This window comes from Aquarana catesbeiana, linkage group LG02 (genome assembly GCF_042186555.1).
Source record: "Aquarana catesbeiana isolate 2022-GZ linkage group LG02, ASM4218655v1, whole genome shotgun sequence".
NCBI classification, from domain to species: domain Eukaryota; kingdom Metazoa; phylum Chordata; class Amphibia; order Anura; family Ranidae; genus Aquarana; species Aquarana catesbeiana.
Window position 1 is genome coordinate 557026013 of NC_133325.1, and position 72089 is coordinate 557098101.

The window sequence follows — 72089 nt, forward strand, 5'->3', positions numbered from 1 at the left end:
ACCTATCAGTGCCACCCATAAGTACCCATCAGTGCCACCCATAAGTACCCATCAATGCCACCTACGAGTGCCCATCGGTGCCGCCTATCAGTGCCCATCAGTGCCGCCTATCAGTGCCCATCAGTGCCGCCTATCAGTGCCCATCATCAGTGCCCGTCAGTGCCACCTCATCAGTGCCACCTCATTGGTGCCACCTCATCGGTGCCCATCAGTGCTGCCTTTTCAGTGCCCGTCAGTGCAGCCATATCAGTGCCGTCATTGAAGAAGAAAACATACTTATATACAAAAATTTTTAACAGAAACAAGGAAAAACTTTTTTTTTGCCAAATTTTCGTTCTTTTTTTAATTGTTGAGCAAAAAATAAAAACCACAGAGGTGATCAAATACCAGCAAAAGAAAGCTCTATTTGTGGGAACAAAATGATAAAAAAATTGTTTGGGTACAGTGTTGCATGACCGCGCAATTGTCATTCAAATTGCGACAGCGCTGAAAGCTGAAAATTGGCCTGGGCAGGAAGGTGTCTAAGTGCCTGGTATTGAAGTGGTTAAAGAGTTAAAATGGTTGTAAACCCTTACAGACCACTTTTACCTACAGGTAAGGCTAGATTAAAGGGACACTTGGACAGGGACAGTGGTGCTTGGTGTACTGTGTGGGGATGGCTGCAGTCTGTGTGATCTCTGTGTAACTGAAGGCTAAAATGATCAGCTACACAGAGAGCTGCCATGGCTGTAGCATCCCCTGCCTCCCCCCACACTGAGCTCTCACTGAGCTCAGCGGGGAAAGCCAACACCGTGTGCAGACTGTGATTGGACACAGCCATCACAGGATCGCGCCGTTGCGCAGCCTATGTTCTGAAGGTACCTGGCCATTTATATGCAGTGGCCGGGTGGGAAGCAGCTAACGTGATACTGAAGTCTCATTTTTTTTCTTTAAAAATAACAAATGTGTTATACTTACTTGCTCCGTGAATTGTTTTGCACAGAGCAGACCTAAGCCTCCTCTTCTCAGGTCCCTCTTCAGCACTCCTGGCCCCTCCCTTTGGTTGAGTGTCCCCAAAGCAAGCAGCTTGCTATGGGTGCACCCGAGCTGAGCTGCAGCTCCGTGTATCCATTCAGACACGGAAGCCACAGTTCGGCCCCACTCCGTCTCTCTCCTGATTGACTCACTGACTTTGACAGCAGCGGGCACCAATGGCGCCGCTGCTGTGTCTCAGACAATCAGTTCTGGACCGCCATGGCACTTGTGCACATCGCTGGATAGAGAGGGGGTTTAGGTAAGTATTAGGGGGGCTGAGGGGAGCTGCTACACAAAATGTTTTTTATCTTAATAGAATGCATTAAGATAAAAAAACTTCTGCCTGTACAACCACTTTAAGGTAAAAAAAAATATCTGTAAGCAGCTTGTAAGCAGGGACGGGTAGGTCATGATGACAGGGTGGTCGTCACACCCCACATGTTTCCCTGTTTGTTGGGCGCCAAGCAAGGGTCACTTGAGAGGCTTACCCCTAGGGTGGGTTCTTCTGGGCTACGCTGGGCACTTTGTACAGGGTCACTGCCATACATGTGGGGTACCTTTTATTTGAGCCACGCTCATGACCCGGTAGATGACAAACATGTCAGAAACCATGAACCAGAATGAGACAGAAGTACAGTAAAATTTACACTTGTTTATTAATAAAAATAAAAATGTAAATAGAGTAAGCGTAGTCAAAGCATAGCCAGAGTCCAGTAACCGGATCGAGTAGTCAGCCAAGCCAGAGTTCAGTAACCAGATCAGGTAATCACTAGCGCCCCCTATCTTTCTTATATTCCTTTTTTGATTATCTATTTTTTTGATTATTCAAAAATTGGGGAGCAGCTTACACTGATTGTTTATATATTTCCACAATTTTTTTTATTGTTGGGAATGTTTTCTTACTAGATGTACCACCAGTATATGTAATTCATATATATATTATCTGCTATCGACACCACTGGCGCGAAGGTTTCTATTATTTTCTAGATCAGGTAATCAGCCAAGCCAGAGTTCAGTAACCAGATCCGGTAATCAGCCAGGCCAGAAGTCAGGGATCCAAGTAGAGGAACAGCAAGCAGGATAAGGAGCCAGAAGGGATGTCAGCAAAGCCAGTCTTTAAACAGGAACGCAGGAGATGGTTTCTTGTGATGTGACCAAGGCAAAGGCAGGAATGAAGTGAGCTGGACGTCTTTAAGTAGGCGGGACTGACGAGCAGATCCACAACAGCTGGTTAACTGTGGAGAGAGAAGAGAGCTGGCAATGAGCCAACAGCTGAGCGGCCAGCTCAGAGAAGGAAGGGCTGAGATGACATGAACGAACTCTAATAAGCTCTCTCGATGTATTAAGCATCACCATAGTTTCTTGAGCATTTCCTCTCCACCTGTCCAGCGTATCACTGCTATTTCACAACCAGTAAAAGTATGTGGTCCCGCCGTGCACCTAGCACTGACTTCATGCCTGCACTTGACTTAACCCTTATGCTCCGTACACATGATCGGACTTTCCGACAACAAAACCGTGGAATTTTGTTCAAAGGTTGTTGGCTCCAACTTGTCTTGCATACACGCGGTCACACAAATGTTGGCCAACAATTACGAACGTAGTGACGGACTGCATATACTGTGTGGTTTTTCAGTTCTTTAGGGCCACCGTTTGGGCTCTTGCTAATTTCGTATTAGTAAAAGTTTGGTAAGTGTTGATTCGCGCTTTTCTTTTTGCGTTTTTTATTTAGCGCTATTATTTTTATTATTCTTAATATTACTTGAAAGAAAAAGCCTTTGAAAATTAGTTTGCAATAACTCCATCAGTATCACCAGCAAAGCAGCTTCATTATTATCCCATTAAAGAAGAAGAGAATTGTGTGCTGCATTTGGAGATTTCCTAATTTGCCACTTCACGAATGTTAATTCTCCATTACGAACGCTAGTTTACAAGACCGGCCGCTTCTGCTTCTGAGCATGCATGAACTTTTGTGCGAAGGACTTGTGTACACACGATCGGAAATTCCGACAACAAAGTTTTGTTGGCGGAAAATTTGAGAACCTGCTAGCCAACATTTGTTGGCGGAAAGCTATGGGAGACAGATTGCTGCAGAAAGAGTGCTGACAACATCTCCCTCGCTGCAATAGGCTATCCCTCCTGCCACATGTACACGCTTAGCGACAGGCTTCTAGAGAAATCTTTGTTACCCGTAACCACTGTATCTTTACACTGTATGAACTTCTGTACTGTTATCCTCATACCCCAATGCAGTGGCATAGCCTGGGTTGTCAGCGCCCAGGGCAAGACAAAAAAATTATTGTGCCCCCTAAACCTTCTGACTTTTAGCACTCCCTGAGTCCCTTCCACTAGTTCTGCTGTGAAGTTTTTTTATTTAGGGCTCATTTACACTTGCTTCGGCTTCAACACACATTAACGGCTAGTTTACACTTGCTTCAAAACAAGACTTCGGACAGGCTTTGTTAAAACTCTCTTAATGCTAGTCAAAGCCCCTGTCAGTAAATAAAATGGTTAGCTTACAGTCCTGTTTACACCTTGCTTTTGCTTTGCTTCACTTCAAAAATACACCCATGTAGCTTTAGTGGTGCTTTTAAGCTTCTTTAAAGCCTCTATGGCAAAGCTTGCTTGAAGCCCCACTGAAGCCCCACCGAAGCCCCATCGAAGCCTTGTCGAAGCCCTACGAAGCCTCACCAAAGGCTCATCGAAGCCCCACCAAAGCCTCATTGAAACCCCACCGAAAACCTCATCGAAGCACCAAGCAAAAGCAAGGTGTAAACATTTAGTGACAGGGGCTTTGACTGGCGTTCAGAGAGCTTTAACAAAGCCTGTTCGAATCCATGTTTTGAAGCAAGTGTAACCTAGCCCTTATAGGGCTCCTTGTTATTCATAACCTTAGCCTCTGATTGGCTGCACACAGGCAGCCCCACAGCGTTTTATTATTGGTTGAGTCTGATAGCTCTTTGACTATGGTGGTCAAACAGCTATATAAGATTCAACCAATAAAAAGCTGCAGGCTGTATATACAGCAGGGGGGCAGTGGAGAGGGGGGATGCAGCCAGATGAAGGGGAGGACGGAGTCAGGTGGACAGAGTAGAGGGGGTATGCAGCAAGGTGGAGGGGATGACGAAGCCTGGTTGACAGAGGCGAGGGGGGATGCAGCCAAGTGGAGGGGAGGCCTGAGCCAGGTGGACAGAAGAGAGGGGGGAAGCAGCCAGGTGGAAGGGATGACAAAGCCAGGTGGACAGAGGAGAGGAGGGGAGGCAGCCAGGTGGAGGGGATGACGAAGCCAGGTGGACAGAGGAGAGGAGGGGATGCAACCAGGTGGAGGGGAGGACTGAGCCAGGTAGACAGAGGAGAGGGGGGATGCAGCCAGGTGGACAGAGGAGAGGGGGAATGCAGCCAGGTGGACAGAAGAGAGGGGAGATGTAGCCAGGTGGACAGAGGAGAGGGGGAATGCAGCCAGGTGGACAGAAGAGAGGGGAGATGTAGCCAGGTGGACAGAGGAAAGAAAGGGATGCAGCCAGGTGGAGGGAGGGACTGAGCCAGGTGGACAGAGGAGAGGGAGGATGCAGCCAGGTGGAGAGGAGGACTAAGCCAGGTGGACAGAGGAGAGGAGGAGATGCAGCCGGGTGGAAGGGAGGACTAAGCCAGATTGAGAGGAGGGGATGCACCCAGGTGAAGGGAAGGACAGAGCCAGGTGGGCAGAGGAGAGGAGGGGATGCAGCCAGGTGGAGGGGAGGACGGAGCCAGGTGGTCAGAGGAGAAGAGGGGATGCAGACGTGTCTCTCCTGGCACTACTCACCTGGTAGGGCTCTTTCTGTCTCCCATGCTCTGCTGTGACAGACTAGGAGATGCAGTGTGGAAGCCCAGACAGTGAGGCGGGAGCTGCACAGACCATGATCATCCTAAGGCGAGCCAACTGTCTGCTGCCACACGTGACCAGGTCAGCCAATCACAGGACGCCCATCACTGAGCTCCGACAGCCCAGGAGGCTCAGGCCGCTAATGGATGGAGAGCGGCGGTCGGAGCACAGCCAGTGTAAGGAGTGACAGGCCGGTGCTCAGAGTAAGCACACTCTAGAGTCATGCGACAGGAGTGGGACTTTTCTGCACCCCACTAGATGCTGTGCCTGGGGTGACCGCACCCCCCCTCTTCATGCCACTGCCCCAATGTGCTTAGTGACCCGAGCTGTAGACTATCTGTGTCGGTTACTTGCATTGCACCCCTTTAATAACTTCAGACCAGGCAAGGGCAAAGAATCAAAAGCTTTACTTAAAGCGTTTGTTACCTCAACACTTCATATTCCTGATATGTGGCTACTGTACCATTTACTTGTATGAGAAAGTCTCCCGATCTCTTTGTATTGCTTAATTTATGTGAAATCCCTGGTGTTCCTGTAGTCTCTCTGCTTTCCTATTAAAGAAGACCTTTAGTCATTTTTTCAACTTTTCATCTATTAAATCTTCTGCCCTTGTTGTTTTAACTTTGGATAGTAAAACATTTTTTTTCTGCCAGCTACCTTATACAGCCCACTTCCTGTTTCTTGTCTGGTAAAAAGCCTAGGCTTATGACATCATGCACAGCTTTCTCGCTTGTGAGAGTTTACCAGGAAGGATGGAAGGATGAGTCATAAGGGGGCCAATGAGAGCTGCAGAGCTCGAGGCGTGTCTTTGTGTAAATCCAGCAGCTTCAGATGCCCACAGTTAAAATGGTTGCAGCCAGACTCAGTGGAGGGAGATTTCTGTAGCATATTTGGCAAGTACAGAATCACAGTACATATATAAGAAGGCCAGTATGGTGGCCTAAATTTATGGGAGGAGCCCGGAGAGTATTTAAGCAGCCCACTCACCCATACTCATTGTCGGTTCCAGTGCGCGATTCGTCGCGTTACCAGGCCGGCTCTTCAGCTCACTGTGTGTTCCTGAGTCTGTTGTTCCCGATTAGTACATTGCAGTTGCTCATTCGTGGTTTGTCGATCAAGTCTTGCTCGCTGCCGCAGGTAGGAGTATTACTTGGTTTTCGCATCTTGTCCGAAATCGCTGCCATTCGTTGTATCCCCCATACCGTGTTCAGTTCCCGCCGCGGAACTTACCAATCGTTTGTACGCAGTGCTTCCCCCGCGCCACACCACACTCTTCGGATACGTTGCATACCCGCTTCAGACCGATGCGGACCCAGTCGCATGGCCACTGTCACAGGTAGGTTTCGTTACCATCTTTTCTCATGTCAAATTCGTAGCCACTCGCAGTGTCACCCATACCATGTGTTCGGATCCCACTGTGCAACTTACGAATCATTCATACGCTCTTCTCTCATTTTTTACACCCAACTTGTTCTTGCCTCGCCATACCATGCCACACCTTACCGATACGTTGTACTCCCACCACAGTCCGCCATGAACCACTCGCATGGCTCACTGTCGCAGATAAAGATTCGTCACCACTCTCTTTATGTCATACCAAGCATGTGTGCCGTTCAGGCTGTGCAGCAAAAGTAACTAAAAGGGTGCCTGACTAATATAGGAAGTCTGGAGGAGGGGCCGAGCTTGGACATACAGAGACCATCCAATGGATGAGGGTGGTATTCAACAGGTGATCGGTAGGGCCATCAGTTTGATGGACCCTGGCTATACACCTGTGTGTCCGGAGAGTGAGACATGCCGTCTCATTGGCAATCCCTGACTCATGCGGTGTCCGGCGCAAACGCGTCATATGACGCGGTGACGTCAGACGTCGACAGAGCCACCAACACGACAAGTGGGCAGCAACCGGCGGCCAGATGGCGAGGCACCATGTGCGCAAGCGCGGGCTCACGCTGAAGGAGCCCGTGATCACACAGACAAGTCGTAGCCCAAATAAAGGGATGGCCCTATGGCGCAACCAACACCAAGGGGCCACCCAGTACCGGGGAGCCTTGACGCATCAAGGGGCGGGCACCGCGGCACTGCCATATCAGAGAAATAGAGTATAAATAATGGTGTGGTGGAGTGTAAGAAACGCAGATATCAGCCTTCGCTTGTACAGCTGAAAGATACAAAATTCACAATAGGGTTAGAATTTCTGGGACAAATATTATAGATAATTATCAAAGCACACAAAATTTGTCCAAAATGGAATACAGAATATTTATTTACAACAGTCAAAGAAATAGGGAGACATAGTCTATAACTTACAGATAGAACATGAAAAAAACACAAAAGGATCTTATAAATCCCTATCAAAACCTCCAGACGAAAAGCCTGGTAGAAAAGGTTTAAAATTAAAGGCCTCATTAAGGCCCGGTGGAAAAGTAGCAAGTCGATATCCATCTCAGCTCCCATTGAAGGAGAACCTTGTTAAGGTCCCCTCCTCTAGAGCTGGGATGGACGCAATCCACTACAAGAACAGATATTTTTGCAAACACACCACTATGAGCCTATGCTACATGTCTCCCTAGGGGTGAATCGGGGTCACTTGCTTTCATGCCCCTAATGTGACAGTAAATCCTTTGCCACAATTTCTGGATTGTTTTTCCTATGTAGTAACAACCACAGCTACATTGCAGGAGATAAACCACTCCCATAGTTTGGCAATTAGAGAAATGTCGGGGAAAGAAAAGTTTGCCATTGGGCAAACATATATTTTTCCTGTGGTCCATGTACTTGCAATAGTTGCATGAGCCACAGGGATATGTCCCAGTGAGTTTACATGGGTCACCGTGAGTGGAGCCCCAAAACTCACTCTGGACTATCAAATCTCCTACAGAAGTGGCCCGTCTATATGCAACCTGAGGCTTCGGTGGCACAAGAGGTCCCACAGTGGGGTCAGATGTATGAAGATGCCAATATTTGTCAATAATGCCTTTCACTCTGAGGTGATCATTGGTATATGTGGTAATGATTCTGGAATTTTGAGTTTCGAGAGGCTTGGCCTTCGTTCTTTTTTTCTACATGGTTAAATGCCTGTTTGAGATATTTGTGGCTATACCCTCTATCTAACAGTCGTCTTTTCAGGCTGTTAGCCTCCCTTTTGTAGTCCAGATAATTGGAACAGTTCCGTTTGATTTGCATATATTGACTATATGGTATAGAGGTGACAAGGGATTTGGGGTGTGAGCTAGATGAGTGCAAAATGGTGTTGCCTGCAGTAGGCTTTCTAAATCATTTACTAGATAACATGTTAGCATCTTTGTATATTTCAACATCCAGAAAATTTATTTTGGAAGAATGAAAAGACATAGTAAACTTAAGATTAAAATCATTCTGACTGAGGGCTGACAAACAGTCCACCAACATCTGTTCGGGTTCATCCCATACGATGAAGATATCATCTATGTACCTGTGCCACATGACGACGTGGCACAGGTACATAGAGCGACCTTCATCCTCAAATATGGAGTGTTCCCATTCCCCCGGGTACAGATTGGCGTAGCCAGGGGCACAGCAAGTGCCCCTGGCTACGCCCTGCACCTGGAAGAAAAAACGACTGTCAAAAGAGAAAATGTTATGATTTTCATGTAGATGTTTTGATAGGGATTTATAAGATGCTTTTGTGTTTTTTTCATGTTCTATCTGTAAGTTATAGGCTATGTCTCCCTATTGTGTGCTTTGATAATTATCTATAATATTTGTCCCAAAAAATTCTAACCCTATTGTGAATTTTGTATCTTTCAGCTGTACAAGTGAAGGTTGATATCTGTGTTTCCTACACTCCACCACACCATTATTTATACTCTATCTATCTGATATGGCAGCGTCGCGGTGCCCGCACCATGATGCATCGAGGCTCCCTGGCACTGGGGGCCCCCTGGTGTTGGTTGCACCATGGGGCCATCCCTTTATTTGGGCTACGACTTGGCTGTGTGATCGTGGGCTCCTTCAGTGTGAGCCCGTGCTTGCGCACATCGTGCCTCTCCATCTGGCCGCCAGTCGCCGCCCACTTGTCATGTCGGCGGCTCTGTCAACGTCTGACGTCACCGCGTCATATGACGCGGTTGTGCCGCATGCCTCGTGAGCCGGGGGATTGCCAGTGAGACGGCATGTCTCACTCTTCGGACACACAGGTGTATCGCCAGGGTCCATCAAACTGATGGCCCTGCCGATCACCTATTGAATACCACCCTCATCCATTGGATGGTCTCTATATGTCCAAGTTCGGCCCCTCCTCCAGACTTCCTTTGTTAGTCAGGCTCTCTTGTAGTTACTTTTGCTGCACAGCCTGAATGGCTCACATGCCTTACGTCTCTGCAACATAAGTTATTGAAAAACTGGAAAGGTGAGCTTTACTGGCCCATTACCTTTGGATACTCTGAGCATTCTCCTCTCTGTGGACTTCCACTTATCAGTGTGCAGGATTGTCCTCAAGCGGTACAACAAGCTTGTTTTTCATGCATTGTTTTTTTCAGCCAACCTTTGGTGTTTTTTGCAAAAACACCTATTGCAATATTTTTTGATTTTTTTCATTTTATATTAGGTTCATATGTTCGGATCTTTTTGGCTTAATCCTTGCGGGGATTGATGTGTTGTGCAGTGGGACAAGCGTTGCTGCCTTTCAATTCAATTTATATAGTTGCTTTATTCATGCTCTTGACGGTATCTTGACTCATACAATACCGAAGTGTGTTAGGCCCTCTGTGGCCTCCATATACAATACTCTGAGCCCTGAGAACATACGGTGGAATGGAATAGGAAAATCTCAGCCTCGCTTTTTGTCAATCCATCTTATTGTGTTAATAAAACACACAAACTATGTAAGTACTTTTTGCATCTATTGATGTCTTGCCATGCTTAGAAAACGGTGAAGAAGCGGCCACTGTTACTATATACATTATTACATTCACTCATGAATTTCATGAATTCATGAATACATGAATTTTGTATTATTATTCTGTTTTTCTTTTGTTAATAGAATTAAAAGCCTACCTCAGTTCAGCCCCTGAAGAAGGAAATAAACACCGTATCATTTCTCTGAAACATTTTGGGCACACTGTCAACACATTTTCGTCGACTACAGGTCTAGACCTTATGTGTTTATCAGTTATTTGTTGCTGTTTATCATTTGTGTCATGTATCATTGTTTTATAGGTTTTTGTACATTTTTGCACATTCAGTGTATATTTATATGTCTTCTCAATACATTTTTGTACTTTTCTATACTCTTTGTATGGTCTGGTTTCACCTCCCATGCCCATATAATCCCTGGGGCTATCTCCATTTGCTAAGTGGCCTCCTTACATCAGGCATCCCCAGCGGAGTGCCTCCTTAGATCAGGGGTCCCAGTGGAGTGCTTCCTTAGATCAGGTGTTCCCAGCGGAATGCCTCCTTAGATCAGGTGTCCCCAGTTGAGTGCTTCCTTAGATCAGGTGTCCTCAGTGGAGTGCCTCCTTACATCAGGTGTCCACGGTGGAGTGCCTCCTTAGATCAAGTGCCCCCAGTGCAGTAGAGTCCCTTGGCATTGCCTCTTACAGACCGGTGTTGTGTCAAATTGGTTTCCCCAGAAAACCTATTTCCCCTGGCTCTCGGCTGAGATCGGAACTCCGCCCCTCCAGCTCCTCCTAATCTTCGCCCCTCCAGCCCTCTGCACTGCAGCTTCTCCCACTCTCCCTCGCAATGTTTTTCAGCCATCTACCACCCCCGTGGATGCCCCCGGTTTTCATGGAGGAAACTTGTCTCGGTACAACACCATGAAAATTGGGGGCGCGCACAGGGGCGGTAGATGGCTGAATAACATTGTTCTGATATGAGCAGAGAGCCAGGGGAAACAGGAAAGGGATCACGAGGTGGCAGCGGCAGCCATATTTTTGGAGCCAGAAGTAGCTCCGGTGCCAAAAACAGTCCCGATTTCCCGGGACAAGAGCAAACTCCCAGATTTTAATCGGGACGGCCTCTGATCAGGACGAGGGTCCCAAAATCGGGATTGTCCTGGGAAAGTCGGGACTGTTGCCAAGTATGCTTCTGTTGTTCAGTGTCTCTGTTCCCTGCAGATAGGCAAAAATGCCCTCTCACCAAATCCTGCGATCAAGACCCAAACGATCGTCCCAGGAACAGGCAGGTTCTCTTGGCAACCCGACTGGTCACCTCACGATGGAACAATTCACTGTCGGTGTAGGTGCACCTCGATATACACCTAGGATCCCCCTCTCTCAGGCTGTACGTCACAACTGGCAGTGGAGGCCTGAATCGCGCAGAGAGATCATCTGAGAGACAGCATCTCTCCCTCAGGTCTGGTCTCTTCTCTCCCTCAAGGCTGACTCACTTTTCCTCAGGACACAAAATGGAGCCTTTACTTTCCTGTCACAGAGCATCCTGGGCTTTTCTGTAGTTCATTCCTGAATACCAAGCTATAGAGCCCCTTGGTGAGGGAACTGCATGTCCCAGAATCCATTGCAGCTGCTTCCTACAGCTTAGTACAGTATCTCTGATTGGCTGCTGTAACTGTGCCTTTAATTGGCTTACTTCTTCCTGCCAAAAGGGGCACAATAGAGGCTACTGAATGCACAGCTCTGTGTGTATGTGCTCATATTACAACAAACTCAGTCAGTGAAAAAGGAAGGGGGGGTGAAAATCCCCTTTGCAGCTGCTGGCAGGCAGCTCTCCTTAACTCCAGCTAGAAAGCCTGTATACATTGTTCCGGCCAGCTTGGCGGGGTCATGGGTTACAGAGTGTGACACCTGTTATGTGTATAATAAGGCTTACCTGTAGGTAAAATGGATATCTCCTAAATGTGCACTGTATAGGAGATAATTTAGCAAGCAGCAGCCATTGACTTTACCAGCACATGCGCTCTGAAGGAACGGCATAACTGTGCCAATTCTTCAGAGCTGTGTGCTGCGGTTGAGACTCCCACGCGAATGCAGGGGAGGTATATCATCGCGGCTCGGTCGTTTAAGCGGGCCGCAGCCCACGAACTCCGAACAAAGACCGGGTGAAGATGGAAGCATCTGCAGCGGTAACAGTACGCTGCTGGAGGGCTTTGTTTTAAGGTAAGTCTTTCATAATGTGTTAGTATGCGGTGCATACTAGCACATTTTACTATTGCCTTGCAGGGGGTAACTTTTTATCTTCAGAGTTTACTACCGCTTGTAGACCCCCTTTCACACTGAAACAATTTTCAGGCATTTTAGCACTAGAAATAGCACCTGTAAACTGCCTCCCATGCCGCCCGAGTGTGAAAGCCTGAGTGCTTTCACACTGGGGTGGTGCGCTTACGGGACGTTTGGAAAAGTCCTGCAAGCAGCATCTTTGGGGCGGTTTGGGAGCCCTGTGTACAGCACTCCCAAAACACCCCTGCCCATTGCAATGAATGGGCAGTGCTTCGGAAGCGCTGCAACACGGGCGTTTTGAACCTTCTTTGGGGTTAAAAGCGCACCGCTAGAGGACGGAAAGCACCCCTTAAACAAGAAGGGGCTTTACCGCTAAGGCACTGGCGTCCCCAGTGTGAAAGGGAGTAAGTAGTGGATCATTTTTGAGAATAAGGCCATATGTTCACAGTACTGGTTAAAAATGGCAAAGCCCTGGGATGTTGCAGGTAATGGTCCTACTTTATATTTTAGGTCTATTCTCTGTGACAAAACACTGAGGCATGTAAGATGGCAGCCACCTATCCAGCATGTGAACCATCTCCAGCATAAAGTCATGTGTTATTGTAACCATTCTTATATCACATGTCGCTGCTAAGTGACAGAAATAGTGGGTCGCATCTGCCTTTTCAGCCAGGTAGTCGTATGTCAGCTTTGTAACACAGCCTGCCTCACCACACAGCAGTGATTAGTGAGGATGACATAGAGACACACCTGCTCTAACATCTAGTCAAAGCCCTCAGCGCCAGCGCGCCATTTGGTGGGAGGCGGAGGGGCGGGCTTAGTCGATCTAGTCTGGAAAATCTCTGCCAATGAGGGGGCGCGCGTCTAGGCACGTGATCGAAGTGGGTGCTTTTGTTCACTGCTGCTGAGAGCGCGTGTGGTATATTCATCGACAGATACAGGTGAGAGGAGTGTAGGAGCTGAGCCGTGTGTGCGGGGGGAAAAGCATAGAACAAGGGGGAGAGTGCATGTGTTTGTTCTGTACACACCGTACGTATTCTCCAGTGTGGTAGACGTTGCTCGAGGTTGTGTGTAATAAAGGCTAGTGCTGTTCTCTATAAATAGTAAATTAGTTGTATGTGTGGGGAGGTGAATGGAGGGCTGCATGCCGTGTGTAGTGTAGATGAATGCCTGCCATGTGTAGTGGCTGCGCCATGAAAGGAGAGCGGCTGGGTGGTCGGACACCCCCTCTATAGTCTGTAGAGCTCCTCAGTGTCTGACATATCTCCGGGTATAATAGGCGCGCTCCCTGCTTTGTTCAGGTGTGATGTCTGGCACACCCCGTTTTTTATTGGCTGCGCCTCGTCTTACCCGCCCGCTCATTGGTCGGAGCTGGTGTGGTACTCGCGCCTAGATGCTCATCGTGCTGTGGTGCCTGTTCGCCTGTAGCTGGTTGCCGGGCGTGGCGATGTATGTGGATGGCTACTGTGTCCGTCCTCTGCATCCCGGCTGCCTTAGGACGTCCATGGCAGCTGTCGCTGCAATCCCTGCTGCGCGCCTCTTTGTGCAGTGAATCAGTGACAGGTGGCCGCGCCTTGCCTGCCACATGACTCCTCTCCAGGAACAATGACGAGGGACCTGGCCATGGTGAGCCCCAAGGGGGTCACAGGCACTTTGGCGTAAGACAGAAGGATTTTAGCTCACATCTGCTCCTGTTGCATCTTCTTGCCCTTTACTTTTTTTTTTTTTTTTTTATTAAACAAAACACTTTCATCAAAACCCCACCCAAAAAACACCACAAATGGGTTTTAAACAAAGAAAATGTAATGCAGCTTAAAGTGGAACTTTAGGTTAAGTAATTAAAATTGTCAGACAGCCAGGATTTTTAAAGCAGACATCTCTTCTGAATTAAAGTGATTGTAAAATTATATATATATATATATATATATATATATATATATATATATATATATATATATATATATATATATATATATATAAATTTTTTTTTTTTTTTTTTTTTTTTCCTTGGTTTGAGAGCGTTTTGCAAGCCAAGCAAAATGTTTTAATACAGTTTTTGCCTTGATTTACGAGTGATGTCTTGATAAGAGTAGCGTCATGTCACAACTGGAGCATAAGAGCCAGTTCACACGGGGGCGACTTGTCAGGCGACCTAGCTGCCTGACAAGTCGCCTCCCGTTCTGTACAATGGAACCGTTCTAATCGGAGCGACTAAAGGTTCCTGTACTACTTTGGGGGCGACTTGCATAGACTTCTATACAGAAGTCGTGTGCAGGTCGCCTCGGTGAGGCGACCTGCAAGTCGTGCCGCTTCTAATGTGAACCGGCGCTAAAAAAGAGGAGCCTCTAAGTGTAGCAATATGGTTACATTTAATGAAGGTACAACATTTAGCAACTTATTGCTACACTAAGCGCCGGTTCACATTAGAAGCGGCACGACTTGCAGGTCGTCTCACCGAGGCGACCTGCACACGACTGCCGCGGCGACTTGCAAGACGACTTCTGTATAGAAGTCTATGCAAGTCGCCCCCAAAGTAGTACAGGAACCTTTAGTCGCTCCGATTAGAACGGTTCCATTGTACAGAACGGGAGGCGACTTGTCAGGCGGCTAGGTCGCCTGACAAGTCGCCCCCGTGTGAACCGGCTCTTAGAGGTGCCTGCCTTCTCCTTTTTTTTTTTTTTTTTTTTTTTTTTTTTTTATACCCTGTAAAAAAAAAAAATGCTTTGATATACAAGTGCTTTGGATTAAAAGCATGTTTCTGGAATGAATTATGCTCGCAAACCAAGGTTTTACTTTATATATATTTTGCAGCAGCTCCCTCTGATACTAACCTGAGCCCCATCTCAATCCAGTGATATTGCAGGGGTGTTTCAGCTGCTTGGGACTCTCTCATTGGCTGAGACAGTGGCGTGGCGCCATTGGCTGCTGCCAATAAGGAGGGGACGCAGCAGCTCCGTGTCTGAATGGGCACGGAGCAGTGGCTTGGCGTGCAGCTCACTGTACTGATATGGAAATGCCTGAATCTGACTGAACTCCCGCCCATGTGCAGGAATGATATAATGCCCGGCCAATGACAGCAGCTGGCGATCTAGACCCAGAAGCTGGCTGCCCGAAGAGGTCAGCTGCCAGGCGGGGAGCTCGGGTGTCGCATCGCTGCAGCTGAGGGGAGTATAGTTCCACCTTAAGGCTTAAATGTGGTGTCTGCAATTCTCATTTCTATTACTTTCACCTGCTGATCTGGCGAGTAACACTTCCTGCCTTAAGATCCTGTACTAACAATCTAATGTTAGTACAGTGATCTCCCTGCAGAGCTTTTGTGTTCTTACAGGGGATGCCCCTCCTCCACCAGTACACAACCGGTCAGCACTCATCCATTGATCTTTCGGTCATGCTCCTTTGACAGAAGCTGGAGGTTTTGCCAGCTTCTGTCAGACTGGCTGCCACACACTGGCCAAATGTTGGCCAGCTTCTATTGAGGCGGCCAATACCGCCTGAGATTCAGCCTGTGTACGGGGCTTTAGGGTGTTTTCACTATGAATGAAAGAGCAACACCTTTGGACAGCAGCATTTAGTGTGGTTGTGGGAGGGGGCAGTGTGTATTAGATACACCAGGCTTAAGTGTGTGTAAACTTCCATAAAGTCATCCAGTACAGACATCAGACAAAACTGTAATTTTACAGCATTCAAGTGGTTCTAAAGCCTAACTAAACCCTCTTATCTTCAGCCAAGGAAGATGCTGCTTTGGCCTCATCTTCAACTGCCATGATGCACATGTGATCAATTATGACACCAGCCATTTGATGGTTTGATAGTTTGGTTGACAGCACAAGCAAATGTGACAGTTACATTTCAGACATGCCAAGAATGGAACTGGTTTTTAAATGGTTAACTTAGAGCTAAACCCATAGGTTTAGGTTTCAAATAGTATTTTTTTTGACACATGCTGGAAATGTAAAGTCAAATTGGTTGTGATCTCAAACCATCAAATGGCTGGTGTCATAACTGATCACACATGCAGCATCTTGGCAGTTGAAGATCAAATAAAAATGGTAGCTTACTTAGCTTAAAATTATATTCTATGCTCAGAGCCAATCACAACCTTTCTGTACCATGTGATTAGCTGTGACTAATCACAATAGTATATATGAATGGCTTTCATTCATAAAAAGTTGCTTAATTGTGATTGCTGTTAGGAAATCATGGTGTGTATACGGGGCTTTTTTTCAGGGTAACTTGGTGGAACTCAGTTCCACCACCTCTGGCTCAGACCCTTTGGTGCCTGCTCACCACAATCACTTGTAAACACAGAAGTCTGGTTTCTTTGTTTACAAGTGACAGCTCTGCACTCTGTGTGTAACCCCCATGAACTCTGCACTCTGTATGTAATGCAATCCTGATATTTAATGCCCCTTTAAGACCCTTCTACTGTTTGTGAAATATGACCACACCCACTATTTGATGTGATTTGGGGGGTTGTGGTTGAGTTCCAGCACCTATTTGAGAAAAAAAGCCCTGTATGTATATCTCATGATCACCTCCCCAGTATTTCTATGGTAACATTGTATTGCTCTGATCACTGTATCTAAAGTGGGATTTTTTTTTTTTATGTATTGTCGGTGTCCCTGATCACTGCCACGTCAGTTATGATGCTGTACTACACTGGTGACAGTATTAAAAAGTTGTGTGTTTTTTTTTTTTTTTTTTTTTTTTTTTTTTTTTTTTACAATTTTTCCAAACAATAGTGACAAACATACAATTTAAAAAAACTTGCCATGCCTCTTACTAAATACATTGGACTACCTACTTCCAAAAAAGGTAATTTGGGGAAATTTGTACTGTTCTGGCATTTTAGGGCCTCAAGAATCAAGCTAGGCCATCAGTACATCATGTTAGATCTATGAAAATTGATCAATCAGTTTGTGGACTCTAACTTACCTTTTTCAAAGTGTTCTAACTTTTTTTTTTTTTTTTTTTTGTTTAGCAAAAATTAAAAAAAAAAAAAAAAAAAAAGTGGTGATTAAATACCACCAAAAGAGAGCTTTGTGTGGGGAAAAAAATGCTGAAAATTTTATTTGCATACAGTGTTGCATGGTCGAGCAATTGTCATTTGTGTGAGCAATTGTGACAGCACTGAAAATTGGCCTGAGCAGGAAGGGGCTGTGGTGTTGAAGTGGTTAAGGTAAAAAACCTGGTGCCACGGTTTCTCATCCCTCTAAGGGCCTGCTAACACCTGTGTAAAAACACAGTATGTGTTCTTTGAGAACTCAACACCTATTTTGTTAAGTATGTTTTTAATGTTTCATTGGAATTAAAGCAGACTTCCACTGGGTAAAAAAAAATTAGTCAGCAGCTACAAATACTGCAGCTGCTGACTTTTAATATATGGAAATTTACCTGTCCAGGGAGCCTGCAATGTCGGCACCTGAAGCTGACCAGTCCCTTGGCTCTGGGTGCAGGCACCGACATCCTTGCTAAGGGAAACAGGCTGTGGAGCATTACAGCTTCACAGCCTGTTTCTTACTGCGCAAGTCGCATTGTGCTTTCTGAATTGTCCCTGCAGTCTTCTGGGACCTGTCTCCCAGAAGGTGGGGGGCTGGACATTGTGTAGATCCCTGCACAAGATTGCGGCAGTCTTTCACCAGATGTGGTAGCAGATACCTGGATTTGACAGGTATCCGCTCCCCCCCCCCCGAAAGGTGCCAAATGTGGCACACGAAGTTCCATTTCTAGGTGGAACTCTGATTTGAAGCATAATGCATTTTATATGCCCTTTCCTCGCTGGTCACCTGGGGGAAAATTGACATGTGAATGCATGGTTTTTTTTTTTTTTGTGGTGCTACAATTGACTTTAATGGAAGGTGCATGTTTCACAATTCCGCTGAAGATGCAGCAAGCAGGACTTTTCAAAGATGTAAACAGTTATTTCCCCCCTCGTCTTCCAGGACAGCTACTTGAGAGATGATTGGCTCTGCCTTCTACAGGAAACACAAATCAGACACAATTCAAAAGGCCCCTCCCTTTCCCCTGACCCTCAGTTTTGTGTTTTCAGACCTCCAGGAGTATGCACTATCATGTTTCTTTCATTTGGTCTGGTGACTGTTAGCGGACCCCCCTTGTTCAGATTACTCAGACCGGTTGTGGCCATGTCTGCAGTATTTTCTGCTGTTTCAGCAGTCTGAGAAGGGTTCCCCCTGTGGTTCTGGCCTCTTCATGTTTGAAAAGGACTGGCTCAGGCACACATGCTGCTGGGGATGTTTTGCTGACTGTACAGCAAACGGACAGCGTCAAAGCTCATTACAATGCTCTCCTATCTGGTCCTCATCATGGAGGTTAAGGACACGGTAGAGCAGGTGCACCGTTCATCTGATCCAGTGGCTGCAATCAGGTCCTGTTACCCCTAAGGTTAGTACTTCTCTGCTGTAATGAGGGATTGTATATCCAGGGGCAAATGTTTTAGAAAGTGTAATTTTGTATGCCTTTCTTATTGTGGTTTCTTTTTTCTAGGTTGACAAACCTGTGAAAAGAAAATTTGGAAATTGTAGCTCCAAGCTTCCTGATAGCTGTAGGAGACTTATGTGAGACATGTATTTTTTCAGTGGCAGTCTGCTTCTAACCTAAAGGAATTGGTGGTTTCCATGACGGAGGTAGTTTCCTCCTTTCAAGCCTTTAATGATGGGTTAACTAGGTTGGGCCCTTCCACATCTGTAGCAGTGACAGTACCCCAGGTTCCTTCGGTCTCCAAGATCTCTACCCCTTTGGTGTCAGACAGTTAGTTCCCACGCGGTCTCTGATCCAGAGGGGGAGAGCTTAGATTCCTCATCCGACGAGGCATCTGTGTCAGATGGAGAAAACTGTTAATACGGCTAGATGCCTATTTCCAGTCGCAGATATTGAACTGTTGAAAGCAGTTTTTACTTCTGAACAGATTGAGCCACCACAAAAATCTCAATCGGTTCAGGGTAGAATGTATAGGGGTCTTCAGGGGCGTAAGCCTAAGTGTTTTCCCGGTTCACTAGTCACTTAAAGATATGGTCCTGTCAGAATGAAAAGGGCCTGAGAAAAGGTTGTTCCAGTCCAGAGGGCATAAGAGGAGCTTTCCCTTTTCATTCTGGCATTGAAGAGATGTTTTTCAAGTGTCCCAGACTGGATGCTCCTATGTCTCAAGTGTCTAAGAAATCTGATCTTTCATTTGAAGACTCGGTTTCTTAAGGACCAGATGGATAGGAAAGCTGACTCTTTGCTCCATAAGGCCTGGGAGGCTTCAGCCTACTCTCTGGGGCCAGCCCTGGCATCCACCTGCTTAGCTAGAAATCTAGAGGTTTGGGTCCAGAGGCTAGATGACCTGCTCTCCACCGACACGCCTGTAGAAGAGATCAAAGAATCTCTCCCCCTGATTGCCAAATCAGTGGCCACCTTAGCAGACGCAGCAGACTGTTAGATCAGTGGCCAAAACGTCTGCCTTGATCGATTGCTCTAGACGGGCAATCTGGTTGAAATCCTGGGATGGTTGAGATCCCAGGCATCCCTGCGTCAGATAATGCAGCTGTTGGGCTTGATGACTGCAGCTATTCCAGGAGTGCCCTGAGCCCAATTGCATTCCAGATCCCTACAGGCGTTTCTTCTGCGTTGTTGGGATCACAAAAAGGCTTCTCTAGAACAGGTCGTGTGGCTTCCAGGAGACTATTCTCTCAATCTGTCCTGGTGGGTCTGACTGGAGCATCTGCAGATAGGGAAGGCTTGGGCCTAGTGTTTCTAAGTAAAGATTACCAGACGCCAGCTTGTGGGGTTGAGGGGTGCACTCAGAGGATTGGCAGGCTCGGGGTGCCTGCCAGCCAGAAGCAGCCCAATCCTCAAACTACAGAGAACTGTTAGCAGTAGGAAAAGTTTTGGTCACTTTGAAAACCAGGGTTCATGTAAAGGACCTGTTGGTTTTTTGTTTTTTTGTTTTTGTTCCAGACAATGCCATGACAGTGGCTTACCTCTAACAGGGGGGTACTCGCTTAGACAGCCTGCTAGGGTTGAGTCAGGAGATCCTTTCCTGGGCAGAGGACAAGGTTTCCTCAATCAGGGCAGTCCACATCAGTGGGTCAGCAAATATACTGGCTGATTATCTGAGCAGAGTAACTGTCACTTCCAACAGTTGGGAGCTCAACCAGGAAATCTGGGAGTTAGTGGTCAGGTGGGGAATGTGCAAAGTGGGTCTGTTTGCTTCCACCCACAAAAGAGAGCTTCCAGCTTATTTTTCCCTGGAGAGAGAAGCAAAGTCTCTAGGGACAGATTTGCTCTTTCCAGTGGAATTTTCCTCTGGCCTACACTTTTCCTCCAATTCTGCTATTGCCTCTGATGCTCCAAAAGATTGTGCAGGATCAGGCAGAAGTGATTCTGATTGCCCCATGGTGGCCCAGGAGGAGTTGGTTCCCAGCACTGAGAGCACTCTCAGTAGAGTCCCCCTGGCCCCTGCCAGAGAGAAGAGACCTTCTACACTAAGGGCCAATGCTACGTCCAAACCCTTGGATTTACTGTCTGATGGCTTGGAGGCTGAGCGGTGCGTCCTACAATTGAAAGGATGTTTAGCTAGGGTTATTGAGACTATTCTAGACAGCCATAAATTAGTCACAAGAAAGATTTATGGCAAAATTTGGAGGACCATTGTAGCCTGGCAAAAAAGGGCTGGGGTAGATGCGTTTTCTATTCCCTATGTTCTGGACTTTTTACAGAGGGGAGTGGAAAAGGAGCTTGCTGTCAGCACTTCAGGTTGCTTCCCTATCTCTGTACATGGAGAAAAGACTGGGAGAGGAGCCTTTAATTAAGAGATTCCTCCTAGCTAGGGCTAGACATACACCCAGAGTAGTCAGGCAGGTTCCCCCCTGGGATTTGCTGTTGGTATTGAACACCCTTACCAGACCCCCTTTTTGAGCCACTGCATGACTCCTCTTTAAAATTAGTCACCCTAAGGATGGTTTTCCTTTTGGCAATAACTTCTGGGAGAAGTTTCTCTCATTTAGGTTCTTGTGTAAAGATCCTTTATTAAGGATTTTAGACAGTAGTGATCAGGCCTGACCCTTTGTATTTGCCTAAAGCTTCGTCTGACTTCCACAGATCCCAGGAAGTAGTTATTCCTAACTTTTGTTCTTCCCTCAGGTATCCAGAGGAAGAAAGGTTCGTTTTTTTTTTTTTTTTTTGATGTCTTCTTCACTACTTAGTTACTAGTGAATTTGGCAAAAGATTCCCAACTACTGATTACCTTTAGTGGGTTCCGAGGCTCCCAGAGGTTATATTTCCAGATGGATTAGAGAAGCTATATGTGAGGCCTACAAATCTTCAGGACAATCCCCTCCTTCCAGTGTTAGGGCTCACTCTACTAGGTCGCTAGCTGCCTCTTGGGCAGAAAAAGCGGGTGCATAATGGGAAGTTATTTCCAAAACTGCTGTCTGGGCCTCCTCTCATGCATTTGTCAGGCAATATAGAGTCTAGATGCTGTCCAGCCAGCACCTCTCCTTTGGAAGGAAAGTACTTCATGCAGTCGTCCCTCCCTAAGGTAAAGATCTTGCTTATCCTCTCAAGCAGCTGTCCTGGAAGATGAGGGGGGTAAAACCCCCCATTAGACTTACCAGTAACAGTATTTCCAGGAATCTTCCAGGACAGCGTCTATATTCCCACCCTATTCTTTCACTGGTCCACCTATTTTAACCTGGTGGTGGTGTATTTGAGTCTGTTATTCCACTTTCACTTTTGGTGGAGGTTTACTTGATCTTCATACAACTGAGGGTTGGGAAAGGGAGGGGCCTCTTAAATTGTCTGATTTGTGTTTCCTGTAGAAGGCTGAGCCAATTATCTCTCTCGTAGCTGTCCTGAAAGATTCCTGGAAATATCGTTGGGGTAAGTCTAACAGGGGTTTTACCATTTAAAGAGGACTATTTTTACATTCACCTTGGACATGCCGGGAAGGTGTATTTTTAGTGTGGCAAAAGCACACAGATGGGAACAGACCCAAACTTTCGCTTTTGCTGGACAGCTTGGTCTGTTTTAGGAAGCTGAAAAATAACTTGCTGGTTGAATCAACATATAAAGGAATAGAAAACTAATGCACATCTAAGAATTGGTGAGCTGCAATATAATGCATTTTTGCCTCTCGGCCTCTGCTCTATAGTTGTCATGGTGCTGCACATGTGGTCATCTGTTACAAGACATCTGATGGCTTGACGGTTGATAGAACAAGCACTTGTGATCATCATTCAAGGCATACATTCAATGTAACTATTTTGGGAAATGGTTAAAGCATAACTACCCATAACCTGATACATTTCTGCTGACCGGATCCATTCAGTGTCTTTCAGGCCAGGTTGAATGGTACCCGGGCCTTGTATCCGAAGAAACTAGGTTTTTACTTGTGAATGCTTCTTTCTAGAGAGCTGGACCCTGGGATTCAGTACTTTTTTGTAGTAAGGCCAATAAAGTTTTACTGGCAGGGTGCTGTTGCAGGTCCAGGATTGTGGGATACCTTGAGGTTCCCCTGTTCCTGAAGGTTTTACGGAGCCCACCGTGAAGGGTGAAGATTGGGTCTGATGGTTTGCCACAGAAAACCCTGCAGCGGGAAAAGGTAAGTGGAGATTTTGAAATTTTTATGAAAAGTCTCCTTTAAGTGTATGTTATGTCTGTGTCACCACTGGGGGCTGTATTGAGCACTCACCGCCTCATGCTGGAAACAGCCACTGTGTCAGGAGCGAACACTTCCTCCTTCTCTGGCAAAGCGGCAAGATCCTCTGGTAAGAAGGGGTAACTTGTCCTCCTGTCGATAGCCCCTGCTACCGACAAAAACGCTGCGGCCGCCTGGCGGTTGTTTTACCCCCCCCCCCCCGCCTGACCGGCTCAGGATTCCAGTGGAACCTATAGCCTGCCGCTTGCACGGGAAAACCCATCCTTTTAAAAAGAAGGGTGGAGCCGTAAAACAGCGCAGCGACACCAGGAACACATGGAGGAAGTTTTTAAAAGCTCACTGGGTGGTGCTGCAGGCTGTGTAGGGACACGAGCAAAGAGGTGGCATTACTCAGGTTGGTGGCAGGCATTTCCTTTGACACATTATTACTATTGCTTCAGGCTGGGCATAAATAGCAGCATTTTTTTATTGCTGGACTATAGCCTAGCAGTGTATGCATTCTTTTGGTAGTGCCTCTGTTTTGAACATTAGGCTTTGAGTGGTAGTGGTTTGATTATTTTACAAACAACCTAAATCCATGTCCAAAAGAATGTCATCCTCCTCAGAGTGATCCGGTCGGTCAGAATGAGCCGTCAGGGGAGACTGGTGTTGCAGCAGCGCTGAACACTACAGTCCCTGTGTGTATATATATCACACAGGAGGTTTTTTTCTTCTACCATTTCTAGTGGAAAAGATTGATGCTATGATCACCTTCCATAGTGGGTTCAATCATAGCAGATCCCCATCCAGTGCTCAGGACCCTCATTTTGAGGTACAAGAGGCAGGGGATCAGGAAGGTCTTCCAAAGAGACCTGGAAGATGCTAATATATCCTCTTCTGAGGATCCTAGTATGGAGGGAGTAATCTCACATTTCTGGTACACTCCCTCACTAGACTGCACTACAGGCAGCAAAAGGGTTAAATGAACCAGTCTAGTGATGAGCTCACCTCTGGTTGGGATCACTAACCTTCCCTGTCTGGGGACACTTTTTTCCTATCCATTCATGGCTAAAAAAAGCTGATATATTCAGAATGGGAACACCTGGATAAGCTTTTTTTTTTTTTTTTTTTTTTTTTTTTTTTTTTTTTTTTTTTTTTTTTTTTTTTTTCCTCCCAATAAAGTGTATCTATGGAGGAAGAATTCTATAAAGTGGGAGGTTCCAGCAATTAATGCTGCAATCACCACGATGAATAAAAATCTCACTTGTCCGATAGACAATGCGCAAATGATAAAGGATCCATCAGTTAAAAATTGGAACTCCTGTTTAAGAACGACATGTCTCTGGCAGGTTCAGTAGCGCATCCGATTCTTACGGCAATTGGGGTATCTCAGTCCATAAAAGGATCAGTTTGTAGAGATACTTGAGATTCTTCCTGATCAGCAGGCCCAACAATGGGAAGGCATATCAGATGCACTATGTTTTATGGTGGATGCAATGAAAAATTCTATCATTTAATCCTCACGGCTTATGTTGGGACTAGTACATAGTCCTGTGGCTGGTAAATTGGTCAGCCGAAGCACAATGTAAAAAAACTCCTAGCCAGTTTGCCTTTTTATGGTGAGCGGTTATTGGAGACGATCTGGATAAATATATCCAAAGGATTTCTAATGGGAAAAGTTCTCTTTTGCCAGTAGAAGTAGTTCAAACGTTTCTCATTTTAGCATGCTTCCCCTCCAGTACCAGGAGCATCTGCCCTTAGGCAGTCTTGACGGCCTCCACTGTCAAGACCAAGAGTCCCAGGGCCAGATGTCTTGGGGCAGGTAGCCTGCAAAGCAAAATGCCAAGGCCTCCTTATGAAGGCGCGCCCCCACTCGCTCGGGTGGAGGGAAAGCTTCTGCAATTTCCAAATCTGGCAGGAACAATGTCAGGATAGTGGGGGGGCTTCCTTAGTTTTTCTGGTTACAAACTAGAGTCCTGAGAATTCCCGTTTCCTAAAATCAAATGTTTCCAGAAATCCAGGGGAAAGAGTCTATCTTTTTAGCTCTGGATCATCTTCTATCTCAAGAGGTGATATTGGAGGTTCCCTTAGAGGAACAGAGTTCAGGGTTTTATTCAAACCTTTTCACGGTTTCAAAACCAAACTGGGAGTCCTATTTTAGATCTCAAAGATCTGAACCGGCACTTAAATATCTGGTCCTTTTCGCATGGAGTCAATCTGATCAGTGGTCTCCATTTTGCAAGGAGAAGAGTTCTGGCATCAATCAATATCAAAGATGCAGATTTCCATGTGCCGATATTTCCCGCTCATCAGAAATTTCTATGCTTTGAAGTAGAAAATTGCATTTTCAGTTTGCAGCTCTGCCATTTGGTCTAGCCACTGCTCCACGGGTATTCACAAAATTCCTGACACCTCCCTTAGGTTAACGGCCCAAGGCATAAGTCCTAGCCTATTTAGACAATCTCTGCTTTTAGTAGATAAATCAGTCTCTGGCCTAAACCAAAGAATCTCTGCTGTAAGCTACCTGGAAAGCCTAGGTTGGATACTCAACCTAGAAAAATCCTCCTTAAAACAATCAAGGAGATTACAGTACTTGGGGCTAGTCATAGATACCATACAAAGAAGGTATTCTTACCCCAGGCAAGAATCGGTTCCATTAAAGAACTGATTCAACTTGTCAAAGCAAAGAGAAATCCTTCCATGTAGATGTGCATGAAATTGTCAGGGAAAATGGTGGCCTCCTTCAAGGCTGTTCCTTGTGCGCAGTTTCATTCAAGACTGCTACAAAACGCTATTGTCGGTCGGGAACAAGAAGGTTCAGGCTTTGTTTTTTTGTTTTTTTTTCCCCAATACACTCGTCCACCTAGGTGTGTCTGAGCCTCAATTGGTGGTTAATATCAGCAACCTCCAAAAATGGAAATTCTTTTTTTACCAGTATCTTGGAAAATGGTAACAACGGACGCCAGCCTTCTAGGTTGGCAAGCAGTCCTGGAAGAAGCTTCTGTCCAGGGGAAATGGTCCAAGAACCAGAAAGGACCCTGTCCATCAACGTTCTAGAAATTAGGGCAGTACATCTGGCCCTGGAATTCTGGATGCTCAGGCTACGGAATTGTCCTGTCAGGATTCAATCCAACAATGCCACGGCTGTGGCTTACATCAATCACAAGGGGGCACGAGAAGTCGTGCAGTCCAAAAAGTGAATCATTTTCCAGCTTGGTCAGAAAGCAACATACCTTGTCTATCAGCAATGTCCATTCCAGGGATAGAGAATTGGGGGGTGGGGGGGCGGAAAGCAGAAAACTGCTATTGCAAAAACTTTGGAAAACTCACTGCAAAGCTACTGGCATTATGTCCAGTGTGCATGAGGCCTCAAGCTGAAGTTCAGGTATGGCTACTTTTGCATTGATTCAGCTTGGACCTGAATGTTTCATAGCTGGCTGAGCCCATTGGAAGCTTGGCGAAAGTTTGGTAATATAGATCCAGTGGTCACCCCAGCCTGGACAGCAAGCGCATGAAGACCCTAGCCATAGTCTGGGTAGACGGCGATGTGCCCCATCCTGGGGTGGCTGACGACTTGAACATCTCGTGGAGGGTGCATATGACCAAACTTGGGACTCTTGTCACAGCGCTACCTTTTGTCTTACAGCCCCCTACTTAAACTCTCCCAAGGAACACGCTTAACCCCTTGATTGCCCCTGGTGTTAACCTCTTCCCTGCCAGTGTCAGTACAGTAACAGTGCATATTTTTAGCACTAGTTCCCAAAAGTCTGTCTGATTTGTCTGCTGCAATCCTAGAAATTGCTGATCACCATTACTAGTAAAAGTATAAATTCCATAATATCTCATAGTTTGTAGATGGTATAACTTTTGTGCAAACCAGTCAATATACTCTTATTGGGGTTTTTTTTTTTTTTACCAGAAATATGTAGCAGAATACATATTGGCCTAAATTGATGAAATTGTTTTTTATTTATAATTGGATGTCTTATAGCAAAGTAAATATTGTGTTTGTTTTTTCCAAAATTGTTGCTGTTTTGTTTATAGTGTAAAAAATAAAAGCTGCAGAATTGATCAAATGCCACCAAAAGACAGCTCTATTTGTGGCGAAAAAGGACATAAATTTTATTAGGGTTCAGCATTGCACAACTGCAATTGACAATTAGCCACTTCAGCCCCTGAAAGATTTAACCCCTTAATTACAGGCCATTTTTTTTGATACGGCACTGCATTTAACTGACAATTGGGTGGTCGTGCAATGTACCCAAAAGGATGTTTTTTTTTTTTTTTTTTTTTTTTTTTCTTTTTGTGTTTTTGTTTTTTTGTTTTTCGCTATAAACAAAAAAGCAACACTTTAGAACAATATTTTTACTTTCTGCTATAAAACCTATCCAAAAAAAATTAAAGAATCAAATTTCTTCATCGGTTTAGGCCAATTTGTATTCTGCTACATATTTTTGGTACAAAAAATCCCAATTGGCGTATATTGATTTGCGCAAAAGTTATCACGTCTACAATCTATGGGATAGATTTCTGGATTTTTTTTTTTTTCATGTCAAATTGATCACTAAGTGACACTTTTTGGAGACCAGTTACACCAAAACAGTTATCGGTGCTAAAAAAAATGCACGGTCTTTACAAATAACACTGGCAGGAAAGGGCTTAACAGAGGCAATCAAAGGGTTACATGTGTTCCCTGGGAGTGCTGACACTAGACAGATCCGTTGCTGATGACTAGGAATCAGATCTTTGTCTGTGACAGAACGCCACTGTTCTGTCATTCCCAAGAACGATCGTGGGTGGCTTGCGGCTGCTGGCCCAGCTGATTGGCAGGTGGCTGGCAGCTCGCACACCCCAGACCAGGGAGCACGGACAACGTACAGGTGAGAGCTGGATGAAGCACATTAACTTACCATGGTGGTGTCCCTTCCAGTCCCTCTGCTTGCCTATTAAAAACTGACCACACTATGCATAAGAGCATAGTGGTCAGTTTTCTTGCTGTACTTAAAACTTCAATGATCAGACTTGTGTTGACATACCTCCATAGAGGAGAGTGGGGCTCTGACAGGTCCGTGCCTGCAGTATGTGGGGATGGACCTGTCATCTGCCAGCTCAGCAGGGATCAATGGATCGATCCCTGCTGAGCAAGCAGTCTGTGAAAGCTTTAAGTGTTCCCTGGGAGTGTTTGCTAACTGTATGGGGATGGACTGACTGGGACAACACAGATCTGTGTTCCTGCTTAGCTGGAACACAAGAACAGCCATCTGCTTTGTTTACATAAGCAGATCCCCATTCTGCCTCTGTGGGGAATGATTGTGGGTGGCTGGCAGACCTGCTGATTGGCTCCCCCGCTGGCTATTGCACGAAATAACGTACAGGTACAGTTTTGTGCAATAGAGCCGACTTGCTGCAGTATATGTAGTGCAGCAGGTGGTACATGAGTATTTGATCCACTATCGGCAAGATTTCTAGTTCCCAGGTGTCTTCTATACAGATAATGAGCTGAGTTTAGGAGCACTCACTTAAAGGGAGTGCTCCTAGTCTCTGCTTTTTACCCGTATAAAAGACGCTTGTCCACAGAAGCAATCAGATTCCAATCTCTCCACCATGGCCAAGACTAAAGAGCTGTCCAAGGAAGTCGGGGACAAGATTGTAGACCTATACAAGGCTGGAATGGACTACAAGACCATTGCCAAGTAGCTTGGTGAGAGGGTGACAACAGTTTGTGATTATTCGCAAATGGAAGTAAGACAAAATACTGTCAATCTCCCTTAGTCTGGGGCTCCATGCAAGGTCTCGCCTTGTGGGGCTTCAATGATCAGGAGGATGGTGAGGTAACAGCCCAGAATTACACGGGAGAATCTTGTCAATCATCTCAAGGCAGCTGGGACCATAGTTGCCAAGAAAACAATTGGGAACACTACGCCATGAAGGACTGAATTCCTGCAGCACCCGCAAGGTCCCCCTGCTCAAAGCAAATGTCGTTTGCTAATGAACATTTGAATGATTCATAGGAGAACTGGGTGAAAGTGTTGTCAGATGAGACCAAATACAAGCTCTTTGGCATCAACTCAACTTGCTGTGTTTTTGGATGAGGAATGCTGCTTATGACCCCCAAGAACACCATTCTTACCGTCAAATATTGAGGTGGAAACATTATGCTTTGGGGGTGTTTTTCTGCTAAGGGGACAAGATAACTTCACCACACCAAAGGGATGAAGGACAGGACCATGTACAATAGAATCTTGGGTGAGAACCTCCTTCCCTTTAGCCAGGGCATTGAAAATGTGTTAAGGCTGGGTATTCCAGCATAAGGACCCAAAACACACATCCAAGGCAACAAAGTGGCTCAAGAAGAAGCACATGAAGGTCCTGGAGTGGCCTAGCCAGTCTCCCCAGACCTTCATCCCATAGAAAATATGTGGAGTGAGCTGAAGGTTCAAGTTGCCAAATGTCAGCCTCAACCTTAATGACTTGGAGAGGATCTGCAGAGTGGGACAAAATCCCTCCTGACATGTGTGCAAACCTCTGATTTCCAAGGGTTTAGCCACCAAGCTTGAAGTCCTGTTTTGTGAAGGGGTCAAATAATTTCACTAAAATGCAAATCAATTTATCTTTTTTGAAAAAATGCACTTTTCTGGATTTTTTTTTTTTTTTTCCTCACTGGTAAAATAAACCTACCATTAACCACTTAAGGACTAGCCTCATTTTGAGATTTGGGTGTTTACAAGTTTAAAATGTATTTATTACCCTAGAGAATAAAATGGCGGTCATTGTATTTGTGCAGCTGTCTTACAAGCGCACTTTTTTTAATAAAAAAAACAGTAACGTTTTTCACAAAAAAAAAGTTATGCTGAGTACACTGATACCCAACATGCCACACTTCAAAATTGCGCCCGCTCGTGGAATGGTGTCGAACTTTTACCCTTAAAAATCTCCATAGGTGACATTTAAAAAAAATTCTATGGGTTGCAGAGGAGTTCTAGGGCTAGAATTATTGCTCAACGATTGCGGCAATACCACACGTGTAGTTTGACCAGTTTTCATATGTGGGTGCTACTCACGTATGCGTTCGCTTCTGTGCGTGAGCTCGTCGGGACGGGGCGCTTTAACTACTTGCCAACCGACCCATAACCGAATGATGACTACAGGGCGGTTGCATGACTCTGGGAGGGCGTATAGTGACGTCCTCCCAGAATCCCGCTCTTGTGTGCCCCCTTGGGCGCACACTCCTGAACATCCGTGACTGCTGGGTCCAGAGGACCCGGTGGATCACGGTAAATGGCTGTTTACCACGTGATCGCTCCGTCAAATGACAGAGCGATCACTTGTAAACAAACTGGCGTCATGTCACCTACTCTGCCGTACCTGGCTGTACTCGGCCTCTGTATGTGGCCAGGCTGTGGAAGTCTCACATGTGGTATCGCCGTACTCAGGAGTAGGAGAATCTATTTTGGGGTGTCATTTTTTTGGTATGTACATGCTATGTGTTAAAAATATTGTATAAATGGACAACTTTGTGTTAAAAAAAAAAGCGTTTTAACCACTTCCTGCCCACCGTCATGACGTCCTTGAATTTGTGTGGGGATATCTGAATGATGCCTGCAGCTACAAGCAGCATTCAGATATCAGCTTTTTTCAGCCAGCGATTCCCTACACCATAAGAACTATCATAGTGGCTGTTCCGCTGCTTAATTGTTCTTGCGAGAGGGGCCATCCTCCAGTGCTTCTACCGACTCACCGCTAAGATTGAAGCCAGGATATTTTTTTTTTTTTTTTTTTAATCGGACTTCCCAGCCTAGAGGTGAGATGTGGGCTCTTATTGACCCCATATCTCACTGTAAAGAGGACCTGTCATATTCCTATTACAAGGGATGTTTACATTCCTTGTAATAGGAATAAAAGTGATCAAAAGTGTTTTTTGGAAGAAAGTGTCAACTAAAAGTAAAATGCACAATAAAAAAAGTTAAAGCACCTGTCCCCATGTGCTCGCATGCAGAAGCATATGCAAGTCCCGCCCACATATGAAAACTGTGTTCAAACCACACATGTGAGGTATCACTGAACATTAGAGCGAGAGCAATAATTTATACCACATCTAACTCAAAACATGTAACCAGTACATTTTATAGCGTTACTTATGGGGATTTCTAAGTAGCGAAGTTTGGCGCCATTCCATGAGCATGTGCAATTTTGAAGGGTGACATGTTGGGTATCTATTTACTCGGCGTAACTTCATCTTTCACATTATGCAAAAACATTGGGCTAACTTTCTTTTTTGTAAAAAAACTGTTTTTCCAAAAAAAGCATTTGAAAAATTGCTGCACAAATACCGTGCAAGATAGTTGAAGATAGTTGCAACGACTGCTATTGTATTCTCTAGGGTCTTTGCTAAAAAAAAACAATGTTTTGGGGTTCTATGTAATCTAGCGAAATAAGTGATTATTTTTACATGTAGGAGAGAAATATCAGGATTGACCTGGGTGCTCCGGAACACCTGAAGGCGCTCCCTGCATGTTGGGCCTCTATGTGGCCACGCTGTGTAAAAATCTCACACATAGTATTGCCATACTCGGAGTAATAGCAGGATGTGTTTTGGGGTGTACTTTGTGCTATGCATTAACCACATCAGCCCTGGACCATTATGCTGCCTAAGGACCAGAGGACTTTTTCCAATTTGGCACTGCGTTGCTTTAACTGCTAATTGTGCAGTCATGCAATGCTGTACCCAAACAAAATTTGTGTCCTTTTCTTCCCACAAATAGAGCTTTCTTTTGATGGTATTTGATCACCTCTGCCGTTTTTATTTTTTGCGCTATAAACGGAAAGACCGAAAATTTTGAAAAAAGATATTTTCTACGGTTTATTAAAAAAAAAAAAAAAAATCCAACAAACTCAATTTTAGTCATACATTTAGGCCAAAATGTATTCGGCCACATGTCTTTGGTAAAAAAAGTCAATAAGCGTATATTTGGTTTGTGCAAAAGTTATAGCGTCTACAAATTAGGGTAAATTTTTTGGAATTTACACAGCTTTTAGTTTGACTGACTATGTCATTTCTTGAGGTGCTAAAATGGCAGGGCAGTACAACCCTCCCCCCAAATGACCCCATTTAGGAAAGTAGACACCCCAAGGAAATTGCTGAGAGGCATGTTGAACCCATTGAATATTTTTTTTTTTTTTTTTTTTTTTTTGTCCCAAGTGATTGAATAATGACAAAAAAATTACAAGAAGTTGTCACTAAATGATATATTGCTCACAGGCCATGGGCATATGTGGAATTGCACCCCAAAATACATTCTGCTGCTTCTCCTGAGTATGGGGATACCACACGTGTGGGACTTTTTGGGAGCCTAGCTGCGTACAGGGCCCCGAAAACCAATCACCGCCTTCAGGCTTTCTAAGGGTGTAAATTTTTGATTTCACTCTTCACTGCCCATCACAGTTTCGGAGGCCATGGAATGCCCAGGTGGCACAAACCCCCCCCCCCCATGACCCCATTTTGGAAAGTAGACACCCCAAGCTATTTGCTGAGAGGCATGGTGAGTATTTTGCAGCTCTCATTTTGTTTTTGAAAATTAAGAAAGACGAGTTTTTTTTTTTTTTGAAAAAAAAAACTGACAAAGTGAGGTCTGCAAAATACTCACTATACCTCTCAGTGTTTTTTTTTTTTTTTTTGTTTTTTGTTTTTTTTTTTTAAACTCGTCTTTCTTAATTTTTAAAAACAAATGAGAGCTGCAAAATACTCACCATGCCTCTCAGCAAATAGCTTGGGGTGTCTACTTTCCAAAATGGGGTCATTTGGGGGGTTTTGTGCCACCTGGGCATTCCATGGCCTCCGAAACTGATAGGCAGTGAAGAGTGAAATCAAAAATGTACGCCCTTAGAAAGCCTGAAGGCGGTGCTTGGTTTTCAGGGTCCCGTACGTGGCTAGGCTCCCAAAAAGTCTCACACGTGTGGTATCCCCGTACTCAGGAGAAGCAACAGAATGTATTTTGGGGTGTAATTTTACATATGCCCATGGCATGTTTGAGCAATATATCATTTAGTGACAACTTTGTGCAAAAAAAAAAATTGTCTCTTTCCTGCAACTTGTGTCACAATATAAAATATTCCATGGACTCGACATGACTCTCAGCAAATAGCTTGGGGTGTCTACTTTCCAAAATGGGGTCATTTGGGGGGGGTTTGAACTGTCCTGGCATTTTATGCCCAACATTTAGAAGCTTATGTCACACATCACCCACTCTTCTAACCACTTGAAGACAAAGCCCTTTCTGACACTTATATTTTTCATGTAAACAAAAAAAAAAATTTTTTTTTTTGCAAGAAAATTACTTTGAACCCCCAAACATTATATTTTTTTTTTTAAAGCAAATGCCCCACAGATTAAAATGGTGGGTGTTTAATTTTTTTTTTTTTTCACACAGTATTTGCGCAGCGAATTTTCAAACGCATTTTTTGGGGAAAAAAACACACTTTTTTTTTTTAAATTTTAATGCACTAAAACACACTATATTGCCCAAATGTTTGATGAAATAAAAAAGATGATCTTAGGCCGAGTACATGGATACCAAACATGACATGCTTTAAAATTGCGCGCAAACGTGCAGTGGCGACAAACTAAATACATTTTTAAAAGCCTTTACTGGTTACCACTTTAGATTTACAGAGGAGGTCTACTGCTAAAATTACTGCCCTCGATCTGACGTTCGCGGTGACACCTCACATGCATGGTGCAATTGCTGTTTACATTTGATCGACGCTTGAGCAGGGGGGGGACAGGGGTGCTTTTTTTTTTTTTTTTTTTTTTTTTTTTTTTTATCTCAGGGAATGTAAATATCCCCTATGATAGCAATAGGTAGTGACAGGTACTTTTTTTTTTTAGATGTTTGGAGCCACTCTGGTCTCTGATCAGCTCTATGGTCAGCTGGCTGAATCACCGGCTGTATTCTCAGGTTCCCTGTTGAGACAGGAGAGCCAGAGAAAAACACGGAAGACGGGGGGGGGGGGGGCATTCCCCCCCCACTGCTTGTAAAAGCAGTCTAGAGGCTAATTAGCTGCTAGGATTGCTTTTACATGAAAGCCGACCGCTGGCTGAAAAGAATACCAAGATGATACCTAAACCTGCAGGCATCATTCTGGTATAATCCCTTAGTCGTGAATGGCGTACCTGAAGACAAAAAAGGTTAACAATAAAACACAGTAAACGGTAAAGTATAAAAAATTGCATACCTGAAAAGCAAACATGATAAAACATAATAACAATAAAACATTGCAGAATAGAATACAGTAACAAAAGAGCAGAACAATAGAGAGAACAATAAAACGACAACTATTTTTTTATTTCATATATAATTTTTTTTTTTTTTTTGTAACTTTTATAACTGTAACCGTTTCCAGGTTCGGGTCTCTCAAAATGCGATGGCATCTTGGGAGACCCTGTGAAAGTGTGCCTAGTCTGTGCAATGCTGTACCCTACGCTAATACTCAACTAGTGAATGGTAGCGTTCAAAACATTCACCAATGCAAAGACCAGGATTGTCAGGACAGGAGGGACAATAATAGTGGGTGTCACGCCTATACCCGCGCTTGCTGCAGACACTACATCTTTTTTGAGGGGGTTCGTTGGGTAGGGGTATTCGGGAGGACATAAAGAAAATGCCTCTCATGCAGTCGAATGCATTTGGTTGAAGATGTGAATGGGGGGGGGGGGGGGAGTATGGGCGCTGCAGAAGTGGTGGGTTCCCAATTAGGATTGGCGAATGCAGCAGGAAGGGCATTATGGGCACGACGGGCCTGTGTTTGTCTTCTTGGTGGCAGCGGGACACTACTTGTGCTTGCCACCTCACCAGCTTGAACTGCACTTATGGGACTCGACACGTCACCAAGTGTTACTGCAGTGCTGGTTTGACTACGACCGGGGTGTACTAGGCCACTGGTGCTTGCCAGTTCACCAAAACGCTACCAAAAAAAACATTAGCGATCGCAGGGATCAGGCCTGACTCTGCGAACGCTGCAGTTATGCGTTTAGTGTTTAAGTGACAGTGATCGATCGATACTGCACTTGGGTGGGCTGGGCCGGGCGGAGGGGCAAAACGCAGGTGCTAGCAGGTATCTGGGCTGATCCCGCTAACACTGCGTTTTTGGGAACCCTAAACTGCTGGGGACGCTAGTATAGATCTGATCGGATCAGATATTGATGCGTTCAGATACTATACCACTAAGGGAGGCGTATGCTGCGTGCGTGGGTGTTAGCGGTACTGGCGCTAATCTGACGCTGCCTGGGGCGACGCATATCACCGCCGGGCAATCGGGGGGCTAAACCTTTATTCGGTAATAAACGGCGGGTGCCCTGACACTATAAAAAATAAACGAACTAACCAGCGTCACCCGTAACGGTTATACGATGATCAGTTGTGAAAGGGTTAACTAGGGGGCAATCAAGGGGTTAAAACCTTTATTAGGTAGTATATGGGGGGTCCCTGTCACTATAAAACGCTGACAGCAAACCTAAATATTTATGTCCCTAACTAGCGTCACCAGTGACACTAATACAGCGATCAGAAAAATTATCGCTTAGCGACACTAGCGGCGGGGTGATCAAGGGGTTAAAACTTTATTATGGGGGTACCCTACACCTACAGGGGGCTAATACTAACTGCCCTAACACAGTAACTGTCACAAACTGACACCATGCAGTAATCGGGGAAAAAAAAACAAAACTGCTTGGTGTCAGTGTGATGGGGGAGGGGGGGGGTGTAAAGTATGCCTGACATGTTCTACTGTGTGTGTTTGTGTAACTCACTCGGATGTCTTCTCTCCTCGGTGCCGGAACGGAAACTGCCGGGGGGGGGGGGGACCCCCCATTCACCCCCCCCATGTGGCCTAGTTTGGTTCAGGAGGCAGCGCTCGCTGGTCCGTGTCCGTCCCGTCCCCCGTAACCCCCCCCCCCCCCCCTCTTTCCTGCATGCTGGTATGGATTATGGTAGTGATGTACCAAAAATAGGGTTGTCAGCGTTGTGCTGATAATGGCTGCAAACACCTATGATTTTTACCAGCCTTGTGTATTTTTCATAGGTCATGTGACTCAAAATGCATCAAACGCACCATGGGTGCATTTTTCATGTGTACTTGCTGCATTTAAATGGGAAGGAGCTGTTTTCCCTAAAATTTTTCATTGCCAGCAATTTTGTTTACATTCAGCTGTCAGTGGGGAACTTTGGTTAAGGATTCAGTGGATGGTTTGGCTCATTAACCACTTAAGGACTAGCCTCGTTTTGGATTTTAGGTGTTTACATGTTTAAAACAGGTTTTTTTTTTGCTAGAAAATTACTTAGAAAAAAATATATATAATGTTTCTAACACCCTAGAGAATAAAATGGCGTTCATTGAAATACTTCTTTTTTTTTTTTTTTTATTGTGAAATGTTATGCCAAGTAAATTGATACCCAACATGTCACGCTTCAAAATTGCGCCGGCTCGTGGAATGGCATCAAATTTTACCATTAATCTCCATAGGCGACTTTTAAAAAATTCTACAGGTTGCATGTTTTGCGCTACAGAGGAAGTCTAGGGCTAGAATTATTGCTCTCGCTCTACCGGTCGCGGCGATACCTCATGTGTGGTTTGTCCGTTTTTCATATGCGGGCGCTACTCGCGTATGTGTTCGCTTCTGCGGGCGAGCTTGACGGGGGCGGGGTTAAAAAAAAAATTTTTATTTTTTACACGGTTTAAAAAAAATAGTCACTTTTATTCCTATTACAAGGAATGTAAACATCCCTTGTAATAGAAAAAAGCATGACAGGTCCTCTTAAATATGAGATCTGGGGTCAAAAAGTCCTCGGATCTCATATTTGGACTAAAACGCAAAAAAGTCGTTTTTAGCCTCACTTGTCTCCATACCCAGGCACAGAAAGGTCCCGATCGCCTCCGCTGCTACCGATGGCTCCGATAAGCGGCGGAGGGCACGGGGGGGTGGCACCTCTCCTGTCGCCGATAACGGTGATCTCGCGGCGAACCCGCAGCAGAGACCACCATTATCGTACACAGAACCAGCTCCTGTAAAGATGGATACCTCGGTTGTGGCAGCAGATAGATAGAATCTCTATTTATTTATTTTGCAAACCTTTCATGTTGGTATGGTTTGTAGCATTTTGAGAAAAATAATGAAATCCATTCTGACATAAGGCTGTGACTACTTTCCAGATGCCACGTATACCTGTAAGGACTTTAAAATCCAGGTGTTTGGAATTTGTCAGTCCTGCCCCTCACATTTATTTTGGCCCATCACTATGACGGGTTTTCTCTGTGGCCAGTGGAAACGTGCAGGAGGCTGGCATTGTACCTCTAGTAGACTGTACTTTATACCTGCAGCATGGTTTTAAGTGACCCTGTCACTACAGGGTCAAAAGCCCAGCTTGTAAAAGGCTATTTACTTTTGTCCTGTGGCTTGTGTTCAAAAGGCCCCCACATTGCTGATCCCCAGCAGGTATACAAAGTTTTGTGGGTGAAATGCCTGCACCTGGCATCAGCTTGTATGTCCTGTAGTGATGTACAAGTTGGCAGGAAGAGCGAATGTTCAAATGCATGGAAGTGGTAAATGCCACAACATTTCAACACAGGTTGCAGAAATGTACATTTTATAGCCTCTACAGGCTGGGTTTATTGATTTCTATATTATGCATTTCATATGTATTTTTAGTCTCATGCTCTTCCTATACATTGACTTGGTGCCATCCAGTGGTTAAAGTTTGTGCAAGCACCTCATGAAACCAGTTTTCACACAGCTTGGCTCTATTTAGGCATCTGTTTTTAAAAGTGCTTTACACATGGAAAATGTTTTAGTGAATCTAATGCAGGACATTGATTGTAAACCCTCTGTTTAAAAAGAAGTTCATACTTGCCTCTACTGCAGCTTGTTTTGCACAGTGGCCCTGATCATCCTCCTGGGGTCCCCTGGAGGTGCTGGTAGCTCCTCCCTGCATCAGAAAACCCCCTAGGAGAAGCACTCTGGGGGGGGGGGCGCGCCTGTGTCATTGGATTTGATTGACAGCAGTGGGAGCCAATGGCTGTGCTGCTATCGATCTATCCAATCAAGAGTCAGGAACCCGTGCAGAGAGGGACAGCACGTCTCCACCGAGGGAAATACAGGGCTAGGGGCCAGTCACTGCCATGTGTTTTTTTTTTTTTTTTTTTACCTTAATGCATTAAGGTGAAAACGCAAGCGTTTACAACCCCTTAAGTTGGAAACTTTGAAGTGGTTTGCTGATTGAGCACTAAAATACACAGCTATAATCAAAGCTCCTGTCGGTTGTAGAACCCTATAGTGTCCACCCAAATAGTATTTTATATCTTTTAATGACTTGTGCTTTCTTGAATTAACTGTTCACATTTGTTTTGTTTTGTTTTTTTTCCAGCTTCTGGGTGGCGGCGCTTAACGTTTTCAGTCATGGCTGATAGTGGTAAGACACTTTTTTTGTATTTTGGGGCACACAAGTCTCCTGTAGCTTTAACAGCAATGTACGTTTTATTTAAAAGTGTCATAGGACATGACATACAAAGTTTTTGGTAAATCTAGAATGCTGCAATCAGACTTTAAGATATGTGGCTCTCAGAACAGTATTCCTCCTTGGGTCCCACACTGGTGCTTCTGGCTCCTCTTCATGGTGAGCCACAATAGGAAGCCACCTCTTATGGTGGCATCGATCATAAGCTGCGCCCTTTGCATCTATTGACAGTGTGGCTCAACCCAGCTCCCTTGTCACCAGATTTGGTAGTGGGAGCAATTGGCTCCTGTTGCTGTCAATCTGCCCTGTGAGGGAAGAGTGAAGAGCCACCGCTCTCCAGCACAAAGCTGGATTGAGATGGAGCTGGTTAAACTACCTTTACAATCACATTAACCACTTGCAGACTGCGCTACAGCGTGGACAACCTGTTCTAGGAGGCTGTCGTTACAGCCTCCTGTGATCATGGGCGGCACGCTCTGATCAGTGTCTGAAGAACACTGCTGATCAGATTGAAGTAAAGAGCCTATCGGAAGCTCTTTAACACGTGATCAGGTGTGTCCAATCACAGTTGTAAATAGAAGTCAGTTATCGGCACTCCTTTACTCATGCTGACAGCACGAGAAGATAACTGGCTTCTCTAAAAGACATGTACACTGAAATAAAATTTTACAAACGGGGCACTGATTATAATACTATGAAATAGTTTTGTTTTTTTTTCCCCAAAATTTTCTGTCTTCAATTATTTAGCAACAAATAAAAGACACAGTGGTGATTAAATGCCACCAAAAGAGCGCTTTGTGTGTGGGGGGGGGACCCCGCAAATTTAGTTTCAAATACAGTTTGTGACCGTGCAATTGTCATTCAAAGTGTGACAGCACTGAAAGCTGAATTTTCCTGATCAGGAAGGGGGTAAAAGTTCCCAGTAGGCAAGTGATTAAAATACTTTTGAGTACCTGACATCAAGCAAGCTGTAAAGCAAGAGCTCCTGATGCCCTTGTTTTAGATTAGTGTCTGTTCTAAATATTCAGATCAGCATGACAGCCAAGCTAGTTAGCATTTTCACAGGTTTAGAAAAAACAGCCCATATTTCTCTCAGCACAGTGTATTTATTTCACCAATAAAATCTACATTTTTGGCAGGATGTTCTCACTCTTCTCCCAACCAGCAGCCCTGAGCATGGACACAAACATTTTAGTAGGATTAGAAAATCTGCCAATTCACTTTTTTTCAAAGTGAAAGCGGAGCTCCATGAATTTATTGCAAGCATTTATGTAGTGACAACAATTTAAATATTGTATTGCAATACAGTACGCATGCATATGAGAGCCAATTAACCACTTTGCGGCAACTATGTGGTCTCACTGGTCTTTTTTTCTGTGAAGCCGCATGTATGTCCTGGGAGCACGCCTCACAGCACAGACCTGGGTCTCTGTGGCAGCCCCGAGTCCAGCATGAACAATCAAGACCCGAATCTCCCATTTCCAGGTCACCTGACTGCTGTGATAGCATCTGATTGGGGATCAGTCACTGTAAGGTCTCTGTCTCTCAAAAAACAGCGTGTGTGTATATATTGTGTAACAATTTGACACAAAATCATGATCTCTAAATGGCTAAAACATAAATTGGAGAAGTCCAGCCTGAGCTTGTTTGGCTGGGCTTCTCATGGTCACAGGAGTGCAACTTGTTTTGCACTCCTGTGACCTGTTTTTCAGCAGAGCCGCCTGGTCTCTGCTGACGTCACTGGAATCGGTCCAGGCACCAAGGCAGCACGAACAGTCTGGATCTGCCAGGTGCCGAGCCTAAGACACCTGCTCTCCACACCTCAGCATTCCAATCAGCAGCTCTCTGCCCAGATCTGAGGACCGAGCCATCGGCGATGGTCGATCGCTCTGTTCTCAGTACAGACCTTACACCTAGGTAAATTTAAAAGTGTATGTGTGTGTGTATATTAATTTGGCAGGAACCTGCATGATGGTGCTCCACAGTTCATATATTTGCATAAAATAAGTGATTCCAGATTCCCACATGCAATTCCAAAGAAATAATTGTAGTGCTAATAGATTCCACATTAGAGGTGCATCACCACTGTTGTATGCATAAGGTTGCCCCTTACAAAAAGAAATGATCCCATCAAGAGATCATATAGGTGTGTCTGTAAAGTCTCCTCTGAAGACAAGTGGTCAACTGGCTTCCTGAAGCCAAGTCAGGCTCTTGTATCTCGCTCTCATTTGTCACATCAGGCAATATGGAACAGGCTCATAGTGCAATACTGTATAAAAAAGTTATGCAAAGGCCAGGAGCTAAAGAGTGATGTCACCATATGTCATAGCTCTTCTGCACCTGGCCTTTGCTTAACTTTTTTTTTTTTTTTTTTTTTTATATACAGTAATGCACTGAGCCTCTTGCATTGCCTTACATATTGCTTGATGTAACAAATGAGATCAAGGAGATGTTAGCCTGAGCTTTCTTCCTGAAGCTGGCTGGCCACTTGTCTTCAGAGGACTTTACACATGTATATAATCTCTTGGATCATTTCTTTTGGTAAGTGGCCAACCTTATTCAACACTGTGGTGCACCTTTTTAATGTGGAATCTATTTGCACTACAATTATTCCGTTGGAATCACTTATATGTTCTGCAAATGAACTGTGGAGCATGGTTTTTCTCAAGTAGTCTTCCAGGGTAGCACCTGAAATGGCTACTAAAACGGTAAACTCATCACCATTTTAAAAAGCCATTGCATGCCTCAGTTCTTGTTTCCTCTGGACCAACAGGATCGTGTGTGTGTGTGTGTGTGTGTTGGTTTTTTTTTCTTCCTTCTCTCCAGTCCCTGTGCTAAGTTGCAGGGTACTCGCTGGCCGGTCATCTTCAGTTGCCTCTGAGGGGGCCAGGGTTCACTCCCCCCTGGCAGCCCTAAGCAAATCCACCCCCTCCCCCCCGGCCAACAAAGGTATCTTTGGATATCCTGCTGTGGTGCAGCAGCAAACCAGCCTGTCTGCAGGGTGCCATCTGATCGCTTCAAGCCTCTCCCCTGCCTGGAGAGGTTCAGAGGGGTGTAGCAAGATGGTGTCATGTGAGCCTGGGACGCCGAGCGAGTCGCTTGCGGTGGGTGGAACTTCCAGTGTGATATTTCTGGTGACATAGTTCCTCCCGACGCCATCTTTTTGGTAGGTGCCTGGATGCTGAGGGGCTCTGCCTGAAGTTTCACTCCTACAGAGGGGGTATGCAACTATCCTCCCAGCTGCACTACATGCTGCTGGCATTTTTCCCCACAGCTACTGCTCCTCGACCTGGCCGCCGAGCCTCCTCGCTGATCATGGCAAGAGACCAGACGCATCATTTCCGATTGTATGGTCGGTGGCCATCTTGGTGGAGGCTGGAGCCTCCAGGGAAAAGGCCTTTAATGTGCCCCCTCCCTATTGGAAACCCAGGAAGGAGGATGCCAGAGAGGACATGGCAGATGTCCACCAACCCGCACGGGGTCAGCTGGGGGTGGGGCTGGAGCAGGAAGCAGAAAGGGCTCTCTAAACAGAGGATCCCGGTGGCCGGCCAGGTCGGACGCTTCTCTGCCCTGCAGAGCACTCTAGAGTCCTCTGTCTTTACCTCCCTACAAACCGTACAATTGCATTGTACACCGCCAACCTCACTCAGGCCCTTTGTGCTTACTTGCAGCAAAGGCCCCAGAGGAAAAAAGGGCGCAGACCAGAGCAAGGCATGCACCTCCTGCGGTCACTGGTTTTTCCCTTGGTGAAAAAAGCCACTATGCCAAAAATGCATAAAATGGTGGCTAAGGAGTCAAAAGGCTTCCTTAAGGGCATGCTTAACTCTTTTAAAAAGGAAATAAAGAGCACTATTGGGCCAATAAGCTCAGAAGTAGAGAAGCTGGAGGTGCTAGGGCACTGGCTTGGCTAGAGCTTGCTATCTAGTGGATTTGGATAACTCCGAACAAAACTGAGAGGGCGGCTTATGCTGGGATTCCAAGGAGGATGACTCGGCATCAGAGGGCACCCTATTTCCCTCAGACACAGATAATCTTCCAAGGCTCGGTCTCATCTGGTGTGACTTTTTTCATGCAATTTGGGACTGCAGTTGCATGACAAGTCATACCCATGACTTCCAATGAGTAACGTTCATATATGTGACTTTCGGTCTCAGCAACTTCAAAGTGGTCCCTGCACTACTTTGGTCCCACTTTGATGCGACTTGAGATCCATAGACCAAGAATACAGACATGGTTTCAAGACATGGCATCAAATGTGCAACTTTCAGGTTGCAATAATGGAACCTAGCCTAAAGGCTATAGCAGACACACTGGATATTAAAGAGCAAAAAGCGGCAGGGCTTTCCCTGCATGACAAAATATACAAGGGGTTGCAGCCCAGAAAACCCAGGAGAAGTGCTTCATACCAGGTGCGGTCAAGCGCAGGTATCCATTTGGATGCCTCCCTCGTGAGAGTCGCAAACAAATCCGACTTAGCTTTTGATGATGCGGAGCATGAGAAGCAGGGGAGGCCAGTGGCTTCCACCTGCACAGCTCGCCCCCTCTTAGCTGGCTGTCTCAACTGCAAGCGTTGCTAGGAGACGTGCCAAGGGAAGAATTGGTGAGGACCATTCCCACACTAACCAGAGTGGCAGCTTTTCTAGCAGATGCCTTGGCTGAAATGGTATGATATCTTCTAGGGCCACGGCCATAGGGAAGAGAGCCCTGTGGCTGAAAGTCATAGGAGGGGACATTGCCTCCAAGAATAGGCTGTGTGGGATCCCATTCACAGGAAATTTTCTGTTCGGGCCAGATCTGTAAATGGTTCTGGACAGGACTGTAGCTACAGGTATCATTCAGCTATCCCCACTCAAAGCAGAGGATGTCATTTGGCATACGGCAGGTGGGAAGCGGTTAAAGAGCATGTGTTGGATGTTTTGCTTGAAGCTGACCCTATCAGATGCTGTACCATCCTGCCCTGCACAGCCTGCAAACCAGGACTGCTCCAACGTAAGCCAGAGCATGCTGAAGCTGCCTCTGTTCTTACCTAACCACCATGCACACAATGCTAATTGATGGCAGCAGCTTTTTTTTTTTTTTTTTTTTTTTTTTTTAAATCTTCCCTAAACAGGTGCTTCTTGTGTGGGCAAAATGGCAGCCAACTGGGCCAAAAATCTGTGCATAAGCAAACCTGTGGCAAAAGAACCCCTGGGAGGCTTAAAAGGATTCATCTCCTCTGTAAAAGATGTCAGACACTGGCCTCTCCCTTCAGTCTGGGGCCCAATCAGGTTTCTGTGCTTGAGTTTTGGTGGATCCTGCACATAATTGACTGGCTCTTGGACTAGTCCTCTTATGCAAGGGCTGCATGGACAAACCTGTGCTTGATGACTACTCGTTATCACAGGAAGGTGGTGTACTGCTGAATACGTTTCCAGGCTTAGTATATCAGCAGTTTTAACCACTTGCTTACTGGGCACTTAAACCTGTCCTGGCCAGCTTTCAGAACTGATGCACTTTGAATGACAATTGTGCAGTCGTGCTACACAGTACCCAAATTAAATTTTTATCATTTTTTTTTAAATTTAAAACTTTTTAATTGCAGTTATTTTTTGTAAAAAAAAAAAAAAAAAGTAATTTTTTTCCTCCATTGATTTATGATGAGGTGGCAGTGATGGGCACTGGGTGGCAATGGGCTGATCGGTTACATTGATGGGAGGCACTCGTGGGCATTGGCAGGGGGTACTGGTGGGCACAGATGAGGCATAATTGCCTCTTCCTCTTTGGGACCTATGTCCCTTGCAGATAAGCTGGTGATCGGCTTTTTTTCTCCTCTCCTCGCGCTATCAGTGTGAGGAGACAAAGTTTACCGAGCTTTTGTTTAAATCATGTGATCAGCTGTCATTGGCTGACAGCTGATCATGTGGTGAGGGTCCGGGACCGGCCCCTTACTCAGATTTGTGATCACCAAGGCTCAGTGACTCGGTGATCACAGCGTGCACCCTGCAGGGGGCACGTGCAAAGGGAGGCCGTCATATGACGGCCTTCCGGAAATTGCATATGCATTACAAATCAGGGGGTATCTCAGATGAATACACAATGACTGACCTCAGGGTTCTGCAGTATACTAGTTTTTTCACTGTCATGAGCATACACATGAGATGGATACATTGGGGCTAGATCTCCTTTGGTTGCAAAACTATCTTCTCCAGGAAGAAAGGGAGATGTGCAAATCACAGGAAGAGGTATGTGTCCACTCAGGTGGTAGAGCTATTCAGTCTGCAGTAAAATTGCACAGCAGCATTGCCCAAACTGGTAGCTTTAAATGGGCTTTAAAGTGGTTCTAAAGGCTCAAGGCTTTTGACCTTTGTGCAGTCTGTGTAACAGGTTGTTTGTTGTTTTTTTTTTTTTTTTTTAAATAAAGAATTGTTATCACTTTGCCAAACAAAACACTGCTTAATACTTTTAGGGCTTGGTCACACTATGCTGTGTGTTTAACCACTTCAGCCCCAGAAGATTTGACCCCCCTTCCTGACCACAGCACTTTTTACAATTTTGCACTGTTGCTTTAACTGACAATTTCACTGTCGTGCAACGCTGTACCCAAACTAAATTTGTGGGGGTTTTTTTTTTTTTTTTCCCCAAATAAAGCTTTCTTTAGGTGGCATTTGATCACCTCGTGTGTGTGTGTGTGTGTGTGTGTGTGTGTGGTATTTGTGGTGGGTTTTTTTTGTTTTTTTTTTTTTGTTTTTCTGCTATAATATCCCCAAAAAATATGACAAATTTCTTCCTCAGTTTTGGCCAATATAACTCCTGCATATTTTTAGTAAAAATCGCAATAAGTGTGTATTGACTAGTTTGCGCAAAAGTTGTAGCGTCTACAAAATAAGGGTGACATTTATGGCTTTTTTTTTTTTTTTTTTTTTTTTTTTATAATGGCGTTCCTTCTATCCTTCTTTCCTTCCTTTCTTTCCTTTCTCCCTACAGTTAGAAACACACTAAGGGAACAGTTAACCCCTTCCCTGCCAGGGACATTTTTACAGTAATTGGTGCATTTTTATGGCAACAGTCCCAAAAATGTGTCTGCCATAATGTCGCAGTCACAATAAAAAAATCGCAGATCACCACCATTATTAGTAAAAAAAAAAAAAAAAATGCTATAAATATATCCCTTTAGAGTAGAATACATATTCTAAACTGAGAAAAAAATTGCCTTTTTTAAAAAAAAAAAATAGGGATGTAAAAAATAAACCGCATAAGCGATCAAATACCACCAAAACTTTGTGGGGGGAAAAATGTCAGTTTTGTTTGGGTGCAGTGACTCACACCCGCAATTGTCAGTTAAAGCGACACAATCGCAAAAAAAAGTTTGGTCATTCAGCAGCCAAATCTTCTGGGGCTCAAGTTGTACTCACTGCTCTTAACAGAGCTCAAATTTTACAGTTTAACAGTGGTGAGACCTCTTTGCAATAGGCAAGAGAATGCAGAAAATGCTTTGCAAGTTGCTCAGCCCATCCTGTGCGAGGAAACTGTACCACATTGAAGGTCCATAGCTTTTTCAAAGATGGGGTGATAAATGATGATCTCTGTACGTAAGCATATGTCTGAGGAGATTGCCGTCTCCCGGGCACTGTAGAATGGCTTTGCCCAGACTCTGTAGCCAACTATACTTGTACCCGACTTGTGGTCCCTACCTGACTTAACTCCACCTGGCCTTTCCTGGTGGAGAAAAACCACTCCCTGACCACCAACCTGAATTTTATAGATCCACCTTAACTTCACATAGCTTTTCCAGCTCTGCAGCCCCTTTCCCACCCCTACGCTCTTTTTTTTTTTTTTTTTTTTTTTTTTTTTTTTTTATCTAGTTCAACAAAGTTATCTGTGAGTACCAAAAACTGTCCTATAGGTGATTATTTCTTTATGCTGCTAAATGCCGCTATTGGATTTCTTACAGCACAAGCAATCATGCAATTATGCCTGTTGTGTAAAACGGGCACTTCCTGAATCTGTGGTGTGGTGTTTTTTGGTTAAAAAAAAGCCTTTATCTCATTGTAACTTGATGATAAATCTAGGGGCTTTCTCACCATATAGGGTGATATGGTATTTTTGTGCCTTTCTATTAACCACTTCAGACCCACACTATAGCCGAAAGATAGCCACAGCGTGGCTCAGTTACTCTGGGAGGGCATCCTCAGGTGTCCTCCCAGAACTGCGGGAAAGGCCCAATCACAGCGGGCCTTTACTATGCGATCAGCTGTTTTGGACACGGCTGATCACATGTAGACACACTTGCCGGTTATTGCTATTCCTTTCCTCACAAGCGGAGAGCTGGCAAATATGACGGAACATGTACACAGATAATAAGTGCAGCCTCATTGGTGCCTATCGGTAAAGGAGAAAATGCTTATTTGTCACATTTTAATACAGAATAAACTTTGGTCTTGCTTTTGGCAAAATATCAAACCCAATAGTGATTAAATGTCACCAAGAAAGCTGTGAAAAGATAAATGTAATTTGGGTACAGTGTTGCATGACGACACAATTGTCATTCAAAGTGCGCTGCAAATTGGCTTGGGCAGGAAGGGGGTGAAGGTGTTTAGTATCGAAGTGGTTAATCAGGTACATTATGTCTTCATACATCTGTACATTTAACTGAACATTCATGCAGGAGAGAAGGATAAATTCCTTTAGTTCATACTTGACTGACACCATGATTGGCAGTGAAAAGTCTGATCAGTCTTTCACGAGTAGATATATACCCACATGCCCTGTTGACACCAACACTGGTGTAATATGCAGATGTGTAAATGAGGCACTATGTGCAGCCTGTTCCTATGATCCAGGTGGACCCCAAAGGAACCAGTTTAAAAAATGTGCACAAGCCTGGAGTTCAGCACAGATATCTTAGAAATAATGTTGACCTTCTGAATGGTCTATTTCAGTGCTTGGTTACTGATCCTGAATATTTATGTAGAAAAGGAAATCCTAATCTGCTTTATTTCCAGGTATTGATGGCAAAGTGGCATGAAAGCCAAGCACCCAGCAATTTTAGACAAGTCAATAATGGCAGACTACTTATAGCGATATTTTTAGGGTTATTTAGCACTTTGGCAAAGTGGGTCAAAATGGTTTCTGTGAGATAGAAAGAGAGATAGATCTCTCTATCTCTATTTTTCTTAGCTGTTGTCTTTCTACAGGTGGTGCTACTGCTTGGGAAGCCTGCACTTCTTTTTTTTTTTTTTTTTTTTTTTTATTATATCATAAAAGAATCATTGCAAAATTTTTTTTTTTTTTTCAAAGATATTAAAATCAAAGAGCTGGAAAAGCGTGCTTCTGGCCAGGCATTTGAGCTTATTCTGAGCCCTCCATCTACGGATGCTGCTCCAGACATTGCAATCTCCTCTCCAAAGAAAAAGGAATGCTCACTGGAAGAAATTCAAAAGAAGCTGGAAGCAGCAGAGGAGAGGCGTAGGGTGAGTTGTAGCCGCAATGCAAAGAACTTGCAGTGTGACCTTTTTTGGCACAAAACTAGTGCTGTAAGCTGACCCTTTCACCAGGTTACCTTTGTGGGCTAAATAGAATGTAGTGCTCTTGATCAGTTAATGCTTCTGGGAGTGTTACACAGCTCACAGCATCTGAACTGTGATTGCAGTGTCCTGTGCTGTGTAAGTTCACCTTACAGATTTTTCTGTAAAGGTGAACTTGCCCTTGAAGGAACCACTGCTTATTCAGCAGTACTGTTATAGCCAGTTTGAGGCACTAAATCAGGGATATGCAATTAGCGGACCTCCAGCTGTTGCAAAACAAGTCCCATTATGCCTCTGGGTGTCATGCTTGTGGCTGTCAGTCTTGCTTTGCCTAATCGGACTTAGTTCTGTAACAGCTGGAGGTCTAATTGCATATCCCTGCACTAAATGATAATGCACACAAAGGCCATGTGACCAGTGGAAATCAAGGTAAGATTTTACTGCATGTGGAGTCCAAACCAACATGGCTCTTTCCAATGCACTAGGCTGAAATGCCAAAGTACTAGATTTCAAGACTAGACTTCAGTGTTGTCTGAAGCAACATGGAACACCTGTACAACACGTCCTAAATGCTCTTTAACGCTATATGTGCCTTAATAGGCTTTTAGGCTGCTTTAAAATTTAACGTGTGAAAGAGCCCTAAAGCAGAGCTGACTTGGCCTTAAGCAGCAAGTTTTTAGCGCCCCCCCCCCCCTCCAAAAATTGAATTGGACTTTTAGGCCTACTCTAAATCAACAAAATTACAGGTGTAAATGGGAACATGTACGCTAGTGATTGTTACTTTTGCGGGCAGAATATATTGGTATTAAAGTAGCAATGACTCAAGTGCTTGCTTTTACACATCAGGGAATTTTGCACAGCTTAAAACCTCTGACCTGTGCTAACAAATTATTTTAGTGCAAACAGGGTGGTTTGGAGCACTTCAATGGAGTCTGAAACAGTCTGTGTTGTGGGCTTTCTCAATCCAAGAGCAGCAGATGGCAAAATCTGTGCATATTGGCTGCTTTGCTATCCAATAAAGTCTTTGACTAAACTTTTGCTCAAAGCAGAGTAGGTAGGTCAGATCCTGGCAATTATCTTCTAGTAAATCTTTTTTTTTTTTTTTTTTTTCCCCCCAGTTACATGAAGCTGAAATCTTGAAGCAGCTTGCTGAGAAGAGAGAACATGAGAAAGAAGTTCTGCAGAAAGCTAAAGAGGAGAATGATAATTTCAGCAAAATGGCGGAAGAAAAATTAACTACGAAAATGGAGACCAACAAGGAAAAAAGGGAGGCCCAGATAGCTGCAAAACTGGAGCGATTGCGAGAGCTGGTAGGTTTAATGTAAAATTTTGGGTCTTTCCCGAATTGGCAGAGAAGGGATGGGGGGGGGGGGGGGGGGCGCGGCGGCAAGAGGGAGGAGATGTGGAGGAAGTAATGGGAGGTCAGGTGCTGGGAAGAGTAAAGGAAAAAGCTCTGGAGATGGAGGGACAAGAATAGACATATATTGATTTATATAGAGAAGAGTCTGCTCTCGTGTTTGTTTTTTGTTTTTTTGTGTTTTTTCCCCCCCAGTAGAACTGAAGGGAATAAAGGTGACCTCTTTAAATGCCAAAGGACTTCATGTCCCAGAGAAAAGGATGCTTTCTAATCTGAAACGTCTAGGCATGGATATAGCATTCATACAGGAAACACACTTTTGGGCGGGTGGACTTCCCCCTCCTTCAGAACACTTTTTTCCATGCGTATATCATGCCCCTAACCAAGAAGCAAAATCCAAAGGTGTATCCATCTTAATTTCCAATCAGATCCCATGGACAAACATGTGGATAAAAACGGTAAATTTTTCTTAAAGGGTCCGTAGGAAGTGTTAAGGTAACCCTGGCCACTTTGTGCGTACCGATTTGTACATCAAGATTCCTTTGTTTAATTCTAAAAGAACTTTCCTCAGTTCGCAGAAGGTAAATTGATTCTTGGGGGAGATCTTAATATCACATTGGATACCTCTTCAGGGACATCTGCTGTCTCAGTTGTCAGGGGTGGTATAATGCGAAAGGTAAACAAACTACAGTTAGTAAATGCGTGGCAGATTTTACATGCAAGAGACTACACTTTTTTTTTTTTTTTTTTTCCCAATTCCCACCTAGTGTACTCCCGCATAGACCTATTCCTGATCCCACATTACTTCAGTATTGGAAGTATCTATAGGAAGCATAATGATCATGCCCCGGTCATCTTGTGCCTCTATCTGATGTGGTTTACTCCCTGGAGAGACGGTGGCATGTAAATGAGAATTTTCTACAGAATCCTGAAATTCTCAAAGATGTAGCAAAAGATTACAGCGTATTTTCAGATGAGCGATATCCTGGGGAGTGACCCGGGCATGGTTTGGGAGGCGCATAAGGCAGTGATCTGGGGAATCCTTATTAAACGTGGATCTAGATTAAAGAGAAAAACAGATGGGGAAGTTGCTGGAGGAAATTTGGGTTTTGGAGCTCTGGCACAAGAGGACACAGGCACCCTCCCTTGGGAGGGATGTGACTAACTTGAGGCGGCAGATCATGGATATTATTTTCAACAGGGAAGGAAGGTCCCATATGAATTGGGAGACAAATGTAGTAAATTGCTAACAGGGAAACTTAGAGAAAGATATGACTATATATCTATATCTCTGTCCCAAATAAAAAGTAAAGATGGACAATTAATATCACTACCAAAAGAAATGGCCCAAACATTTGGAGAACATTCTTCTCTATAACCTGGCACCATCATCTGCACCTCGGCCCTCCCTAGAAGAATACCTTTCCTCAGCATGCTTACCTTGGGTATCATCACTGGACTGCCGAAATCTGGAGGCACCTATTTCCATCGAGGAGCTGAATGTGGTAATAAACCGTGAAACCTGGGAAGGCACCAGGCCCTAATGTATTTACCATACAATATTACAATTTTTTTTTTTTTTCCATTACTTGGTATCCAGATGGCAAAGGGGTTCAATGAGGTAGGACAGACTGCTGCATTGCCCCCAGAGACACTTCTAGCACACATTACAGTAATACCAAAAAATGGAAAAGATCCGTCGGAATGTGGCAGTTATAGGCCTATTTCATTGTTGAACGTGGACTTGAAACTTTTTATGAAGGTTTTGGCCTCCCATCTACAATCATTGCTGCCTCAGTTAGTAGACTTGGATCAAGTAGGATTTATCCCCTCTTGTGAGGCGAGGGATAATACCATCCAGGTATTTAACTTGGTTCATCATGCTAATAAGACAAATACTCCTTGCGTCTTTTTGAGTACTGCTGCAGTAAAGGCGTTTAACTGGTGCTTTTTGTTTGAGGTACTGATGTATATGTGGGTTTGGAGATCAAGTGTTAACACCACCCCACATGCCTCGGTGAGGGTGAAAGGAGTGTTTTCAAAACCCCTTAAGATCTCAAATGGAACGTGCCAGGGCTGTCCCCTTTTCACCTTTTGCCCTTTCGATAGAGCCTTTTATTGAATAACATTCGACAATCTGGATATTCAGGGACTATGATTAGGAGATCGTAATAATAAAGCCTCGGCCTAAGCAGACGTCCTGTTTTCCATGTCTAATACACATGTCTCACTATCCAACCTTATGAAGGAGTTTGAAATTTATGGCACCCTATCAAATTTGAAAATTATACTAAATCAGAAGCGATGTGGATTGTATTGCCCCCTGTGTTGTGTAATACTATTCAACCAAACTTTAATTTTTAAATGGGTGGCTGCTGCTCTAAACTGCTTGGGCACATATATACCATCAAATGTAGGAAATGCTTTTAAGGCTAACTTTCCATCGCTGTATTCAGTAAGGTCCTTATTAGATAAGTGGCACCAAGGCTAACTTTCCATCGCTGTATTCAGTAAGGTCCTTATTAGATAAGTGGCACCATGGATTACATTCATGGTTTGGCCTATGTAATATTAAAATGAGTATCTTGCCAAAATTTTTATATAATTCCCCCCCCCACACACCCCACCCCAGGCGTTACCAATTACTATTCCAGCAGCCTTTCTTCCCCAAATCTTTTCCTTATTTACTGAATTTATATGGGTGAGGAAACGGCCAAGTATTAATAGAAGCCTGATGCTGCCCAAGCGTTATGGTGGTGTAGCAGTCCCAGATATATTTAAATATTATCAAGCAGTTCACTTGGGTAGGGTGGTCGATTGGTGTAGACACACAGAATTCAAACTATGGTTAGACATGGAACGGGTCAGTTTGGTACCTCTGCGAAGAGCGCCTTGGTGCTATGCAGTTTTGCTGACTTCTATTAAAACACATCCTCCTATAGGCCCTACATTAAGAATAAGTGCAAGGATTTGTCATAATCCCAAATACTCTTCGAGACAATCTGTTTCCCATCCTGGTAAATCCTAGTTTCTCGCCAGGAGTATTATCTTCTGGAAAGAGGGTATTTTCAGGCTTCACACTTCCTACTCTGAGTCTTGGCCTACAATTTCCTCCCTGATGCAACTAGTGGGGGGGCCTTTCGAAATAAAACTCTTGCAGGCATTGCAGCTATGCCTTTTTTTTTTTTTTTTTTTTTTTATCGCTGGGATCACCCACAAACTATCAATGGGAATGAACTGCATTCAAATTTTGTTTTGACGAAAGAGCCACTCCCCTGGGGGATCTCCAAGATGTATGTGTTTCTAAATACTCCCCCTTGACCTTTGATAAGATTTTTACCCCGGCATAAGAACATCATTCACCTTGCACTGAATTCATCGATTTTGTACTCAAGTTCAGGAATCTAATTACAAACTGACACAATGGTATCTTACTCCATCAAGGCTTTGTAAATTTTCTGCGGAGGCCTCAGATCATTGTTGGCGATGCAGGGAGGAAATGGGGACCCTATTTCACATATTTTGGTCTTGTTCTAAGATTAGACAATATTGAACAGAGGTTTGGAAGCTTTCCCAAAAATTCACTGACTTTTTTTTTTTTTTTTTTTTAATACCAGATGATCCTGCCTTTTTCATTGCTGCCAAAGCCTGTGTCACCTTGTGTTAGAGGGAACTTGATCCACCCTCTATTGCAAGGTGGCTAAATAGGGTAAGAGGGGCTATGGAGGATCTAATCCTCTCAGCCCAAAATGGGGAAACGGTACAACAAAACCTGGGCAAAATGGAACAGCTTTATGTATTCGGAAGAAGGAAAGAGCATGATGGGAGAGGTCACTGAGGAGTAAAGTCTGCCCGCCTAGGTATGCTATAAAAGTAAAACCCTTCCATTGTTTGAAGAATAAGGGTGGGGGGGGGGTGTTTGTGGATAAAATAAGAGTTGGAGAGCCTAGAACCACGTGAAACACTGGTGATAGAAATTCTAAGTATTAGGACTGATGTGGGGATAAGATGGAGGTGCATATTGTGGAATATTGCGTTAGTCTGATTATTAAATATATATGTACGTGCATCTATGTAATTGATGGAATGCAAAGTAATGTATTCTTTACCACTCTATGGATATTTTAAATGCGGGAAAAAAAAATATATTGAGTCTTTGCTCTGCTGTTGGGTCACATTTAACCAAGACCTAAATTCTTTTTACCAGGAGAAGAAAGGTGACGAAATCAGGAAGGGAAAAGAAGGCAAAGAAGAGAACTGAACCTTTGTGTCTGTGAATACAGTTCCAGGATTGCAGAGTTAATCCCATCAGTGTTCTCCTCACCTGTATATGTTTAGCATCTGTTTATGTAGACAGGCATTCTGCACTGTTTGCTTCGGTAATGTGGACTTGTAGCCTTTCACTTATCCTGTTTTCATACCGTACTGATTACTGTTGTATTGGAGAGTTTTGGTGTGGGGTTTTCTAGTCATGTTATACCAGTGTTCAGACTGTTACATACTGCACTTAAAATATGAATGGTACTCTGTATCTTTCTTGCAATAGTTTTGTCCTAATAAAACAGTTAATCGTAATTTCTTTGCTAATTCTATTTCAACCAATTTACCTATCTATGAAGTTTGATGGGGCATTCATTAAAATGCTCTTGAAAAAGGTAATGTAAATTACAACTTGCCTAGAAAGTAACCAGAAGGTGAATGTTAGTTGTCTTGTGGGTGGTGTCTAGCAGATATAGAATCACTACAGTATGCGTTGCAAAATGTTTCTCATACAGGACACGGCAAGCTTAATAGGCAGATGCCTTCAGGTCATTTGGCAAACAAAATGGCAAGGTACCCTAATAAACCCTTTCTCTGTAAGCACCTTTTTAAGTGGGGATTTTATTGCTTGTTTCTATGATCAACTTTTGCTCACTGGGTTCTGGTCACAGTGGAATTTTGCAAAGATTTCTCAATGGTCCCCCAAGGTGATCTTCAGGGAGGACCCCTGGTCAGAGGAGATATAGGGCCTGGCTTTTAAAGTTACTTTGGACACCAAATCCTGCAATAGACACTCAATTGGTACGTAATGCTGCAGGGTTGCAATACAGATTTAGACCAAAACAGAAAGTACTTTACATGCATCAAATAGTAATTGTAAACCATTTAAGTAATATAATTTCATACATAAAAATTTGTTGTAACACAAACAAGTGAGCATTAAAATCAATTGGCACTTGAGATCCAAATACTCAAACCTAGAGAGAAGGGAAGAAAACCATGACTGATTATGAGCCAAAAGAATTCTAAAAGCTAAACTTGAAAATAAATGAGCCCTGTTATCTCGGTTTCAGCAAAATATGAAAATGACCCCTTTCCAGTGCCATAACAATGGTGGGGGTAGAAAATGTTATCACGCCCCTATTAAAACATCAGGTTTCTGTGATGTAAAAAGACAAATACATTTCAGAATTTTTCCACCTTTTTTAATGTGAACTATAAACTGTACAACTCGATTGAACAACAAATCTTTTAGGTGGAGGGACATAAAACTAAAACATGGTTGCATAAGTGTGCACATCCTTAAACTTTTGAAGCTCTTTTTTGATTTTATTACAGCATTCAAACTTTTTGGGTATGAGTCTCGGCATGGCACTTCTTGACTTGGCAATATTTTCCCACTCTTTGCAAAAACACTCAATCTGTCAGCTTGCAAGTGCATATCTTGTGCACAGCCCTCTTCAAATCACCCCACAGATTTTTAATCTGATTCAGGTCTGGGCTTTGGCTGGGCCATTCCAAAACTTTAATCTTCTGGTGAAGCCATTCCTTTGTTAATTTGGATGTATGCTTTGGGTTGTCGTTCTGAAAGATTAAGTTCATGTTCCGCTTTCTAGCAGAAGCCTGCAGGTTGTGCCACATTGACTGGTATTTGGTACTGTTCATAATTCCCCCTACCTTGACTAAGGCCCCTGTTCCAGCTGAGAAAAACTGCCCAAAGTTGCCACCACCATGCTTCACTGTGGGTATGGTGTTCTTTTGGTGATGTGCAGTGTTTTTGCGCTAAAAATCTTTTGGAATTATGGTCAATAAGTTCAACCTTGATTTCATCAGACCATAATGCGTTTCTTTTTCATACATCATGGGACAGTCAGTCTAATCATTGCCTGCTGGGTTATACTTCATCAGATTGGACACTGGTAGACCAAAGGTCTTCAGACAGGACGTGATCCCCTATATAACCCCTCCCATACAGGAAGTACTTTAATTTTTTTACCAGTGTCTACAACAGGGATAAGCAATTAGCGGACCTCCAGCTGTTGCAAAACTACAAGTCCCATCATGCCTCTGGATGTCATGCTTGTGGCTGTCAGTCTTCCTATGCCTCATGGGACTTGTAGTTCTGCAACAGCTGGAGGTCCGCTAATTGCATATCCCTGGTCTACAAGGTGGATGGCACGGTTTGTTTGAGTTCCAGGTCTCCAGTACCACAAAAGGTTCCAAAATTAATCAAGGGATTGACCGATCTGATCCACTTGACACAGGCTTTTATGCTTGGGTAAATGGTACCAGAGCCTCGCAAAGAAGACTCAAGATCCTGTGAGGTTTTGCCTGTAATGTGGCCTCCAGGTGCTGGACACTACAGCACTAAGGCATTTCCCGCAGGGTGCTGTACAGGTCCAAGGGAGTGACCCCTAAACATGAAAAGGGTACCCAGTCCTTGAAGGTTCAAGTGACAGGAACCCACCGTGAAGGGTGAAGATTGGGCCCTTAGAAGTGGCTCTGTACCTGGACGGGTAAGTGAAACCCCTTTGTTACAATCACTAAGGCACCCCACAATATCAGTCAAACTAACTAAAAGCTGGACACCTCTGTACAGTGACTGTATGGGGGAGTTTTGGGCTAGCTGTGGGTGTTTTGCAAACAGTGAACGAACGCTGATTAAATCAGTTGACGCATTTCAGCCTATAAGGCCTTAGTTTTGCCTTGGTTCGCCATGGCACACATGCGTTTGCAAGCGTGCCGCTGGGCTCAGTTTGGTGGCCATGGCATGCGTGGCTTTGCTGCACATGCACCGTAGCTTTTATCTGGGTGCACGCAGATTCGAGTCGTACATAAATAGTTATGCCGGGATTGCGCACATACAGAACGCTCCGGTGCATGCCCAACATATTTTAAGCTGTATAGGCCAAGCATCTGGTGCTTCCAGCAGCTGTGGGACACAGAGCAGACTCTGAACAGACACTTGCAGTGGTCTAATTTTTTTTTTTTCCTTACCCGGGGTCACGTGAGTCACCAGGTGTTGCTTGGCAGTCTAAAGGTGCTTAGGATTGTTGCATAGGGGCTCAGTGAGACCTTTTTTAAAGGGTCTGCCTTCTGAGGTGTTTTATTACTACACCCAAGTACTTTTGTCTATTAACCACTTCAGCCCCAGAAGGCTTTTCCCACTTCCTGACCAGAGCACTTTTTACAATTTTTGGCACTGTTGCTTTAACTGCTAATTGCGCAGTCATGCAATGCTGTACCCAAACAAAATTTGCGTTCCCCCCCACACACACAAATAGAGCTTTCTTTTTATGGTATTTGATCACCTCTGTGGTTTAATTTTTGCATTATAAACGGAAAAAAGACAAATTTTTGAAAAATTTTTTTCTACTTTTTTTTATAAAAAAAATCCAATAAACAATTTTAGTCATACATTTAGGCCAAAATGTATTCGGCCACATATCTTACGTAAAAAAAAAAAAAAAAAAAAAAAAAAAAAAAAAAAAAAAAAAAAAAAAAAACTAAGCATATATTGGTTTGTGCAAAAGTTAGTGTCTACAAACTAGGGTACATTTTCTGGAATTTACACAGCTTTTAGTTTGCCTATGTCATTTCTTGAGTTCTAAAATGGCAGGGCAGTACAGACCCCATTTTGGAAAGTAGACACCCCAAGGAAATTGCTGAGAGGCATGTTGAGCATATTTAAATATTTTTTTGTCCCAAGTGATTGAATAATTAAAAAAAGTTAAATTGTCACTAAATGATATATTGCTCACACATGCCATGGTTATATGTGAAATTGCACCTCAAAATACATTTAGCTGCTTCTCCTGAGTATGGGGATACCACATGTGGGACTTTTTGGGAGCCTAGCTGCATACGGGGCCCCAAAAACCAAGCACCACCTTCAGGATTTCTAAGGGCGTAAATTTTTGATTTCACTCCTCACTACCTATCAGTTTTGAAGGCCATAAGATGCCAAGATGGCACAACCCCCAATGACCCAATTTTGGAAAGTAGACACCCCAAGCTATTTGCTGAGAGGCATATTGAGTCCATGGAATATTTTATATTTTGACACAAGTTGCTGGAAAATTACAAACTTTTTTTTTTTTTTTTTTTTGGCACAAAGTTGTCACTAAATGATATATTGCTCAAACATGCCATGGGCATATGTGGAATTACACCCCAAAATACATCCTGCTACTTCTGAGTACGGGGATACCACGTGTCGGACTTTTTGGGAGCCTAGCCACATACGGGGCCCCGAAAACCAAGCACCACCTTCAGGATCTTTAAGGGCGTAAATTATTTCACTCCTCACTACCTATCAGTTTCAAAGGCCATAAAATGCCAAGATGGCACAAACCCACCCCCCCCATGACCCCATTTTGAAAAGTAGACACCCCAAGCTATTTGCTGAGAGGCATGGTGAATATTTTGCAGCTCCATTTATTTTTGGAAATGAAGACACAAAGATGTGTGTGGGGTGTTTTTTTTTTTTTTTTTTTTTTTTTTTTTTTCTTCAATTTTCAAACTTTGTGACGTCTGCAAAATGCTCACTATACCTCAGCAAATAGCTTGGGGTGTCTACTTTCCAAAATGGGGTAACTTGGGGGGGTGTTTGTGCCACCTGGGCATTCCATGACCTCAAACTGATAGGCAGTGAAGAGTGAAATCAAAAATTTACACCCTTAGCCTGAAGGCGGTGCTTGGTTTTCGGGGTCCCATATGTGGCTAGGCTCCCAAAAAGTTTCACATGTGGTATCCACGTACTCAGAAGCAACAGATTGTATTTTGGGGTGTAATTTTGCATATTCCCATGGCATGTTTGAGCAATATATTATTAACCACTTGCAGACAAATCCGTTTCTGACACTTTGTTTACATGAGAATTATTTTTTTTTTTTTTGCAAGAAAATTACTTTGAACCCCCAAACATTGTATATATTTTTTTTTTTTTTTAAAGCAAATGCCCTACAGATTAAAATGGTGGGAGTTGTGTTTTTTTTTTTCCTTCACATTTGATGCCAGTTTGCCTTTGCGCGAGAGCAGGGGAGGCAGGGGTGCTTTTTTTTTTTTTTTTTTGAAAAAAAATTGGGGTCTATTAGACCCTGGATCTCTCCTCTGCCCTCAAAGCATCTGACCACACCAAGATCGGTGTGATAAAATGCTTTCCCAATGACGCTGTTTATATCCGGTGAAATCTAAGTCCTAAAATGCTCGTAGCTTCCGGTTTCTTAGGCCATAGAGATGTTTGGAACCATTCTGGTCTCTGATCAGCTCTATGGTCAGCTGGCCGAATCACCGGCTGCATTCTCAGGTTCCCTATTGGGACAGGAGAGCCAGAGAAAAACATGGAAGAATTGGGGCATTCCCTCCCACTGCTTGTAAAAGCAGTCTAAAGGCTAATTGGCCACTAGGATTGCTTTTACATGAAAGCCGACCGCTGGCTGAAAAGAATGATACCTAAACCTGCAGGCATCATTCTGGTATAACCACTCAAAGTCCAGCAACATACCAGTATGTTGCTGGTCCTTGATGGGCATATATTGTAAACTTTTTTTCATGCAGCCTGTGGGCTGAACGAAAAAAGATTGATCGGTGGGTATGCCCACCATTAGATTAACTCCCTTCATCCACCCACTTCTAATGATGGGCATACATGCAATGTTTATATATGTCGAAGCATGGGAGCATCCACCCCAAAAGGTAGGAGCAAATTGCTCCTCCACCCCTGCTGCCCCCATGCTTTGGCATATATGCTCTTTTTTTTTTTTTTTTTTTTAAACTGTGGTGGTGAAATCACCTCCTACAGCGCTGGAGTCACGGCTTTATGTATCATGAGAGCAAATGCTGTTGCTGTCAAGATAAATAAATCCACGCTGCAACTGAATGGCGTACCTGCTAAGCAAATGATGGTCAACAATAAAACACAGAAACATTACAGTATAACCGTAAGACTTACCATACCTGCAAAGCAAATACAAAAAAAATAGTAAAAAATAAAACATTTAACACAACCTGTGCCTAAAATATATATATTATATATATATATATATATATATACACACTGAAGCATGGGGGCATCCACCCCTGCTGCCCCCATGCTTCGACATATATGCTCCTTTTTTTTTTTTTTTTTTTTTTTTTTTTTTTAACGGCTTTATGTATCGTGGGAGCAAACGCTGTTGCTGTCAAGATGAATAAATCTGCTCTGCAGCTGAATGGCGTACCTGAAAACAAAAAAATGGTAAACAATAAAACAGTAAAGTATAAAAAAAATTGCATACCTAAAAAGCAAACATGATAAAACATAACAATAAAACATTGCAGAATAGAATACAGTAAAAAAGAGCAGAACAGAGAGAGAACAATAAAACGACAACTACTTTTGTTTTACTTTTTTTAATACTTTTTTTGTAACTAACTTTTGTACCGGTTCCAGGTTTGGGTCTCAAAATGCGATGGCATCTTGGGAGATCCTGTGAAAGTGAGCCTAGTCTGTGCAGTGCTGTACCCTACGCTAATACTCAACCAGGGCCGTCTTTAATTTTGATTGGGGCCCCCCTCCATTCTAAGACATACAAAAAATAGGTAGACTCAAAATCAGTTTACTGCAGCAGATCCCGCAGCGATTGCAATTGTTTGCCAGAGGTTACAGCCTATCCTTACTGCTCACTGGCTGGTTGCTAGAGGTTACAACACATAATTTCTACTTGCCGATGGGTTGCTAGAGGTTAATGCACATTATTAGCGCTCACTGATTGGTTTCTAGGAGTTACAGCACATCATTACCTCTTACTGATTGGTTGCTAGAGATTAAAGCAGATTACTACTGTTCGCTGATTGGTTGCTAGAGGTTAATGCACATCATTATCTCTCACTGAGCAGTGGAGCAAACCCAAATAACTGAGCAAGTAAAGGGGCACATTAATACACATACTACAGGAGAGTGTCAGAGGGTGCAGACATACTACAGGAGAGGTTCAGAGACTGTGGACATACTGCGTGAGAGGTTCAGAAACTGTGGACATACTGTGTGAGAGGTTCAGAGACTGCGGACATACTGCAGGAGACAATCGGAGACTGCGGACATACTGCAGGAGATTACCAGAGCCTGCAGACATACTGCAGGAGACAATCAGAGACTGCAGACATACTGCAGGAGATTACCAGAGCCTGCAGACATACTGCAGGAGATTACCAGAGACTGCGGACATACTTCAGGAGACAATCAGAGACTGCGGACATACTGCAGGAGATTGCCAGAGACTGCGGACATACTGCAAGAGACAATCAGAGACTGAGGACATACTGCAGGAGATTACCAGAGACTGCGGACATACTGCAGGAGATTACTAGAGACTGGGGACATACTGCAGGAGACAATCAGAGACTGCAGACATACTGCAGGAGACAATCAGAGACTGCGGACATACTGCAGGAGATTAGCAGAGACTGCGGACATACTGCAGGAGACAATCAGAGATTGCGGACATACTGCAGGAGATTACCAGAGACTGCGGACATACTGCAGGAGATTACCAGAGACTGCGGACATACTGCAGGAGACAATTAAAGACTACGGACATACTGCAGGAGACAATCAGAGACTGCAGACATTATACAGGTGATGGTCAGAGAACTTTCAGCAACGCATAGCTTTACAGTTGAATAACACAGCTCAGGGTTTAAGCAGTCAGGCATTTTATGGGTGTAAGGACATACCTGGCCAGCCAAACTCACTACATACGTTCAGAGGTCCGTAGGCAAGGCTTCCACTCTCTGCGCTCACTACAACAGCCGAGAGCTCCACTGACGCTTTGTTGGGGGGCCTGCGCTATGATGACGGCTTTGCAGAGTGCACAGAGGACATGGGAGGCTGTATTCCTGCGCTAGCCAGATGAGAGAGGGGCGGGGCCGGGAGCTCCACTGACGCTCTGACCCCGCCCCCGTGCAGCCTGTATGCTTGGAACAGAGCGGCTGTAGTGAGAGCCAGTGATCGGAGTGGGAGCATCAGTGGAGCTCCCGGCCACCCCCGGACCTCTGTATTCCCCAGCCAGTATAGAGGGGGCGGGGCCGGGAGCTCCACTGACGCTCCCACTCCGATCACTGGCTCTCACTACAGCCGCTCTGTTCCAAGCATATAGGCTGCACGGGGGCTGGGTCAGAGCGTCAGTGGAGCTCCCGTCCCCACCCCACTCCTCTGGCTAGCATGGGAATAGCTCCTGTGTCCTCTGTGCACTCTGCAAATCTGTCATCGGGGCCCCAATTCACGGGTAGTGCGGGCCCCCAACAAAGATTGGGCCCAGGGCAAGTGCCCCATTTGCCCTGCGCTAAAGATGGCCCTATACTCAACTAGTGTATGGTAGCGCTCAAAACATTCACCAATGAAAAGACCAGAAGGGACAATAATAGCGGGTGTCACGCCTATATCTGCGCTTGCTGCAGACACATCTTTTTTGGGGGCTCGTTGGGTAGGGGCACTTGGGAGGACATAAAGAAAATGCCTCTCATGCAACCGGCTTACTGCATTTGGTTGGGGAAGGTGAGGTGGAGCACCGTCTAGAAACAGAAGGGCTCTGACGATCTCTTCCTGGAATTTAAGGAAGGATCCAGTCCGTCCTGAAGCTCTGTATACAACCCCTGGCAAAAATGATGGAATCACCAGTCCCTGAGGGTGTTCCTTCAGTTGTTTATTGTTGTAGAAAAAAAGCAGATCACAGACATGGCCAAAAACTAAAGGCATTTCAAATGGCAACTTTCTGGCTTTAAGAAACACTAAAAGAAATCAAGAAAAATAATTGTGGTGGCCAGTAACAGTTAGATTTATAGAACAAGCACAGGTAATAAATTATGGAATCACTCAACTCTGAGGAAAAAATTATGGAACAAAATAACACTCCAACACATCACTGGTACTTTGTTGCACCACCTCTGGCTTTTATAACTGCTTGAAGTCTCTGAGGCATTGACTTAATGAGTGATAAACAGTACTCTTCATCAATCTGGCTCCAGCCTTCTCTGATTGCTGTTGCCAAATCATCTTTGCAGGTTGAAGCCTTGTCATGGACCATTTTCTTTAACTTCCACCACAGATTTTCAATTGGATTGAGATCCGGACTGTTTGCAGGCCATGACATTGACCTTATGTGTCTTTCTTCAAGGAATTTTTTTCACAGTTTTTGCTCTATGGCAAGATGCATTATCATCTTGATAAATGATTTCATCATCCCCAAACATCCTTTCAATAGATGGAATAAGAAAAGTGTCCAAAATGTAAACCTGTGCATTTATTGAAGATTTAATGACAGCCATCTCCCCAGTGCCTTTACCTGAAATGCAGCCCCATATCATAATTGACTGTGGAAATTTGCATGTTTTCTTCAGACAGTCGTCTGCATAAATCTCATTGGAACGGCACCAAACAAAAGTTCCAGCATCATCACCTTGCCCAATACAGATTCGAGATTCATCACTGAATATGACTTTCATCCAATCATCCACAGTCCACGATTGCCTTTCCTTAGCCCATTGTAACCTTGTTTTTTTGTGTTTAGGTGTTAGAGATGGCTTTCTTTTAGCTTTTCTGTATGTAAATCCCATTTCCTTTAGGCGGTTTCTTACAGTTCGGTCACAGATGTTGACTCCAGTTTCCTCCCATTTGTTCCTCATTTGTTTTGTTGTACATTTTGCTTTAAGTTTTCTGTTCTGAGGCTTTGATGTCTTCCTTGTTCTACCAGTATGCTTGCCTTTAACCACCTTCCCATGTTGTTTGTATTTGGTACATGTTTTAGACACAGCTGACTGTGAACAACCAACATCTTGTGCAACACTGCGTGATGATTTACCCTCTTTAAGGAGTTTGATAATCCTCTCCTTTTTTTCAATTGACATCTCTGGTGTTGGAGCCATGCTTCATGTCAGTCCACTTGTTGCAACAGCTCTCCAAGGTGTGATCACTCCTTTTTACCTACATACTAACAAGTAGATTTAATCTGATGCAGGTGTTAGTGTTTGTAATGAAAATTTACAGGGGGATTCCATAATTTTTTCCTCAGAATTGAGTGATTCCATAATGTATTACCTGTGCTTGTTCTATAAATCTAACTGTTACTGGCCACCACAATTATTTTTCTTGATTTCTTTTAGTGTTTCTTAAAGCCAGAAAGTTGCCATTTGAAATGCCTTTAGTTTTTGGCCATGTCTGTGATCTGCTTTTTTTCTACAACAATAAACAACTGAAGGAACATCCTCAGGGACTGTTGATTCCATCTGCCAGGAGTTGTAGCACATGAGCATTCAGCAAAGCCAATTGAAATAAACAGACACTTTCTTGTACCAGCATCTGGCCTTACGGGCAATTAGGTACGGCGCCAACAACTGGTCGTTGAGGTCCACCCCTCCCGTATTTTGGTTATATTCATGGACACAGAGGGGTTTCTCCACAACACCAGCTGCCGTAGTAATTTGGACCGTCGTGTCTGCATGAAGGGAGGTAAGAACGAAAACATTCTTATTATCCCTCCACTTCATAGCGAGCAATTTATTACACTTGAAGCAGGCTCTGTCCCCCAGCCTAAGATGGGAATCTACAAGCCGCTGGGGAAAGCCCCGGCGATTAGGTCGCACAGTGCCACATGCTCCAATCTGCTGATCAAACAAGTGACTAAAAAGTGGCACGCTCGTGTAATAATTGTCCACATATAAGTGGTACACCTTTCTGAATAAGGGTGACACCAAGTCCTACACAATCTTGCCAGTGCTTCCTATGTAGTCAGGGCAGTTTGTTGACTATGTGGCTATCTTTTCTCTTGTAAACCATAAAACTACATGTATAGCCTGTGGCCCTGACACAGAGCTTATACATCTTGACCCCGTATCTGGCACGCTTGCTGGGAAGGTACTGTTTGAATGACAAGTGGCCAGAAAATTTAATCAGGGGCTCATCAATGCAGACAACCTGGAGGAAGTTAGGAAAAGGAAATAGGGACTTTCAGGAAGCCATGGCCTAGTGAGGTCATGTATTTCCATCCCTAGGGACTTTGTATGATATCACGACCTGGTAAGGTCGTGAATATCCATCCCATTTACATCGAAGGAGAAGGGGGGTTGGTTAAAAGGGAAGGTGGGACTTTGTATGAAGCACGTGACAGCAAGGAAGTAATTGGATGAATGTGAAGGAATTTATTAGATAAATAGGTTTGTAGATGTGCAATGGTCAATAACATTGATACAAGGTAACATACATATAATAATTAGACCATAAACATCGTCCGTATATCATGTGATGATATCAATGGTATACAATACACAAGGTAATGAACAATAAAATTGAAGGTAATCATTTATAGTAAAACACTGTAATTCCCTCATTCACCTCAAGGAGAATTGACATAAAACAAAAATTCAAAGGGTAATGCCTGCAGAAAAATTGATGGGGAGTAAACAAGTCTGCAAAACGTTGGTTGAAGTGGTTTACGAGGGGCCGAATTTTGTAGAGCCATTCGTATCCAGGGTCTCCACGAGGAGGACAGAGTTCATTGTCATTGAAGTGCATGAACCGCAAGATCTGCTCGTATCGTGCCCTGGTCATGGTGGCAGAGAACAAGGGCATATGGTGAATTGGGTCAGTGGACTAATATGACCGCAACTCACTCTTTTTTGTTATGCCCATGTTGAGGGAAAGGCCCAGAAAGAGCTTAAATTCGGAAACCGTAATTGGTCTCCAATCTCTGGCAAGGGAGGACTGGGGAATAGTGGCGATTTGTTGACCAGCGTACAAATTGCTTTGGTCCACAATAGATCTATAGAGATCTTCGGTGAAAAACAGCGAATAAAAATCAAGTGACGTAAAATCAACTGTTTCCACCTAAATGCCGGGTTGGCCAGTGAATGATGGAAGTACGGGTGCTGCAGAAGTGGTGGGTTCCCAATTAGGATTGGCGAATGCAGCAGGAAGGGCACTATGGGCACGACGGGCCTGTGTTCGTCTTCTTGGTGGCAGCGGGACACTACTTGTGCTTGCCACCTCACCAGCTTGAACTGCACTTATGGGACTCGCCACGTCACCACGTGATACTGCAGTGCTGGATTGACTACGACCAGGGTGTACTAGGCCGCTGGTGCTTGCCAGTTCACCAGAAGGAATAGCGGCGCTAGTACTGCTCTGCTCCATATGAGGGACCTGTGGTTCTTGCACATCAACGACAGAAGAAGAAGATTGGGGTCTGGTACGCCTGACTTTGGCAGGGACCACAACTCCATCGTCAGAGCTATCTGTCATGGAGCCGCTGTCCTCTACAGGATCATATTCTGAGCCTGAATCTTACAGATGAGTGACTTCCTCTTTACTATCTGTCATGCTCAGAAACGTGTAGGCCTCTTCACTAGTGTACCTTCGATTTGCCATTTTGGGCTCTAAATTTAGTGGTACACCAGTGAGACTCAGGTAAAAAAGCTCCTGACTGTTAGCAACTATATCAAAACGCTACCAAAAAAACTGTTAGCGATCGCAGGGATCAGGCCTGACTCTGCGAATGCTGCAGTTATGTGTGTTTAGTGTTTTCTATGTGACAGTGATCGATCGATACTGCACTTTGGTGGGCTGGGCTGGGCTGGGCGGAGGGGCTAAACGCAGGTGCTAGCAGGTATCTGGGCTGATCCTGCTAACACTGCGTTTTTGGGAAACTGCTGGGGACACTAGTATAGATCTGATCGGATCAGATACTATACCACTAAGGGAGGTGTATGCTGCGTGCGTGGGTGTTAGCGGTACTGGCATTAGCCTGACACTGCCTGGGGCGACGCAGACCCTATCTGACCCTAAAACTTAACTTATTTCACCGCCGGGCGATCAGGGGGTTAAACCTTTATTAGTTAATAAACGGCGGGTGCCCTGAAACTATAAAAAACAAACTAATTAAGCAGCGTCACCCGTAACAGTTATACGGTGATCACTGGTGAAAGGGTTAACTAGGGGGCAATCGGGGGGTTAAAACCTTTACTAGGTAGTATATGGGGGTCCCTGACGCTATAAATGCTAACGGCGAACCTAAATACTTACCTCCCTAACTAGCGTCACCTGTGACACTAATACAGCGAACAGAAAAACTGTCAGGAAAGAGGCAAGTACCAGTCTCGCCAATATCGCTGCCTTCCTTCGCACATGCGCGGTAGAGCGGCACTCCGGCGCATCCCTGGGCACAATACAGCGAAACGGCTAATGCGTGTGCGCAATTCGGCTAAACGGCTAATGTTTGTGTGCAATTCAGCGAAACGGCTAATGTGCGTGCGTGATTCAGCGGAACAACGAACGCGCCTATGCAATAGCACGCACAACGTGAGCCTCCCACTGGCCTATAAAAGCCACTCTGTGCCATGACCAGATTGCTGGTTTGTCTTTCAGCTCCCCGTGTGTTTCCTGCTTGTATCCTGATTCTTGATTACCTGTTGTGACCCGGATTGACCTTGACCTGCTCCGATCTCTACCTGCATCTGACCCTCGGCTTGCCTCTTGGACTTCTCCGCTTGCTTGCTTACTGTGTTTGACCCTCGGCCTGTCTACGGATATTGCTTTCTGTCTCCAGTGATTGACTCTCAGCCTGCTCCCGGACTTTGGTATTGTCTTCAGTGCTCAACCCCTGGCTTGCTCACAGACTTTGCTTCCAGTTACCTGTGTTTGACCCTCGGCCTGTTTACGGACTTTACTATCAATCTTCAGTACTAGTCATCAGCCTGCTGACAGACCTGCTAACAGTCCTTTGCACTAGACTGTTTTTGCCTAGAGACTCTTACTTGTCAACGGTGTTTGACCCCCGGCCTGTTGTTGGATCAGCTGTTCATCCTCCTTCCTTGAGCTTCAGCATCTTCCAGTCCTGCACAGCTGTCTCACTGCCGGTGACCTTCACGCAAGACCTGCCCAGCCTGCTGGTGACTCGTGCCTCTTTGTGCCCTTCACCCCCTGTACCATCTCCAGGAGTGGAGTGCGCTTAGTCGCAAGAGGTTGCCGCTCTCAGCATCTCGGCCTCGGTGAGTACCCTTATCTGACAAAAACAATCGCTTAGTGACACTGGCGACGGGGGGTGATCAAGGGGTTAAAACTTTATTAGGGGGGTTTGGGGGGGTACCCTAGACCTAAAGGGGCCTAACACCAACTGCCCTACCACTTATAACTGTCACAAATTACACCAATGCAATAATCAGGGAAAAAAACTGCTATTGGTGTCACTGTGACAGGGGGTGCAGGGGGGTGATCGGGGGTGACTGGGGGGTGAAATGTGTGCCTAGAGTGTTCTACTGTAAGTGTAGTGTTGGTGCACTTAATTGGATGTCTTCTCTCCTCGGGAGCCGGAACGAAAAGACCGACTCGAGGAGAGATGACATCACTTCCTCTGCCGCTGCCATTACAGAGGCAGAGGAAGATTGTCATTCGTTGGGAGCAATCGCGAGGGTGTGGCCACGAATGAGTGGCCTCCCCCTCAGCACGGATCGCTCCCCTAACCATGCCAACCGCCTCAGACACCGGGGGGGCGCGATGCACCCCCCGCCCGCGGGAGGCAAATCACGTACCAGGTACCAAAATTCTTCTAAACCCAGGACCAAGCTCTTTTTGAGGGGATGCCCCCACTCCATCGGGTTGGGGGAAGGCTGCTGCACTTTGCGGACATTTGAAAAACAATAATTCAGGACGAGTGGGTCACCTCAGTTATATCTTGTGTTTTATAAGCTGGAGTTCCCCCTCAGGGGTTTCTAAGATCCAGTGTTCCCTCGGATCCTCCAAAAAGAAACTTATTGTAGTGCCTGAAGCAATATCTAGTGCATCAAGGAGTGATTGTAGAGGTTCCTGCATTCGAAAGGGGCACACGGTTATACTCAAACCTGTTTATGGTTCAGAAACCAAACGGGGACACAAGGCCCATTTTGGACCTAAAGGTCCCTGAACAGGTATCTGTTGATCCAGTCCTTTCGGATGGAGTCTGTGCACTCAGTAGTAACCTCACTCCAGAGAAGAGACTTTCTAGCCTCCATCGATATAAAAGACTCGCATTTACACGTACCTATCTTTCAGCATCATCAGAGGTTCCTATGTTTTTTCAGTAGAGGAACGTCATTTTCAGTTTTGTGGCTCTACCCTTTCAGGCTTACTACAGCTCCCCGGGTGTTCACAAAGGTCCTAGCACCAGTACTGGGTCTTTTAAGGGCCCAAGGGATTCTGGTGCTCTGGTAGCTGGACAACCACCTTCTCAGAGATTAGGAAGTACAGGCTCTAGAACGGATCATAATATACACAGTGTGGTTCTTGAAAAGCTTAGGCTGGATAATAAATACCAAAGTCAGCCTTGAGACCAGCTCAAGTCTAAAGTATTTAGGTCTGATCCTAAACATGGTCTAAGCAAGAGTATTCTTGCCACCCGCTCTGTATGAGTCTTCTAGGGAGGATGGTATCCTCCTTCGAGGCAGTGCCCCTATGCCCAGTTCCATTCCAGGCCCTTAAACAAAACATCTTGTTGGCTTGGAACAGAGGAAGAAAAGCCCTGGATTATCCAATGTGCTTATCTCAGGCATGCTTAAGCCTAAACTGGTGGTTGCAGGATCAGAACCTGCGAAAAGGAAAATTCTTTCTCCCGGTAACTTGGAGAGTACTGACTACAGGTGCCAGTCTCTCAGGCTGGGGAGTGACCCTAGACGGGCTCCCAGCTCAGGGAAAATGGTCATGGACAGAGCAAACCGTGCCCATCAACGTCCTAGAATTACGAGCAGTACATCTGGCCCTACTGTCCTGGACGTTGGTGCTTCAGGACTGCCCCATCAGGGTTCAGTCCGAAAATGCCACGGCAGTGGCCTATATAGACCACCAAGGCGGTACCAGGAGTTTTGTTCAGCTCTGAAGGAGGTGAACTACATACTAGCCTGGGCAGAGGGACATGTGCCAATTATATTGGCAGTCTATATCCCGGGAGTAGAGAACTGAAGGCAGATTATCTCAGCTGTCAGCAGATCTGCCTGGGGGAATGGTCCCTACACCGAGGTGTTCCAGGAAATTTGCTAACGTTGGGGATGGCCAGAGGTCGACCTACTGGGATCCAGGTTCAACAACAATCTACAGCAGTTTGTGTCTCGAACAAGAGATCCTCTGACAATTGGAGCAGATGCTCTGATAGTTCCATGGAGCCACTACTCCCTGGTTTATGCTTTCCCTCAGATCCCTCTCCTTCCACATTTGTTGCGCAGGATTCAGAGAGAGGTTGTTCCAGTCATTCTGGTGGCACCAGCCTGGCCCAGAAGGCCCTGGTGCCCAGAGATTGTGAGACTGACAATAGACGGGCCATGGACACTGCCACATCGCCCCGATCTACTGTTTCCGGGTCCTATATTCCACCCCAATTTACCGTCTCTAAATTTTGACAGCATGGCTATTGAAGCCAGGATGTTAAAGGACCGTGGCATCTCGGGACCAGTGGTATCTACTCTAGTGAATGCTAGAAAAGCTGTCACTAGGAAGCTTTATCATATGGTCTGGAAGACTTATATTGCTTAGTGTGAAGCTAGAAAATGGCATCCTCGGAAATATGTGATTGGGAGTATTTTCTCTCTTTTCTACAGTCAGCTGTGGAAATCAAATTGGCTCTGAGTACAATCGGAGGTCATGTTTTAGCCCTATCAGTATTCTTCCAAAGCCCTTTAGCCTTCCGTTCACTGATGCGAACCTTCATGCAAGGGGCAACTCGCTTCCCTCCATTAGGTCACCTATGTGTCCTTGGGACTTGAACTTGGTGCTGTCTGTGTTACAGAAACAACGATTTGAACCTATTAAGGATATTCCATTAGACTTGCTGTCACGCCAGCTAGCCTTCCCCTTTGGCTAGAAGGGTGTCGGAGTTGGCAGCCCTTTCATGCAAGGAACCGTACTTGATCCTTCACCATGACAGTCGTGTTACGACCTGTTCAATCATTTTTTGACAAAAGTGGTGTCAGCCTTTCATTTAAATCGGGACATTATTTTGCCCTTATTCTCTCAGCCTCGTTCAGCGGAAGAGATGACTGCATTCTTTGGACGTTGTCCGGGCAGTCAAGGTTTATTTTTCTAGAACTGCGGAGATCCGAGGATCAGACTTTTTTTTTACCAAAAGGACCCAAGAAGGGGTAGGCAGCTTCCATTGCCAATTGGGTCCGTCAATTGGTCATTCAGGCCTATGGTCTGAAACATAAAGCTCCTCCCTTTAGGGTGAGAGCTCATTCTGCCAGGGGTATAGGAACCTCCTGGGCTTTTCGCCATCGGGTATCTGTGGCTCAGATTTGTAAGCCTGCTACCTGCTCTTTAGTGCATACGTTCACAAAATTTTATCAAGTGAATGTTCGAGCAGCTTGAGGATTTGGCTTTCGGCCTCAGTGTATTGCGGGCTGTCCTATAAGTTCTGATGGCTATTGGTTGGCAGGGTGTCTCCCTCCCCTCAAGGCTATTTCTCTGGGACATCCCAGCAGGTAATGAATATTAGCCTGATTATGTGTCCCATGATGTATGAAAAAGAAAATAGGAATTTTTCGTTATACCTGTAAAAATCCTTTTCTTTGAGTACATCATGGGACACAGAGATCCCTCCCCTCTTTTTTGAGGATTTAGTGCTTGCTACAAAACTAAAGTACTTCCTGTATGGGAGGGTTTATATAGGGATCACTTCCTGTCCTGACCTTTGGTCTACCAGTGTCTATTCATTTTATGAAGTATAACCCAGCAGGTAATGAATATTAGCCTGACTCTGTGTCCCATGATGTACTAAAAGAAAAGGATTTTACAGGTAACTATGACGAAAAAATCCTATTTTTGACACATGCTTTTGAGATTTCAGATATGTTTGCAAAATTTAGCCCGGCTTGGTTTTTCTTTGCAAGAAAAGGCTTCCATCTTGCCACTCTACCCCATAGCCCAGACATATGAAGAATATGGGAGATTGTTGTCACAAGTAGCATATAGCCAGTACTTGCCAGATATTCCTGCAGCTCCTTTAACCACTTAAGAACTGCCCGCTGTCGTTATACTTTGCTACTTTGATGTTAAATACCGTTGTTATGACAGCAGCTAGCTGCTGTAACCTCAGTATTTTTAAAAACGGCCGGCGGTGCTCAGATAAGAGTGGTCTAGGTGGATTTGCTGCAAGTTCACTTTTATCGAGGGCGGGAGAGGGGACCTCCTCCCGCCGCGATTCGGTCGTCTCTGCCACTTACTGGAGCCATCGGTAAAGGCAGAGACGATCGGGTCCTTTCCCCCCTCACTGCCTGGATGCCAAGTGAGGGAAAGATGGCCCCTGCTCGGCTCCATAGCATTGAAGGACGGAAGCGACATCAAATGTCACTTCCACCCAATGATCTTAAAGGGGACTTTTTTTATTGCATTTTACTGTAAATATGAGTTCTAATTTCTTTTTGATCCCCTATCTCATATTTAAGGGGCCCTGTCATGCTTTTTTTTTTTTCTTTCTATTACAAGGGATGTTTACATTCTTTGTAGTAGGAATAAAAGTGGCCCAATTTTTTTTTTTTAAAGGGACAGTGTAAAAATAAAGTAAAAAAAAAATTGAAAGCGCCCCGCTGAGTTTGCGCATACGTAAGTCACGCCTGCATATGAAAACTATGTTCAAACCACACGTGATGGATCGTTAGAGTGAGAGCAATAATTCTAGCACTAAACCTCCTAAAACTCTAAACATGTAACCTGTAGAAGTTTTTTAATGTCACCTATGGAGATTTTTATGTTTGTCGCCATTCCACGAGCTTGTGCAATTTTGAAGCGTGACATGTTGAGTATC

General features: G+C 44.6%; 1 protein-coding gene across 2 annotated transcripts; it reads left to right on the top strand.

Annotated features, from left to right (window-relative positions):
- The first annotated feature begins 12861 nt into the window (after positions 1 to 12861).
- On the top strand, positions 12862 to 53610 carry STMN1 (stathmin 1). Of its 2 annotated transcripts, XM_073615999.1 has the most exons (6): positions 21536 to 21571; positions 21852 to 21912; positions 38086 to 38130; positions 47452 to 47624; positions 48797 to 48988; positions 53243 to 53610. In XM_073615999.1, exons 1-6 carry the CDS (start codon positions 21551 to 21553, stop codon positions 53294 to 53296), a joined length of 546 nt encoding a protein of 181 aa, XP_073472100.1. In that variant the 5' UTR covers positions 21536 to 21550; the 3' UTR covers positions 53297 to 53610. The 2 variants fall into 2 exon arrangements, with proteins under 2 accessions (XP_073472101.1, XP_073472100.1); XM_073616000.1 differs by lacking the exons at positions 21536 to 21571; positions 21852 to 21912 and adding an exon at positions 12862 to 12974.
- The last annotated feature ends 18479 nt before the right edge of the window (positions 53611 to 72089 follow it).

Excerpts from the sequence above, each read along its gene's own strand:
- STMN1 (XM_073615999.1), top strand. The coding sequence starts at position 21,551 with ATGCAGTCGTCCCTCCCTAAG. Across the intron at positions 47,625-48,796 it reads CAGCAGAGGAGAGGCGTAGG|TTACATGAAGCTGAAATCTT; the intron begins GTGAGTTGTAGC and ends TTTTCCCCCCAG. Across the intron at positions 48,989-53,242 it reads TGGAGCGATTGCGAGAGCTG|GAGAAGAAAGGTGACGAAAT; the intron begins GTAGGTTTAATG and ends TCTTTTTACCAG.